This window comes from Hippoglossus stenolepis, chromosome 20 (genome assembly GCF_022539355.2).
Source record: "Hippoglossus stenolepis isolate QCI-W04-F060 chromosome 20, HSTE1.2, whole genome shotgun sequence".
Lineage (NCBI taxonomy): Eukaryota > Metazoa > Chordata > Actinopteri > Pleuronectiformes > Pleuronectidae > Hippoglossus > Hippoglossus stenolepis.
In genome coordinates this window covers 6,918,378-6,987,270 of record NC_061502.1, presented here as the reverse complement: position 1 = coordinate 6,987,270, position 68,893 = coordinate 6,918,378, and the positions used below count along the sequence as shown (strand labels likewise).

General features: G+C 40.6%; 1 protein-coding gene and 1 long non-coding RNA gene across 2 annotated transcripts; one reads left to right on the top strand and one right to left on the bottom strand.

Moving 5' to 3' along the window:
* Positions 1-9,119: 9,119 nt before the first annotated feature.
* On the bottom strand, positions 9,120-23,467 carry opn8a (opsin 8, group member a). Its single transcript, XM_035143445.2, has 4 exons — positions 23,263-23,467; positions 16,445-16,738; positions 14,947-15,272; positions 9,120-11,829 (listed from the first exon to the last, which is right to left on the bottom strand). The coding sequence occupies exons 1-4, from the start codon at positions 23,333-23,335 to the stop codon at positions 11,443-11,445; spliced, it is 1,080 nt and encodes a 359-aa protein (XP_034999336.1). The 5' UTR covers positions 23,336-23,467; the 3' UTR covers positions 9,120-11,442.
* LOC118099149 lies at positions 20,311-56,064 on the top strand. The gene is made up of 4 exons (XR_004694249.2): positions 20,311-20,401; positions 21,810-22,001; positions 29,631-29,677; positions 55,653-56,064. It is a non-coding gene; the product is annotated as an uncharacterized LOC118099149 (long non-coding RNA).
* The last annotated feature ends 12,829 nt before the right edge of the window (positions 56,065-68,893 follow it).

Here is a 68,893-nt window from a genome sequence, read left to right as displayed (position 1 = left end):
GGCAAGTCAGGTTTCAGCATCCTGCACAAGGACACTTCAGCATACAGATGGGATCGAACTGCCAACCTTCTGGTTGGAGGACCGCTCTACCCCTCAGCCACAGCCGCCATTAACAATTATACCTATACATACACATCCAAACAAAGAAAAGGAGAAAATCTGATATATACAACAAAATGCCCACGTATATAAAAACTGTGTTGCATCAAATGTTTAGAAGTTTACAGCTATGCAACCATAGACCTGACAAAATATGTTCCTCGAGTTGATGCATATCAGGTCATTAGTTGACATGTGATGGTTATTTTTCCTAGCTGGAAGCGCCTTAAGTACCCGATATATAAGCCCACAATTATGGTGACGGTTCCAGAGAGGATTTAGTAACTGAACTCTTTGTCAAACAATGTGTCTACGATGGTAAATAGCTCAATGTGATGGAAACATCCGGGCGGCTCAGGCCACTGTAAGAGACTGACCACAAGCATGTGCTATTTAAGGTATTGTTTTGTTGTTTACATTCAACATTTCCCAATCAAGCACTGTTTTTATCCTTCAGGCCTGTGATGAATGGATCCCTTATCCCTTTTCTGACTGTGCTGACACTTGCAGGCTTTACATACACTCTTCTTCTTCTCCTTTCTTACAGCTACAGTCCACAAGAGAAAGTGTCACTGCCTCTTACAGCCGGGCCTGAGGCCACAACTGCCCTCATCAGTGGACGAAATTACAAGGTATCAACCAGAGTTTGACTTTGAATAAAGATGGATGACGCGTATCCACTTTCTGTTGTTGTACAGAAGTGAAGCCAAAATATCCGACCAATTGTTAGCATATAAGGACTGTATGTAAAGACGATCAGAGACTGTATATAAAGACAATACTTTTTATAAAGATGATCAAAGGTTGTATATATAAAGAACGACGACATGTCTTCACTTCCTCTCATTGTGCAAAAATCAAACCAAATACGGGTGCCGCCATCATGCTGTTAAACTCTGAGTTTAAACCTGAACTCTGGGTTGACTAACTCAGCTGTTTTCAGTTGTGATAACCATTAGTTAAATCAACTCTGAGTTAAATTAACCCTGAGAAAATGGAATGCAGATTCATCGTGGCATCAGGAGAAAATGTATCCTCCTACTTCGGCCCAGTTGAGTTAGAAATATTAATGCATGCTTATGCAGATTAAGTATATATTTAGGAGAACAAAAGCAATACAGTAGCAGCAGCAAAAGAACGTGAGCTGGCTTGGCAGGAAATTTCAGTGTTATTTTGAAAAATAAAAGTTTCATCTTGAGTGTTCCGCTTATTCAGAACATTTATTTATTTATTAATCAACATTTATTAATGTGTGTGTGTGTGTGCGTGTGCGTGTGCGTGAGTAATCTTAGGTGCAACCAAACAGGCACAAAACCTACTTGGCAGCAGCTGAAGATGAAATTTAAAGAATTTAGGTTCTTTATATTTCATCTTCAGCTGCTGCCAAGTAGGTTTTGTGCTGCTGTGTTAGTGGCATTATTCAACATGTAAGAGTTAGAAAAAAAAGGAACATTTTCAGCTATCCCAACACTACCCATATTTAATATTGTCTATTTGAAAGTACCTAAACACCTAAGCGCCTTTTATACATACAACTCTCCAAATGTGTGCTTACTAAATATGTTCAAATTTGACCTCCATTGAAGCCAAAGGACAAAAGGCTGAGGGCTGTTGACAGAGATGGACCTCAGTCAACAGTGGGCGACCTATTGCTGCAGGCCTCCCTGGAGGAAGCTCATCTGACCAAACCACCCCCCAAGCCACAAGGGCCTACATAAGAGGTTTATGTAGGCTGATGATATGGGAGGGTTGGGCTTCATCACATATGATCTTCACAGTGCAGAACATTAATCAGCTGTATTGTGAAGACTCTTTGGAATTTGTAATGGTGAACGCTACTCTTCAGCCTCTACTCAAACATATCATTTACTGAAGGAGCTGTGATGGGAATATGAATGCCACTTATGCAGCCAATCACACCTTGGTGCTCCCTCACTGCGAGCTAGCCACGCAACAAAATCATGAGTGTTTGATGTCCTGGCTCCTAAATGGTGGAACGAGCTCCCCAATGACATCAGGACAGCAGAAAGTCGACACATCTTGTGCCGCAGGCTAAAGACACATCTCTTCCGACTACACCTTGGTTAAGAAGATCATGTCTAATAACCATCGTCAACTCAATAATTAAATAAAGTAAGTTTAGTTGCACTTACACTACCGTTCAAAAGTTTGGGGTCACCCAGACAATTTTGTGTTTTCCATGAAAACTCACACTTTTATTTATCAAATGAGTTGCAAAATGAATAGAAAATATAGTCAAGACATTGACAAGGTTAGAAATAATGATTTTTATTTGAAATATTAATTTTGTTCTTCAAACTTGCGCTGGCCACTCCATTACAGACAGCATACCAGCTGCCTGCTTCTTCCCTAAATAGTTCTTGCATAATTTGGAGGTGTGCTTTGGGTCATTGTCCTGTTGTAGGAGGAAATTGGCTCCAATCAAGCGCTGTCCACAGGGTATGGCATGGCGTTGCAAAATGGAGTGATAGCCTTCCTTATTTAAAATCCCTTTTACCTTGTACAAATCTCCCACTTTACCAGCACCAAAGCAGCCCCAGACCATCACATTACCTCCACCATGCTTGACAGATGGCGTCAGGCACTCTTCCAGCATCTTTTCACCTGTTCTGCGTCTCACAAATGTTCTTCTGTGTGATCCAAACACCTCAAACTTTGATTTGTCTGTCCATAACACTTTTTCCAATCTTCCTCTGTCCAATGTCTGTGTTCTTTGCCCATATCAATCTTTTCTTTTTATTGGCCAGTCTCAGATATGGCTTTTCTTTGCCACTCTGCCTAGAAGGCCAGCATCCCGAGTCGCCTCTTCACTGTAGACGTTGACACTGGCGTTTTGCGGGTACCATTTAAAGAAGCTGCCAGTTGAGGACCTGTGAGGCGTCTATTTCTCAAACTAGAGACTCTAATATAGTTGTCTTCTTGCTGAGTTGTGCACCGGGGCCTCCCACTTCTCTTTCTACTCTGGTTAGAGCCCGTTTGTGCTGTTCCCTGAAGCAGTAGTACACACCGTTGTAGGAAATTTTCAGTTTCTTCGCACTTTCTCGCATGGAATAGCCTTCATTTCTAAGAACAAGAACAGACTGGCGAGTTTCACATGAAAGTTTCCTTTTCTGGCCATTTTGAGAGTATAATCGAACCCACAAATGTGATGCTCCAGATACTCAACTAGCTCAAAGGAAGGCCAGTTTTATAGCTTCTCTCACCAGCAAAACAGTTTTCAGCTGTGCTAACATAATTGCACAAGGGTTTTCAAGGGTTTTCTAATCATCCATTAGTCTTCTAAGGCAATCACCTTACATTGTGTTTGCTAATCAGCAAACACAATGTACCATTAGAACACTGGAGTGATAGTTGCTGGAAATGGGCCTTTATACACCTATGTAGATATTTCATTAAAAACCAGACGTTTCCACCTAGAATAGTCATTTACCACATTAACAATGTATAGAGTGTATTTCTGATTAATTTAATGTTATCTTCATTGAAAAAAACAGTGCTTTTCTTTGAAAAATAAGGACATTTCTAAGTGACCCCAAACTTTTGAACGGTAGTGTATATATTGCACTTACATATAGCATTTATAGTTTGGCTTTTTTGAAGCTAATTGTACTTGTACAAGAGTGACATTTCTGACAGCATGACAGACGGTCGCCTTGGATATATGCTAAGCTTCACCGATGTTATATAGAAAAGTCCCATTTGCATAAAACTAAGTGCAACACAAAAAAAAATTGTTCCGAACCGAGAACATGCCCACGATGTGTCATATGAGTGATATGAGGGCTGAGAATGTAAAAAAAAAAGAAAAAAAAAAAGATAGATTGTGCAGCAAAACGCTAACGCACAAACAGATAATCATCAGGGAATGATAAACGAATGGGGTCTGATCTGAGTATATGTGCTTCAATATCAACTGGCTCTTCAAGAAAAGGGCACGCCATGTCTGACACCTCCTTCAGTCTGCAGGATTCAGCTGAAGAGAATGGGAAACTCAGGCTTAGTTGAAGTGCTGACACACACGCACACACTCAACCAATCACCAGTCAGTTGTCGATGCCTATCAGCCATTCCACGTTTTCTCTCCTGTCACACACTTTGATGACAGAGAAACAAGGCAGGTCTGACAGGTCAAGACAGCGATTGTCCTTTACCAAAGCTCCAATATACCCTTTATAGGTGCTTTTTGGAAATAAAGGACTGTTATATGTTCCTTACAGTAGTTCTGATGATGCTGATATTCTATTTTAAAAACAAGATATTTCTAAATGTCTGAAATTGTGTTTTCTGGTGTCAAATTGATCCCAAACATAATGTGTTACTTTACTTGAAAACAGATTTTTTTGAAACTCTCCAAATGTCCTGAGAAATAACACACAAAAAAACATCTCTATTTCCAATTTTAGGTCAATTGATTTTATGTTGATTCACTTGTTTTCTCATAGACCTCATGGATACACAATGTTAGTAAATGAGAGGATAACAGGAGGGTTTATTTTGGAAATATTATTAAATTTACATTATTTACAAAGATGAGCTGGAGCCAAGGAAATAAGAAATAAGAGCTCAGGACACTAAGAGAATATATTGTATTCTATTTTTGTGCCAACCTTCTACTGTATGTTATTGGAGTATTTTTTCACCAGAGGTTGTTTGTTTTCACCAAACCTCATTTCATTACCAAACAGTCTGCGGCAGTCTCTAGTCTTACACTAACTGACTGACCTCAACTCCGCCTCTGACAAAAAACATCACATTTTGACGTCAAACAATCCCTTAAAATATAATTTTTTGGACTTTATATATATAATGTGATAATTTAACATCTCTGTCTTTAAATTTGAGTCAAGACAGTTGTTGTTTACCTTTAAAAAAATACCTGTTGACAGCTTGTTTTTCTCTCTTCCCATGGTGTTAGCACTCAAGGGTCCTCTCCTCCGCAGCAACATGCTAATGTTGAAAATGAAAAGGGCTCCTTTGTGCACAGTTCAAGATGCAGGTGATCGCAACATACATGTTTTTTTCCATTTGACAACAGCACAATGTGATAGGCAGAAGAGCATCAATGGTTCATTATGTTTTTTTAAATTCTATTCCCTGCCACCTTTACACAGTTTTGCAATAGAAATCACTATTTTGAAATGATTGAAAGCACAGTGGATGTACATTTATAGTTTGATTCAGTGTTGGTCAGCAGAGCCAAAGCAACTACACAAAAGCCATTGTGTGTTCAGAGAACTGAATAGGAAGAAATGTTCCTCATCTTATTCATCTGTATCTCTTATTGTGAACGAGCTTCCCACTCGACCCTGAATGCAGCAAATCAACTGGACAAAATATGTGAGGAATAATGTGACTAATGGCAGCAGCAGCAGCAGCCGGGGTATGAGGAGGTCTGGCGGAACAAAAATGCCACACATTAGGTGAGGTGTTGACAACCTAATAATGGTGCTGATTTTTTCTGAAAAGAGGTGCTAACGATGGGCCTCTTCAACTTTGTGGAGGTCACAATAATTCTCATTCCAGTTAGTGTGAGGTCAAAATAACACAGTACTTCCACAAAAGAGGTTTATATAATTTTTTTGGTGGTTAAAGGTACCCTGTGTGTCATACATACAATTTAGATTTTGTTTGGAAACGGCATTTCTTAACTAAAACGATCTCTGTCCACTTGATCGTTTTAGCTCTGCGTCAGTTTTATCCCCCCGTCCATACTAACATGCCTGAAAACGCATTATCACGTGACCACTCACGTATACTGTATGTGTGCATCCCACTGGACTTGGGAATGGTTGCAGATTGCTCAAATAATAGCTCCTAAACAGTTGTGTCACCGTAAAGAGCATAACTTAACTGCTCAACAGCTGTTGGCAAAGACAACAGGGTCAATAACACTAATTGATTATCCTTGCTGTGTTCTACACTGGTAGCCGAGGCTAATGGTGGCTGTTTACTACCAAAAGTGGGTCTTGTGATCGGAGTCTGACGAATCAGCGAAGGCTACGCTGTGACTGAAAAGACCCAATCAGCAAGAGGTTGTGGGCGCCTACGTTGTCGTTTCCAGTACCTGTTGCTTAGATTACTGAGCTCTGAGCTTAGCTTTATAATCAGATTGACCTAATTTAACTTCAGTCCTGACATTTTGTTCATGTCGGATGACTTCCTGTTGTGGTTAGTTTTGTCCTGACTAATCAGTTTTGAGAATCATTACAACATTTAATCAGAACTAAAAAGAAAAGATCTCCCTGTGCCCTTTGAACATGTGATATTATAACCATATATATTGATACTGGACAGGATCGGCTTTGTCCCTTATCTGACTGGCAAAGAAAATGAAAAGAAAACCCCAAAAAGATAATTTTCCAGCAATGGAAAATGAAAAACACTTTGTTCTATATTGTCCTTTGTATTATAACTCAAGCTTTTTAAGCTTATAAATAATTGGCCATGTTGGATATGTGTATTGTTAGTTTGTACTCGTAGGCATATGTGGATTCTTTAAGGCCACACAGTGTGACTCTTTATTTTAAATCAGTGAAATAATAGCTTCATAACTACATGGGGTGTAAATGACCTGCAGGGTCTTCAATTCCACGTCTTGTTTTAATCCAAAATCACAGGCCTATCGTGCGGGGGGTTGATCACCCGGAGAAACAGGAAACTAACTTTTGTTGGCCACGTTCTGTTGATCACTCTGAAACTGAGGTGTGAAGTTACAAAGGTGGGTGGTTAGGCTGTGATGTTTGGGTGTTTTTCAGCCGTCACTTTCTGTACATGTAAAAGCTTTCAAGTGAGACATGATGAAACAGAATGGTAACAAGCTGTGACTCGTTATTTTTAGCTGTCAGAGGTGAGATATCTGCACATTCACAGTGGAGGACAACCTGCCAAAAAACAGGAATAGTTTGTGTAGGAATATATATTTATTTTAGAATACATAATTACATTATGTAGCCTGGAGAAATGCATTTAAATTACTTTTTTATAGTTTTTTTGTATGACAGAGATAATTATTAGAATTACCCACAATGTAATAGCACTTTTCTGATATTGTTTTTCATTACTAACTATTATTTTCATTTTGCAGTTTATTTTCACTGTTCCTCTTGCTGTATAATTATGTAAATGATATTTGAAAGCATTCTCCACACTAGTGTACATCCTTTTCAAAAGAAGTGTAATTTTACCCTGAAAAAAGACATAGTTCAAAAATAGTAAAAATATATGAATGAATATTTAAAAACCTCATTATTTGAAATACCCCAGGCTGTTAAAGCCCCCCTCTCAGACACAGTACCATGGCACTGGTGTCACGTGTATGTGGATTAATGAAAGTCAGTATTTGATTTGATATAATTTCTCTGTTCATTTGTGATATGAAAAAGCGAATTCTATCATTTGGCTCTAAATTATCATCATGTTGTGTTTTGTTTTTCAAGAGTTGCTACAATTTTCCTAATAAAAAACTGTGTAAGATTTGCAATGTGCCATTTCCTGAAGTGGTAAAATACTCTCTCTTAGACTTAAGGTCGAAATATAAATAAGTAAGTGAACATATATTACATTTGACATTTTTTATATTGTATAGGCCTTTTACATAACAGGTTGAACTATAGAGTGAACTTGAGTCAATTCAAAAAAAGTCCTTGCATCGTCTTTACTACTTTACTTTCTAATTGTTAAATGGAAAAACCAAGTTCGTATACTATCGGGATCTTGCAGATGTCTTTGTGTAAAAAAAAAGGTCCATAAAGCAGTTAAAGTAAGTAAAATATAACGCATTATATTATATTATATATTATTAAGAATACGAACAAATATAATAATAAAAAAAAAATGTATATCATAAATAATAAATTCCTGTTTACTTGCAATGTGCCTGTGAATGTGTTTTGGATTCATGAGTCATTATAACAATTGTCTGTGGTTGTTGTTGTTGTTCAGTGGCAGAGAATAGGTATGAAAACATCCATTCACACGTTTCTAAGGAGTCCTGCAACATAATCCACTTATATCTGATATGCACTCATTGTTTTGTATGTTTCTCACACAAACACATAATCAGCTAGCCCCTTCCCCCCCATCTCTCAACAGAAAACAAAATACTTGGAAGCTGACCTTTTAGCCCCAATTTCATGTATCTCTGATAATGGAACACGCTCTTATGTTCATTGGGTCAAACACCTTCCAGGAACAATGTGCTCCATGTAGATAACAGCTTAGAGTCTTATCATAAAGGTCTCTTAACCCTGCACCCCATTAATGGTAGTTCATACAACCTCACATACAAGCTGGGGTAAAGGAAAATACAATGCGAGCTGATGGCATCAAAAGTTTACCAGAGTGATGTAAGATGGTACAGTAAAGATGTTGTTACAAGATCTTCTATATCTTGCATAAAATAAAGAAATTGGTGATTGCCTGCAGTAATTTGTCTTGTGAATAGATATCTTGAGGTATTCACTGGGTAAATAATACAAATCATTACCAGGATAAAGATGCAAGAGATTTCATTACTTTTAGACTGAGCTGCTTCCTTTTTATTTTAAAGGACAATTTACATTTTAAATCAAAAGATGGAAAACCAAGCGAAACAGAAACTTTAACAGTTACACACATTATCTCCGGAATTCACATCTTTTTTCAGTCATATCTCCAGACAGTGACTCGTCCATTTAGGTATCTGATAAATCATAGCACGCAGCATTTTGAAGCAACGTCACTACAATCTAAGTAACTACAATCCTAAGATCAGCAGACAGACGGCATGACAGGAAATAAAAGAAGCAGTCATAAGCATTGTGCTAAGTGACACAAAGGTAACACATCACTTTGACAATGGTCATATACAAGAAGAAGAATCTGCAGTTAAAGTGAGAAATCGCAGCGTTCCAAGGCTTAAAAATATATGCACACTAGGCCTGATAATAATTTACAAATAAAGACATGGATAAATTAATAACAATTTATACATTGTGCAGATATTCCCAGAGTTTGTTCGTTTTGAAACATAAGATAGATGATATCTGTGTATTGAATCTATATACAGTAGGCAGATGATAAACTGAATGCTAATGGATTTCTATTTGACTGAATTACTTCATGTTGACCATAGATCAAGAAGGAACTTTGACTAGACTAGATTCCTAACGAGTATTGACTTTTTTTGAGTTTTGTATTTTTCTGGGTGAACAACTGCTCCACTCACAAACAATTATGACCACTACATGTCTCAAAAAGGGGACACAAGCTGAATAAAAACATAAATATAGTGCCTGTAAAAGAAAATGTAGGCTTATCAATACACACATGTCAACAAAATGCATTTTAACATTTACCATGACAGTTGACATGATTCTTTAATACAGCAAAGTGCATTTTCTCGTTTACTCTCAATTGTACAACAGAAGGGCAGCTTGTTTGGACTTCGCTCCACAAAGTATAAACTTATCAATCATCCTTAATTGAGCTCTGTAAATCTCTGATTCTTTGTGTAAAACTGACATCACGTAATCTTCCCTTCAGCCCAGACGTCTTCTTCTTCTTCTCATATGTTCACATAGACATACCATGTCCTATTTTTTTTCTTTTTCAGGCTCCAACCAGCTTAATCTGAAAGAAAAACTGAATCTTTTAATGTGTGATTTTGCAAAACTGTCGGGAACAAGCCCCTATGGCCAAATTCATGTGGAAGAATTGTCTAATGTGTGATCCGTGCTACACTGATCACATGCACCATATGTAAGCCTGAAATAAAGGGAGATAGTGTCATGTTAAGGGCAGTTTTGTGGTCTTTATATAAACAACAAATGCACAAAAAGAAAAAAATACCATTATTGTACCTTATTGAACATGTGAATAGTATGCTTCCATTAGTTGTGCTTTATTGTTGTTGTGGTTGAAAAGAATGCCTTTCCTTTTCAGATGCCTTCAGTCTCTGATGTGGAGTTCTGTTTGTGGACATGGAGGTGGCTGCCTACTCTAACAGGAAGGGGAGCAACGTCATGGTGGATAGCCATTGGATGCATACGAGTGAGGTCGACACTGATGTGGAGAACGTTGGTGCCTGGCCCCTGGTGACCACGAGAGGAGGCCTGAGATGTACTCAGAGGACTCGTTGGGAAAGGACTAGAGATGTCGCGGGTCAAAGTAAGTTAAGCTCTGCTGTGAAACTCAGACGTTGTCTAATTGCTGTTTAGTGGCCGATGGAAAGTCAGTATCAAGCACTTTGTGGTACAGTAGTCGAGTCTGGATGTTACAAATGCGTGAATGAGTGTTTCTGCAGCAGTAGGTGAAAGTGAGGGTCGAAGGCGGGCGATGTTACGGAGGTGGAAGAAGGCTGTTTTGGTGATATGGTTGACATGGGGCAGGAATGAGAGGGTGGAGTTGAGGATGACTCCAAGGTTGCGAATTTGGGTGGAGGGGGGTGACGATGGAGCCATCAATATTGAGTTTGGGTTCCAGAGTGGTGCGGGTAAGGGAGTCTGGGCCAATGATTAAGATTTCTGACTTATTGAGGTTGATTTTTAGAAAGTTTCTTTGCATCCATGTATTAATGTCCATTAGGCAAGTGGTGAGGGTCTTGGAGGAGAGGTAGAGCTGAATATCGTCAGCATAACAGTGGAACTGGAGGCCATGGTGGCGGAGGATCTGTCCAAGTGGTGGCATGTAGATGATGAAGAGGAGGGGACCAAGCACCGAACCCTGGGGGACACCATGTGTGACAAGAACTTCGATGGATTTGCAGTTTTGATTGAGATGAATTGATGTGCCAGTAATGCCGAGGGTGGTTTTGAGGCTTGTGATGAGTGTGGAATGGTTAATGGTGTCAAAAGCTGAACTGAGGTCGAGGAGGATGAGGATGCTGATGGAACCTGAGTCTGACGATAACAAAAGTGACCAGAACAATCCGGATTCATGATCTGACACCGTCTTTTAATAACTAAATACATTTAATGGTGAGTTTGTGTGAAGAGACAGACATTCATGTGGAGAGCAATCAAAATATTCAAATCAAAATCATCACTGGAGATGTTATTATTATTATTTTGATTTATTTCTTTACTTTGGGGGGGGGATACTTCAGCATAACACTAGAGCAATAGGTGGGGGGGACCCCCTGATTTTCACTGAGCAAGGTAAATGTTTCAAGTCTTTGCTAATGCTACATATACTGTACATACATATGAAAAAAAAATTCACATAACTCTGGTAAAAAAGACAAAAAACACACATTTCCCAAAACTCTTGAACTACATATTCCTTGAATGACGACTCAATAAGAAGTGTGAAAAGGGTGAAATAATAACTTCATCACAGGCTCTATTAGCCCAAAGTCAGTATCTCACTTTGTCTGTGAGGAGCTTCCATTAGACTGACACAGTTTGCAACCACCCTATCACCGAAAACGCTGCAGTCCGATTCTTTTACAACTTCGCTTTCCGTTTTCGCCTCCTTGCTGGTCAAACTGGCCTGATGGGTGCAACAAAACCACAGCCTCTGGAGACGCAGGGGCTCTTGCCAGACGGCACGCCTGAAGATGAAATATATGAAAGGGTTGTACATGGTGGAGCTCTTGGCAAAGAGGCAGGGCAACAGGGTGATGAAAGGAGTCATGTGGCTCTGCTCCTGGGAGTGAAACATGCTCCAGAAACTCACAGCCACGTAGGGGGTCCAGGCAATCAGGAAACCCAGGCTGATAGACACACCCATCTGAGATAAGAAGAGCACAAGAGAGAACAGTTGAAAGTGTAACTTCACCCCTAGGTTTTGACTGAATTGTCTCGCACTGGAATTTCAACAGACGCAGCACACACACTTTTGCGACATAAATTTGGAATTAATAAGAGGCTTCTTGCCTCTGGAGTTATCTGACGGCCAAGAGCACATTCGTCTCAAGCTGAGATGGCCGTGGTCTTGGCCGTCTTCGAGAGGATGGGCTGGCGTCTCTGAATGGTAGAAGATTTGGTGATTTAGAGGTTTATTTTCAGCAAGGATTTTAAAATGAGAGCAGCTTCCAGATTCGCACTAGCAGTCACTGGTGGCAGGTGGCTGCCCACCTTTGATTAGAGGGTGTTCAACTTTTCAAATATATTAAATATTGTGACGTAGCAACATCCCAAATGGTTGACTCTAGGTTAGGTGGAGAAATACTGTCTTGGACCAAGACGGTTAATACACTGGGTGGCATTATGAGCCATTTTTAACCCATAATGTAGTTTAATAAAATTTATTTTAAATGTAATATTAAATACTTTAAAGGTTCAGTGTGTAAGATTTAGGTGAAAGGGATGTATTGGCAGAAATTGAATATGAAATAATACTTGTGATGTTTTCACTAGGGTGTTTCATCTAAATTGTACGAATTGTTGTTTTCTTTACCCTCTATATTGAAATACTTTACTTCGGGGGCGGCTCCTCTCTACAGATGCCACCATGTTTTTACAGTAGTCCAAACTGGACAAACTAAACACCTTTTTAGTTTTTATGACAAGGGTGAGGTGAGGGGATAGTCAGCTGCAACAAGAAACCTCACCACTAGATGTCACTAAATTCTACACACTGAACCGTTAATGTATTTCATCAAAAAACATTAATATAATTTCAAGAGCTCAAAAAACACATTGAAGTGTTCAGTTTTCTCTTTTTAATCTGAACAAAAATCTAAGCATAAACTGGACAGAGTCAAAAAATCTCTTTCTTTATGCTACGATAACCTAACAGGCTGCTAGCCTGCACAGTGTCTTTCCCTGTTCATCATTACACTTTACAAAGATTTATGAGTTCCTCCTTTGAATATTCCACGTCATCAGTATCCTCATCTTCACATCTAGGAATATGAAAGAGATCAAATGATTAGTTTCCAACCTGACCAGATGGTTTCGTTACACAGAACCATCTGAGGAGGCTTTGTTGGAATTTGTTGGAAAAGGGCATATACTTTCAATAATATACTTGACAGGTGATTGGATGAACCATCTATGACCTTCTAGTGTGTGTTTACCATAGGCCGTCAGCAGGAGAGTGAAAACATCTTTTCCAGCGACAAAAAAACCTTCTTTCATCGCTCTTTGCTATTTTCTTCAGTAATTAATATACGAGCAATATCCATGCTAACCTCTTTGGGAGCCGCCTTTGTTGCTACTGCATATAAAGATGGATGACATGGCAGCTCCCCAAAAGTGAAGCCAAAGCATCTTTATATCTATGTATCTTTAGGTACATCTCATAACTCCAACTTCCTCCATGTCACTTGATTAGAACATTAACCAAACAAAAAAGTCAAATAAATTATAAAGACATTTTTCTCAAAGATTATTTCCGTCATTTTCTGTGGTTCTTATCACACTGATGTATGTTTGAGTGTTCTTCCAGAATTTAGGTTTTAATTATTTATTACATCTTATATAAATGGGGTGAAATGTCATGATTGACAGCTGAGACTTACTCATGATTTGTTGAGTGTGTGTATTAGCGGGACCTTGGTACTGTGGCTCCGACCCCCTCCAAATGTGCAAGATGGCAGCATTCATATCCAGAATATTTGTCAGTGATATTTCGACATGTTATACACTTGACTAACTATCAAAATCATAAAACTCTATAGACATTTTGAAGAAGATATTCAGTTTCTCCTATAGATTGTATATAAAAATGGACGACACGTCTCCACTCCCTTCCTATATACAGAAATGAAGCCAAGATATCTGGGAAAGGAATGATGACATCTTGCTATGAAGACGTCATTTGGAGCCAGCGAGGCGATCGGGGGATGGTGCTGCAGTAGCATGGAAGCGTCAGTTTATATAACTATGAGGTGGCACACAGTGGCTATAGAATAGTCTTGGTCAGATCAGAGCGGAACAGCTATAGATTCAAGTTTCCTTGCGTGGTCTGGGAGGAAAGAGCAATAGAGCGAAACAGACCTATAAAAAGCTTTCATTTTCTCACTCAAGTGGTTCCTTAAGTGAAAGCTGCCAAACAAAAAGCACTTAGTACTCCACATCTCTGATCTGTGGAGCATTTAATTCAGCTTTGGCTGAAAGATCCGTGATCAAATGGAACCTATATGGTAAAAGTGAAAATCAATGGCACAGTTACAGATATGCTTTTTTCATTTGTATCCTCAGGGCATTTGCCGTGCACAATGTGTTCACAGGAAACTATAATAATGATCCTCTGACCTTTAGTGCTGCGTCGAGCACGTCGAGTTCCCTGCAGGAACATTTACCTGCAGCCTGACCAAGCTACAACTATAGATTTATGATCAAAGGGAATTAGTTTTTCCAAACCGCTGTAAAAACATTACTTTAAAAATCAAGTTTGTATTAATCAATTGATTTTCATCTTGGCAGCTTCAATCATCCGCATCATATCCAGCATCGCATTTAGACAACCACAACCTACTACTTCAGTCTTAATAATGAATTCTAAATAGTCATAGCTTCAAATGAATTTGAGAAAAAGCGTCTGTTGTTTCTTTTGTATGTGCTGTCACACTCATGAATACACACACACACACACACACACACACACACACACACACACACACACACACACACACACACACACACACACAGAACTGCTTATATGAGGTGTACATTGGGGGCTTACATATTACATTAACTTAACATCACATTCCACACCTATCACCTCACACTCACAGGTGGAGTGGTGCTCACTCATGGAATTGTAATGGGTTGGAGTGTGTGGCCCATAATAATCCCAACAGCAGTGTATTCAGTAGCAGTGTCGGTGATTAGTGTGTAGGTGCTTCAGGACAATGAGGAGTTATGGGGGGTTAATGGAAACTGATCATCTGATACTTACCAGGGTGATTTTCTTCTCAACGTTACCATATTGAAAATCATTGCTCTGGATGGATTGGTAGGCTCTGTGCAACTTCCAGGCGATGGCGAAATAGGTGAAGATGATGACCAGACAGGGGAGGAATGTGCAGAGTACGGACAGAGTCAGGATGAAGGTAGAGTTGTTCAGGGAATTCCCGTAGCCGGTCCAGTCGATGGAGCAGGCGAGTCCAAACGGCTCTGGGCCGTAGCTTCCCCAGCCAAGCAAAGGTAACAAGGCCCACAGGCCAGCGTACAGCCAGATCCCACTGATAACCATGCACACTGTCCGCCTCTGGAACTTGATACCTGTACAGGGACCAGAGACATGTTTTTACTTCAATGCTGTACAACCAGCACTGCTCCCACTAGGACACATGCACCTTAACTATATCTCACTCAGTTTTACAACTGATTTAACTGTGCGATAATCATTTGCTATCTGTGCAATTTCAATATCATATACATGCAATACTGTTATATTTTCTTTTCATTGTACTTATTTATTTCATTTTATACTTCCTTGTGTTTAAGTTGTGTTTTTTACTGTTATTACTTCCTTGGTTAATTATTATTTTCTTAGATAGTTATCAGTTAATAAACACTATTTCATCTTTTCTTATCTTATCTTTAGCATATTATCTACACGGCTTTGTCATTTGTACAGATACTGTATTACAGATACTGTTTAACCCTCATAAAGCATTAACAGCAACTACAGCTGGTATCAATTGTGTTCATCACCTCTTCCATTGGCACTGCACATAATCAAGGAGTCCGCAAGTGTTAGTGGAATCTGAAGCAGTATAATTCAGTCAGACACTTATCAGATAACTGAATCCTCCAGCAGTGAGGATGGAGGAGGGGCTAATCCGCACACAAACACGGAGAGTTAAATCAACAATACCAAAGCTGAGAGGTGAGGTGGGAGGTTGTACAACCATGATGCTGCATAAATAACCCGGTACCGAGACTGAGGTTTGTAAAATTTGTAAGAGTAACAAACTTGATTTTTCTTTACTGATTCTCCTTAGTTACAAAATGATATCTATGCAGTTCTCTCTATGGTGAGATACAAGGATATATTCAATCTGACAATAAGATTCTTTTCTGCATGTACCCCAGGTCTGAGCATTGAATATGTTGCATGCTTGGTATGCAAAGACAAATAAGCATCACTTTAAATGTCAATTACTGCCTGAGAGAAACAAAGTCCTCAGGGTCTCCAGGACAATCACTCAAGATTCTGATGTAATTTTTTCAGTCTTTTTGATAACATAATCTCAGTGGTAATCCTTGACGATACTCGAGTAAAGATCATGAAGGATTAGCATCAGCAAAGATTTTTGGGTACACAAATGAAAAGGCTTTCTTCACCTGTTGATCTCCAGGTTTCCATCTGTGACCTTTGAAAGAATTGACTATTTCCTTGTACTTTTGATGTAAGAATGCCAAAGGGAGCCTGTCTGAGATTGCGCTACCTGTCTCGGGTGGACTCCCTGTTACCAGGTACCTGACCATCCCCATCACAGCCAGTGTCATGATGCTGGTTATACTGAAGATCATGCCCATCAGGCTGTAGTAGAGGCAGGAGGCGTCGCCACCGATCCAGGCGTGGTTAAAGGCAGATGCGATGGACAGAGGATACATGCTGAGGGCCATGCCAATGTCCGTGATGGCTAAGTTCACCGTCAGCAGCTCAGGAGCTTTGAGCAGAGTGAGGCGACGGGCCACGCTGACCAGGACGGCGGCGTTCCCCACGACGGATAGGACGGCTGCAAAGATATAAAATAAAAATCATTGTTATTCAATTATTCACAGTTGGATCCATCATCAACAGAAAGACCGCTCTGGGTCACGTTTGTAGAAAGCCAGCGATCGCTTCTCACACTCTCACCAATCAGCATCCAATTCCATGTGATTAGTGACAACAGCATTTATATCAGATCTGAATGCCAACAGCATCATTAGCAATAATGGCTCCACATCTGCTTCCTGTAACTATCTGATCCCGTTCTCGTCTTTCCTCTCAGCGGTGGTCACTGCTCTAGTCAGCCATCACATGGAACAAGAGATTCAATAATAATAATAACGTGAAGCGAATGTGCTTCCGTAATGTGATCGACTGAGACACCTTCAATAGGGATTTCGTGTACGGAGTGTTTTTGTTGTCAATAATAACCTCCATCATAGGTGCAGATTTATGTTACTGCCAGTGGGTGCTCTTCACAGTTGAACACACAACCCCCAAATCTTAACGTTACCGTTAACGTTATAGGCCCACTAGATATTCCAATTGGGTTCGTTTTCACTCGAGATTCGTTTGGATGATCTGTCATGACACTGATTGGTTGTTAGTGTTTGGAACAGGTGACTGACGGACAGAGATGGGAAGTTAAAAAACACTTTGTTACTGCACATAAGTAGATTTTTACTCTTGAGTAATTGTTTTTCTGATGTTTTACTTTTACTTCCAGCATTTCAACACAAATATCTGTATCTCCTTACATTTTCAAAACAGGCACATGTTTTTGGTTATATTTGTTTTGGGGAGAATTCTCTTTTTTTATTTTGCAGCAATACAATGATCATGTTATCTAAATTTTTCTTGTTTTAACCTGTTTTTAGTTAGTTTTAAAAAAAAATTTATTTGAGGTAGTGGTTTGAATTTAATAGTCTTTAAACTTTACTAATTTGAGTCTCTGAGTTTGCTTTGTATATACGTATAAATCTAGTACATTTCAGATTCTATGCTTTTATACTTGGGTAAAGAGGTTGAATCAGTACTACTCGTTTTTTTTTTTAACTCAAGTACCTGTACTTCTACTTGACTGAAGAATGTGTGTACATTTGCTGGCAGAGAAAAAAGTCTGGACTGTATGCTGGCACATGTGGGTGCTGGGCATCCTCTGTGGGTCCTTGAGCCACGAGGCACCCACAGAAGACACCACATACGACAGCAGTTCTATGCTGCAGAGACCAGTCAGGATTAAAACATGGTGATTCACAGTGAAAAACAATAAAACCTGACTCCATGTCTCACAAGGATTTTATTTATGGTTTAATCCTGTCCTTCTTAAATATTACACCTGTAGACAACAGACAACGAACCTTGGTTCTGCTTGAGGTTTATTGTATTGTATCCTACAGCACTGAACCGCTTTTACAATACTTGTGTACCATCTTTTGCTATTTTGCTATTTCTGGCGCTGTGGGCTTCCCCTCCTCCCTTCGTTGTCACACCACGCTCAGTCAACTCCAAACACTGTCAAGCTCTGAGTGGTTGCGTAGAGGCTGGCTGCTTGTGAGATATTGAGGCTGGCAGAACCAGCGATAATGAATGTTCTGCTGTTTACCGTTTCCCATGGTTGGCCCCATACCACAAGAGATACTTGTATAATAATATAATATGTATAATTTTGTGCTATGTATAATCCACACTTACATAGAAAACGGGTGGTTGTTATAATGTGAAGTCTGATTAGATTACTGGGTTCCACAAGTTTATACCGAATCTCTTCTTCGGTTTTAGGCAGATAACAAATAATATGTAATAGACATTTATTTCTGTGCAGCAGAGTGCATACAGTGCATGGGACTCTAAAAATAGGAACAGTATGGGACCATTAATTACAAATTTACTGCTGTTGTTCATTCCATTAAAGAGATTGGTCCGCGTGCTCTGGGTTCAACCCATAATTCCTCTCTCTGACATAAGCTGATGGGAATTTGATTGATACAACATGCAATATTGTCCTGGCAGGTGTTCCTTTTTAAATAGTCCCTTTAATCTGCGAAAAAGCATGTGAGACGTTTGTCCTCATGGAGGAACCGTAGAACCGTGTCATTCATAGCTTATTCATGACCTACACAACAATAACACAATAAGACCTCGGTGCACACATGTCAATCAGCAGGAATATGATGACATAAATAAATGCTTTGAGCCGCAGACCTTGACAGTGATTGCTGAACATGATGAATCTGTTTATTGTGCATTGTGATATTTCAACATTTAGCTCCTTGGATGATTTTGTTATCGCAGCTGATGTGAAAGAAATTGTCACGGTGACCGCTGTTGCACTGTGGGAAACAGCGGTGACACATTCGTTACAGTGCATTCACCCTCACACGTAAAGATAAGGAAAATAGTGACAGCCTATCTACTGTTGTCGTATTTGAGGTATTTGATGTGATGTCAGACAAGAGCTTACATTTCTATTCACATGTCGGCAGCTCTATATTTTCTTTAATCCGACTGCATCTCCTCAGCTGATGGAGTGCTCTTTCATCGGCCCTGCTTCTGTCACCTCACAGACAGCTGCCACCTGGACTGATGACACTCTCACGCTACCCTGCTGCACTCCAGCTGCATTGGGGATTTACACAACATTAAATAATGTATATAACATCAAATAAAGACAAATTAAAACCAGATTTTAAGGATTAGACATGATTCCGCATGATTTACAGGCAGATTAATTAATCAGATAGAAAATGCACTGAGAAGAAATTTGTTGGTTTTCTTGCACACTACAAGGACAAAATCAGACCACTACAAGCCCATAGATACACATCCAAAAGGCAAGCCTGTAGGCCATATCCAGCACATCATGAGGGATTTGTCTGACCAGCTGATGAAAACAACTCCAGTATTAAATCAGGTATTTCTTCTGCACCATATTGTATGAATCTTCAGCTGAACAAAACCTTGAAAAGAGATCGTGAGATCACTGGTCAGCTACTGGCAGCCAGGGTAAAATCTAAATATGGAGAAGCAGCACAGCACTGGAACCAACTTCCATTGAATTTGTTTAAATGCCTGTAACTAAACTATTTTACAAAATCTAAAGCCAGATTTTATTTCAAATGTCTCTCTATTTAACTTGTATTATTCAAATCCTTCAACTTATTTCTTTTTAAATTTGTATACAGATTTATCCTTTTTATTTATTTCACCTCTCTCCATCTCTCTTATTCTGCTCATCAACATGTCTTCTATTTTGCTTCAACTAGCTTCAAACTTTAATTTAGTCTCTGTGTTGTTTTAATGTCCCTGTACAGCACATTGAATTTAAATCAGTGTATGAAATGTGCTTTATAAATAAAACTGCCCAGTCTTGCCTCCGGTAAATGCGGATTTTTACATAATATATTGATTTGAGGCTGGTGTACAGATCCAACAAAAAATATACTGTATGTATATGTTTTTATTCATGTTGAGTGAGACCAAATTGAGTTGTGTAACATTCTTTGTCTGTATATTTACAGTATTTTTGTGTTGGCTATGCTTTATGCATTGAAATATTCACTTTACTACAGTGGCGCAGTAAGAGTCGTTACCAGATGCCTCCAGTAGGGGGAGTTCATTAGCTCCAGCTGCGTCAAGCAGAGAAATGTTTGGTGTCATTGAAGTAAATGAATCCCACTGTTTTCAGGTATGAGTCCGTTTTATTAATCAATTAAATGAATTAAAGTGTTGTTAAGTGACACATTTAGTCTGTGAGCGTGTTTGTGTTCTGTGAAGTAATTCAGGTTTTACAGCACACTTTTAAAATGCTAACTACTGACCACAAGGTAACTAGCTAGTGGTAAATTGAAGCTAAACTAGTAGCTAGCTAGTTATTGTTGTGTAGGTTGTGTGGTTTCTGGCAAGTTTTATTACTGAAGTGTGAGTCTATACATTTGTGGGTTACATTATTACACAGTATGTAGAATTAAGTTGGCTAATATTTTGTGATACTGTTTTGAATTGTTGCATTAGTTTGTATAGTAAAAGTTCATGTGTGTACCATTTAGCCTACTCTATTATTGGCATCTCATAATAGTCATACAAAACGTAAAAATGCCAGTGTTCACTGCTTATTAATAATAATCATGATTTATTTATTTATTTTCTAAAACATTGCAATCCAGCTTTACTAATATTTGGTGATACTATTTAAGTTATTGTATTTGTTAAATATATTGGGAGTTTAAATGTAAATTGTGTTCATTGATCAATATTAGCCTGTTTAACTGCTGCTTGTTTATTTTGGACAGCAGTCCCGCTTTGTCATATCATATTACAGTGCAGAGCTCCTTTAGCATAACTTTGTGAGATTTACATGATTTACCTTTACCTTGAATTGAAAAACAAGTACCAGTTCTCTAAACCCTCTATAACCTAATGTTCTCCTTTTATACGTGTGCGGTCTGAATTTTGCTCTACTGCTCTGCATGAAATACATCTACATTAAAATTCATGAGGACCACATGTGCAAGTAATATTTTTTTTCTAAAAGGAAAGAAAATCTGTAAATTTCCTTCACAGCTGGAAGTGCAGTGTATAATATATGGTTGAAGCATACAGGCTTTTTAATGTAGTCGTCGGCTGTGCTTAAGTGCACCTGTGCGAGTGAGCTTCAAGTATGTGAAAATATGAAATTGACTGGGTCAATCGCAATCAGACAAACTTCCTGTAAAGGCCAGGTTATAACGTTCGTGACTTTTTCCAATGCAGTGAAATATAATGTCAAAATAAAGTGAATGACCATGTGGGGGTTCTCTGGTAGTGCAGATGGTAGACCACCACCTGTTGGTTATTCATCATGATATTTTTTTCATATTCCAGTTATCAGAATATGAGTGTATTGCGTAAAGGCTGTAAAACCAAACCAAAGTGCTGAAAGAAGCTGGTGCTAAGTGCTGTATTACACAAACAATATAATTTGACTTACTTAATTCAATGTCAATATCAAAATATAGATTTATGCAGATTTTAGCATCTTTGGCTCATGTGTCTCAACTGCATGGGTATTTTTGGATGTATCCAGCTGTGGATTTTTCTTTTACCTTTCACTCCAGATCACTCAGCCGGCAGTGGGCCAATGCTGTCGCTATGGCGCCAGGTCATTTAATGTGGTTTCGCTCGTGACGAAACCGAGGGAAGTAGGACGACATTGACTGGAGTGTAAACGTGAAGAGTCATGAGCCGTTCAAGGAAAACAAAGCGACACCAGCAGCAGAGGAACTGAGGTGATGGATCATCAATTTGAGGTAAAAAAACACACACACACACACACACGCACACACACACACGATCATGACACCTTCCAGGTTTCTGATCCCCTTCCTGAGTGTGTCTGATTCAACACTTCACTTAATCCTTTTTTTTAATTGACTGAGCCACTCAAACAGTCCGAGCACATTTTGCTAGATTGTCCATCTGATGACTGCATAAGCAAGAGCAGTATTCCAATTTAATTGCAAATGTCTTTCTGAGGACAGACTTTCTCTCAGTTTCATCTTGTAATCATCCTTAACCATCAAATGATTTTGTGTTACTGACCAACCACTTCATAGAGAATGATCGGACGTTTAAACTGCACGGTATCCTGTCTTCTTTTTTTTTTTTTTGAAGAGTACTCAAGCCACCATATCCAGGTTTCTTGACACAGGCTCATGCAGGTTTCAGAAGCGAGGATATAATCACAGAAATGAGGATGTGTTCAAAAACAAAACAGGGAGACTTCAAAACCCAGATAATATCCAGGATACTTGTGTGTGTATATCCATCTACTGTATTTCCGCACATACCATCTTCATTCAGCTCAAAGTCACTATTTGATTTCAAACACTGTTACCTTGAGACAAACATAATGGTTTGGTAGAGTGGGTCGGTGATTCAATCTCAGTCTCCCCCATTACGGGTCCTGAAGTGTCCTTGGGCAAGATACTGAATGCAAAATTGTCCCTGTCGGCTGTAACCCTAGTGTGTGATTAGAGAGAGTGCTGCACATAGATGCTCTGTAGGAATGTGTGTGTGTGAATGGATGAATGGCAAAACTGTACTAAGAAAAGCATTGAGTGGACATTGAGACTAGATAAACCCTATAAATACAGAGCATTTAGAAAATCTTATAAAGTATGTCACTGTTTGAAGTGATGATACAATGATATAATGTGTTTGTTGTAGAGACTGTGTCATCTAAAAGAAACACACCATAGCCCCACCCTTAAACTGAGTTTCTTTTCAGTTTTGATGTTATAGAAACAAAATATTACGCAAATAAAAATATATTACATTCATAAAATTGACAGCTCATACGATCGCAACAGGCAGATTGAAGTGAACTGATATCATGCTTCCAGATTGTATATTATGACATCCAGTGACGAGCGCAAGCAAACCAATACTCTCTCTCAGAGGCTTATTTAAGTGCATATTTCTCATTAGTCACTATCAGGTTAATGCCTGTGTCACTTACCGCTACAGTCAACACAAATTGATATTGAAACAATTAAGCACTGTACTTACCAATTACGACCAGATACATCCCTGCCCAGAAATCAACAGTAGGTGACAGTTTGGACGTGTATCTATCATCCATGTTTGACCAGTCAGTGGTAAACAAAAAACACACGGACACAAATTAAAGCCTAGTCTCTGTTGTACCCGCATGGAAATTCTAAAAGCCAGAGTGTGTTGCTTCCTGTCTCTTCATATTCTGTCTGACACCTAAAACACATGCACCAAATCCAGAAGCCCCTCCATCCTGCTATACACCAACTGCAAACCCAGACACACACACACACACACACACACACACACACACACACACACACACACACACACGCTGCTAATGCAGATTATAATTACTAACAATCACTTCACAGTACGTTTCGCTCATCCATTTAAAAATACACCACTTACACACACACACAAACACACCCACATGCACACCCACTCAAAATGATATAATTACAAGATATGACCTTGGCTCTAGCAAAGTACAGAAAAAGTTAATAATTAAAAACATAAATTGCCTTTAACTCTTATGTTAATTTACATGTAAAACTGCAAGTTACTAAAAATGTTAATCGGCTCTGCTCATAGCACCATTTTGTAGCTTGAATGAAAAGAAAGAGGGGATGTAGGCTTCATGTTGTCTGGTGCTTTAGATTGAAGATTGAATTGAAGGTGAAATATAATGGGATTGATATCAGGAGGATTTATGGGGCTAACCAGGTCATTGTGTCTGTCAATGATTATAATGTTTACAATACATACCTACATACATTAAAAACGACCTGTGTTGTACAGGTCGTTTTTTATTGGCAAGAAGAAGAGTGAAACAAATATGGTCAATGATGGAGTGAGCTGTGTTCTGAAGTAATCACTGACTTTAAATTTTTACAGTTTTTCTGAATTTCTAAAATGCCTTTCTTGAAACTTCTGCTGCTTTTCTCAAAACAATAAACACAAACCCCAAATTTCAAGCTACACTCACAAAACCTTTGACTTGTCTTGCAAAAATCAAACAATTGATTCAAAACTATGTTATTTTTTACCCAAAACCAAACACTGCTGCCAGCTAACACACAGCCATCCAATGCATAAACACTACACAGCATCCATTGACGTGAAGGGGGCTTCAGTGATACACTTTCCACCGCCATGCTGATATAAATTCTTCTATACGATTTAGGAAGGGATAGTATGGTGGAAGTTGTATTCATGTATTCTTTGACCACAGTGAAAGCTCACCTTCACTCACATAAAAATAACGGAGCGCAATTTGTCAGTTGAGAATCAGAATTTTTTTTTCATTTTCGTAAACATTGCGAGATAGGGCGTTTTTCAGAGAATATTTTGTGGATCTTGATGAAAAAATTCAGGCATGTTTCGGAAATTATAATCTATGGTTGTGTGAAATTTGTTGCAGCTTAATTCAATTGAAGGGGACTGTTGGGCCTTAGCAGAGGTGTACACTTTCTAGTGTTTGACTGACCTTACTGCCTTGCTTACTCCAGGGATGACTGAACCATTGACCCTGCTTAATGTAGCCTGAAGACTAATGTAGTCTTTACCTTGCACCCTCTCCACATTTTTGCACCTCTTTATGTGTGAAAAGGCTAGTGAAAATGTCAGAGATCAGGGTGTAGCTGCTATTATCAAATACCATCAACATATTGTCCTATGTGTTCATCTGTCGCATTGCAACTTGAAGGTCTGTGCCATTAGTAGAAGAGTGACGAGCGAGAACATGCCTTTCTCCGTTTGTTTCAGTAAGCTGTACGAAACATACTGTTTTCAAGGCTCCTTTTCCAAGAACCTCTGAAGCTTCTGTTCAGTGTACATTTCAAGTAGAGCTCATAGTGCACATTCTGTCATTGTGTTAAAAGCAGACATAGCATGACATATAATACCAGGCTTTGCTGATGGAGGGAGAAAGAAGGGAATGTTGCATTTTTCAGTTTTCTTTCCTCTCCTGAATATGACATGCTATACAAATTGGTAAAACAGCATTATTTATTGCAGTTATATGGGGCTGATGTTTTTTGAAGATCCCTATTAAAACAGCTTAAGCTTGGCATACACTGTGTGACATTAGAAATGTTGTTCAAGGGATAGTTCCCCCAAAAAGCAAAATTCAAACATGATCTACCCACCACGATGCCGATGGATCCCAGGAAAACAGGATGTGTTGGCTGCTTCCTGTTCTATGTAGGGAGGTTGATGATAATGTAAGTATCACCTGGAGTGATATAATCAGCCCTTCAATATCAATGCATGACTCAACCACTCACAGTAACAGGCATACATGAGGGTTGGTGTTCATACTGTTACCAAGCCGAAAATAACTCTTCCTTACTTGTGGCGAGGCTTCCTAATGGCATTCACATCAGCCTCAGATGTACTATGTGTTTAGTGCTAATCAGCAAATGGCTGCATGCTAACATGCTAAACTCAAATGTGCAAATGAGGATCATTTTTCGTACTTAGCATCAGTATAAGTGTTACTATGCACCACTGTGCCTACAGAGTTGCTAATTTAAATGTTCTCAATGAATGATGGCGACAGTGAGGATGATGATGATGACAGTGGCATATTCTGCATGTTTTCATGTCAGGTGTAATGATAGTTATTATTGACCAGTATTCAAAAGCTCATAGTTGAGTCGGGAAAGAAAGAATCTCTCTCTCGCTCTTTTGTGAATCACAGATTCCTGCCAAAGAGCTCCCTTTAATTTGAGGTACCTGCTCTCAGCATGAGTAATGACCTTCAATTAATATCCATATGCACTGCAACAATTAATGTAATCATGCAGAGAGGCATCAGCATCATGTCAGTAGTGTATTAAATTATGTACATTTTTCATAGCGAAATGAGGGTTACTTTGATATACTTGGGATCCTGGTTTATAAGAAGACACACTCAGCCATAAGGAGATTTAATATCTCAGGAGATTAACAGAGGGTTCTTTGCTGATATTCATACTGCTATCAGGCCCATAGGGGTTTGAATGCAAAGCAATATTTGAATCCCTTTGACAGTGAAGACAGATGGAGGAAATCAAACAGCCTTCCATCTTTATTCAGTTGTTTAAACAGATGCTTTTCCTCCAACATATTTCTGCATGAAATTAATGTTTGCATGTTGTGCACTGTAGTCTTCATGGTTTTGTTTTTTCACTTTAGTTGAAAAAGTATTTTATAGAAACACAATTTGCTGTTGTAAATAAAAATGCACTAAACTGAGCGTGTCTCTGTCCAGGCTAGCATCATTTTGGATTTTGAAAAATAGGTTTCTGATTCTGCCACCATCAGAGATTGCAGCCTGAAATTTGTTCTCCTGCAACAGAATTTTTTGATATCCTGCTGTTAAATGTCAGCTAGAGCTCTTCAACCATCCACCTCATAGTCTCATTTGACAGTGGCACAGCTTTCCCACATTTCAACAGTTGCTGGAGTGCTTGTGCAATTAAGTGTGTCTCTTACTGTTTTGTGATCAGACGGCACTTAAACTTACAATAGGTAACTTCGGCCGCTAGGGGTCTCTCAATAACAACAATAACAAAGATTTAGTTTGATGACATTGTGAAGCAGTGTGGGATCATGGGAGTTGTTGCCACCATTGCAAATGAGAATCTACCTGATTCTGGCACAAATCATGTTCACAGATAAGGTCATTTATTAAATTTGTATTTATCTGATGCAGCACATGGCAACGAAAAATCTAATTATAATAACAATGATTTTATTTGTATATAGCACCTTCTCTAAACAACCGTTACAAAAAGGACACAAATAAAAAAAAACAAGAATACAAAACATCATAGACAAGAAACAAATTAGTACGATGTCATTTAAAGTGAATACATCAATTGATATAATGATTTCTCTGGGTTGGAACATTGTTGAAAACATTTTAGATAATTTTAGACATTTTAGAACACAAGTCAACAACATTTTGGTCCCCTGTCACCATCTATTGGTACAAAGCTGGTGTGGGTGGAAGTGGTTGTTTATTAGACACATCTGTCTATAGATATGCACTTTAAAAACAGCACATCTTGTGATTCTAGAAAATAATTGGAGAACCACTGATTCAGAAAAACTAATCAGTATTGATTAATCTCAGATTTTACAGATCAGTACCAAAGGTTAATGCTGTCATGGGGAATATCGATGATCAATATCGGTTCAGTTTTACCACCAAAACCACATAAAAAAAATGTAATATTTAAATCATAGCATCAACTCACATAAGAAATAATATGTACTGGTATCATGGTGCACATTGTCTGTTTATTGCTCCTATGTTGAAAGTAATGGAAGAGTACAATACTGAATCTTTTGATTTTAATTTGATGTCCATGTGCCGTTTTCATTTAATTTCATAGTTATAGGAGTTAATTATAATCCGAGTTGTCATGTGGCGTAAAGGAAAAAGAAAAATGATGGGATGTTTGACGAGGAGTATGAAACAGGCTATAGCGAAAGTCAGTCCTGTCAGTCTATGCCAGAGGTGTATGAAAAATGGTCAAACGGACTGAAAATCAATAACAGAAATTTGACAGGTGTGAAAAGGGCATTGATCAGAGCATGTATGTACAGCTGCATTCATCAGTCCATCAACCAATTCATCAATGATTCATTACATATGTATTAACCTGAATAAAGGTGACTCAGAGGTGATTTTAATTGAGATTGACAGTCAGAGCAACAGAGTCAGTCTAGGTATATCGGTATTAACACAGCTAATCTATAGTTAAAAGTATTTTCAAGAGTTCCTGCTGTGAGGTTTCCATCGAGTACTTCTAACTTTATGGAGCAGTGGCTTATTATTTTTTCATGGATCAGTCATCAGTATTGGGTCAATTAGCACTTACTCACCCGCCTCTGTCTCTTTCCTGCACGATGGATTTAGAACTATTGATCTCTGAACCGATCTGTTCTGAAATTAAACAGAAACTAAATCACTCATCTAACAAGCAGTTTCAGATGAGTTCACAGCTCGATCGCTCATGTTAATTCTTTACCTGAGGGTCAAAGCTATGCAATATACATCTTGGTTATGATGTAAAGCATGTGTGAAATAAACCATAATTGATTCTATTTAGTTCAAGTACTGCAGTCCCTATATTTGTTTCCCATCAGAATCCCTTGAAGTGGGAATGAGTGTGTTGAAGGACCATAGTGGTCCTGAGCTGCATCAGATCCAGCCATGGCTTTAGCCTCAGTTATGCCCAAATCTCTCAGGCAACGCAAAAGAGGATGGGTGCAGTCTCTGAGTGGTGACGGAATGTTAGCTCGATGTCAGCAAACATTTAAAAAAGTTGTAAAGCTATGTAATTGTAAATGTAACAAATCAAGAGCAATACACTGCCATCCCGACCAATCATATACTTCAGCCAGGTGTCTGTGTGGGCGCAGCTGTAACCTGACTCTCAAACTGAACCATTGTTTGGTTTGTTTGCTGTGTGACACCATTTTTTTTATAGTTTGAACTTTCTGACCAATTGCAAAAAGTTGGGACACAAAAAATATGAACAGAAAAAGAATGGGAAAATAACTTTATTTAAATATGCGGATTTTTCAAAACGTAAGAAAATACAATCGCCAAATTAACAACACCTTGATGTCTGATCATGCACGTCCTACAAAGCATTCAATGTCAAGTATAGGTAGATGTGTTTAGTGCACTCTGTAAATCACAATGTGACACTAGAACTAACCAGATCAAATTTAAACAATGTAACAAAGACATGAAGCTTGTTTTGGACCATGGTCCAGACTTTCAGGTGTGAAACCCTTCTTTGAGAATTTGTTTTGTACGGAGGTGCCAAAGGTAAAGCTACTGAATCTGATAAGAATTTCCTGACCGACCTCTCAAACTGTGTCAGCATTGGCCTTGCAGGTCTAAGATGGTTTGAAACACTAGGTGGCGTTATGAGCCATGTTCAAGCCATAAAATGGAGATTTTTTTAAAACAAGTTTGTTAAGAAATATGATATGAAAACCACCATCAATGATTTTTGTCACAGTCAAGTTATATCTGTTTGTTTACAGCTCAAAAAACACATTTAGGTGTTCAGTATCTCTTTAATGTTTACTCAGACTCTAATAAACCTCAGGCTCACAGGACCAGTGCTGATGAAGTTGGGGTCCAGGTAATCTGAAAAGACTTAAACTTCCCTTCAGCCTGGGAGTTAACATTTTTGGCAATCAATGAACCATATATTCATGGCACCAACATGGACAAGCTACAGGCAATATTGAGTAAGACATGTTTATAGGGAATTGCACTGACCTGACAGACAGGAATTCATCTGTAAATGTCGTTTTGTGGATCTGATGAAGTGACTTGAATGATGACACAGATTTTCCTCTTTTCACAGGCTCAACAGCGATGGCTACTCAAGTGGCTCTTAGACCAACACATGAGGTGAGAATTTAAGTACATGTGTTTATTTTAGATCAACTGCTAAATCTAGATTCCAACTTAGTTTCCTTGTTGGCGAGGTCCTCTTCTATGGACAAGAGGCCCTATTGTGTCCAAGTGCCCTTGATGGGATGTTATCTCATGTATTTATCTGCTTCTTCAAAAATATCTGCCTCAACTCAAAAGGAGAAAAAGTCTCATTTCAGTCTTAACAGGTAACCAATGGGAATATAAGCAATAAGGACAGGTATAGCAGCAATACCTCTCTTAACAAGCAATCCTTGTGAATTATACATTTAAGACATTTATCACAAAGCCTAGTTATGTACAATGACGCCCAATCGTCCCTGCTAAATATTTCTCGAGCAGCAGAGAACATGGATTTGAATGAAACCACATTTCAATAATGCAGCTTCTTCAGGAGGTTTTGGTATAGTGCATTCTCCGCTCTCTGCTGTGTGTGGAAAGTGGAAGTCATGTAAGAATACGAAATCAAAAGAGTTGTAATGGAGGGTCATTCATTATTCAGTGACCTGTCATCTCAAACAGAAACAGTGAGGCGGAGATAGCTGTAGTCTGGGTGTCTCAGTGATAAATAGCATGAGGCCGCTGCTTATATGGATGTCTACACATTGTAGTGTTAGGTGAGATGATTAGCTTTTTGAGATATTACAAAAAAACAAGCTCCTGTTTTGTAGGAGCTACGTTTTTTTTTTTCAACTTTCGAGTAATAAAAAGAGGCACAAGTCTAAACAAGGTGTGCTACATTCAGCAACTGCAAGAGTTTGACCTTCTGCTCACTTTTCATACATTGGAACTAAAAGATTTCTGAAAGATTTCATCTTCATCACATCTGCATACCTAAACTTACATATTTACATGAGAAATACAGATGAGAAGCCAGATCCACTGCACTTTTGTCTTCAAAAAGGCCTTGAATGATTTCTCGGTTGAAATAGTATCGGTCTCATATCCTGTCGATGGATTGTTTCTATCCAAAGCTTCACTACAGAGCATGGAGGGAAAAGATGGATTAATAAGCCTTTAAAACAAGTCAGGGTATCGCCACTAGAGAGCAGGATTGCTCATTTTATTTAGTGTGTTCACTCATAGTACATGATCATGTACAAGTTTCCACCATGATATTGCTGAATTATACAAGTTATACACTCTTATAGATTGAACATTGGCCTAACTATCATCTGCTCTTTTATTCAGATGGATCAGTCTGACATAAAGATAAATGTTGGGGAAATTACTTACAGAGCTGTTGAATCTTTAAACAGGGAAGATGATTCTAGCTGTGGACAGTTACCCTTATCAGAGCAGATACCCTTATCATTGTATGTAAATATATTATAATAGTATGATAAATAAAATGTTTTGTGTAATTTCTGATATTCTTATCACCATGGTTTGGTCAGTATCAAGTTAATACCGAAATCCATTAGGTGCGCCGCAACAATCCTATTTCCAATATTATGGAGGCACTGTAAATAATCTGTTGAAATTTATTGGTGTCAGCATTCTGTGACCACTAATGCAGATAAAGTTTCAATATATACTTTTCACATAAATAATCACACTCATTCTCTTTAAAGGCTCAGTAGAGGCCTGATAAATCCAGTTTCCATGTGAGAGAGTAAAAACAACCTTGACAGCAGCAATGTTTTAACAGGGCAAGTGAATTCTGGCACCACCGAAAGCACTTTTCTGTATTTCTTTCTCAGAGCGATACATGGAGCTCAGCTTAATCAAGGCTGCTGCGCACAAAGGGGGTATTTGTTTAATCATTTTGGCCCTGACAGCCGTATGCACGCACAACTTGAACCCACAGACGCTGCTTGTGTGGTGTCATTGTACTGTAGATGTGCGTATGTGAATGTGTCTCTTCTGTCGATACAGTGTGTGTGTGTGTGTGTGTGTGTGTGTGTGTGTGTGTGTGTGTGTGTGTGTGTGTGTGTGTGTGTGTGTGTGTGTGTGTGTGTGTGTGTGTGTGTGTGTGTGTGTGTGCAGCCAGTGCTTTTTTCTGTATCTTTTTCAATATTTCTTTTCTCAAATTTTTATCTGAGAAAAAGGAAAATATAGCACAGACATGGTTGATAAGATTCCAGATCCTTTCGTGGATCATGACTATAGACAGGCGCCGCCATCTTGCACTATTGATGTAAATTGTAGTCAGAGTGTGTGCAGTAGTGATAGAGGAGTGGATAGCAGTTATTAAGGTCCTGCCATGTTCTTTGACTTTTTAGTTTGTTCCATATCTCATCCACTAATACGGAGGAGGTGGTTATGCCAGCCAGTCATCAGGTGATGATCAAGATGGTTTGGCTTGACTTTTTGGGAACTGTCAGGTCATCCAAGTTCATGAATGGGACATGGTTAGGAGAACAGCTCAACAGGACTAAGAGTCTACAGTTAACGACTCTTTTAGCCTGTACTTTGGCACAGTGCAGTTTTCCGCTAATTGCTAACTTTGGCATGCTAACCTGGGCACAGTGAACATGTTACACTAGTATAATGTTCATCTTAGTTAAGTGTGTCAACACGCACACTAACAAAACAGCTGGGGATGATGGGAATGCCAATAATTTTACATTTATGTTGAAAATGTAACTTTAAACCTGATGACAACGTCAGAAGAGAAGAAAAAGAATCACTCCAGTGAACATGAATGTTTGTACCAAATTTCATGGCAATGCATCTAAGATTTGTTGAGACATTTCACTCAAAGCCACAAATGTCACAGTCGAACTAGAGGAAAAGTCTAGAACAGGCGTGTCAAACTCAATCACTAAAGGGCCCATGTTAAAAATATCACAACCGATCTGAGGGCCAAATGGAGCCTGTATTTATAAAACACTTTCAATCCAAGGCACTCATTCTTTGCCCAGTATAAAAAGTATTTCATACACAAATATCAACTTAACATAATACATTCATCTATTAAAAAAGTCTTAAAATAAAACAAGGATATCAAAATCAAAATGATTAGAGTTGACATTGACATGAAGAGTCATCGCTTTGCTTCTTTTTTTAGGGATAACTTAAACTGCTTTCAGACATGCACTGAACTCTGCAGTTCCTCTGTATTTTCTCCAGAGGGGGTGCATGTGTGAACACAAATGTCCGAGTGAGATGCTCCGCAGTTGTAGCCCCCTGGCCTCTTGGTCTAAAGTCTGTAGAAATCCAGCAGGGGATCCCCTGCTGTGTTCACTGCGAGCGAATGGGGGGTTGATGTTTTAACATAAGACAGACGCAAAAAAGCAAAAACAATTATCTCCCGTTGACAAAGCGGTAACACACATAAGAAGACACAGACGAAGATGTCAAGAGAGTTGGTGGTGATAAGAGCCGGCGCCGGTGTCTGTGCGTTTTAAAGAAAATCACGAGATCCCCTGAATAATACAGAAGATTCGATGCTGTTGTGAACACATCTGTGCAGAGAACCTCCCGCTGCGTTGTGCATGTGTGAAAGGCAAACTCTGGGTAAACTCCGTAGCCAATTCTCCGGATGTTACCTGCAGGTGCTTTATTGTACAGTCAGACATGTTTTTTACTTTCACATCACAACCAAACAAATCCAACTAACAAAACCAATACCATGGTCCAAAATATATATAAAGTGTGTTGAAACATAAAAATATAGATGTGACTGTATAAAAACCTCTCACCTCTTGAAAACACCTATTTTCCATTTTTGGTTTTGTCTGTAGACTGTATACAAAGATGGACGACATTACAGTTTCCCAAAAGGGAAGGTCATAAATCCTACCTCATCCATGTTAGCTAATGGGACATGGACCAAGTCAAGCACACATCAAATACATTTTTCCCAATGATGCTTTTTGTCATTTTAGGTAGTTCTTATTACACTGATGTATGTTCAAGTGTTTTTTTCCATTAAGTTTGGTTTTATTTAATAATTTGATGCTATAAAAAACAACTCTCGATTGGTTGAGCGTGTTTATTGGCAAGACCTTGCTAGCGTTGCTCCATCCCCGATCACTACTGATCACACTCGGCAATCGATTGTTTTGGCTTTATTTTTCGCTGGCTTGCTAACAAGCTAGCTAGCTAATAACAGTGTTGATGGAAGCTGGGATGCTGAAAGTTCATCAGGAGGAGGTGGTGGAGTCATGCAGGTGTTTTGCAGTATTAATAGTGCAGGATGTTGCAGTGCATGTTGGGGTTTGTAGTATTGTTTTGGCAGGCAATATAGAAACAGGCCAGTAGAAACCAAAAATCATTTTGTGGGTCAGATGTGTGCCATTAACCTGATCTGGCACTGTGAGTTTGATATACTGGACATTAATGTCCAAATGTATGTCACAGACTTTGGAGCATTTTATATCTATTAGTATTTTGAATTATATTGCAATAATTATTGATATTATTTTGCTGCCCAGCCTTAGTCTGGACCAAAGTAATGGACGAGACAACTGACCAATGGACAGATTGCTATCCCTGGAGCTATGATGCTGCAATCCTGCAATAGGAAAATGTGTTTCTTGTTAGAGACCCTTTAAATGGATCCAGTGTCCAGCATTTATGTGTGGGTAGTTTACAACAAAGTTGCAGCTGTACGGCAATTGTCTAAGAAATCCTTTAAGCCATTGATGCCCGATCTTATTTCACTCACTGTGGATGGCTGTTTGATCAAGTGATAGGACGGGCAACACTTCAGAGTTACAGTATCTACCCTGCAGCAAACATTTATTTTAAAGCTGTTACTTAGAGTACAGTCACTCCGCAAAAGTCTACCTCGAACCTTGTCAGAAGCAACTTGAGAAGCATGGTGCCATAATGACCGGCAGCATAGCACATCGACTTGAGGACCTGACAGCACATTGTCAGCGCAGTGTCCACTTTAACTGTGCGCTGCCAGCCTTTGCACAAAAACAGAAAGTGAGCAGGGAACCTAATACCTATTGACGCAGTGTTAAAACGACAGTATTCTACAAACACAGAGGCAGCGAGCCTCCTCTGGGGACGTGTATGAGCTCGCAGCTCCTGTGTACAATTTAAATAGCTTGTAGATGATTTAGACGGATCAAATGGCCGAGAGATAAAACCATAAAGGGTTGCGCTGCTCCGTGTGAAAACATTAAGGTGCTCATAATGATTACTTACGACCTGTTGACTCACTGAAATTGCTGTGAAATTGGCCAAAGAGTTGAGGAATGCTGCATCCAGACAGACAGTAATTGCATTTCCTGTAAGTCCCTGACTCGCTGTGTGTGTGTGTGTGTGTGTGTGTGTGTCTGTGTGTGTCTGTGTGTCTGTGTGTGTGTGAGAGACAGCTGCCCTTAAGCATACAGATTAGACTGACCTGAAATGAAACAGAGCAATATTGCGCACATTACCCTCAAATCACACATTAAGGGAACACCTTGAGAGTATGCTTTTCATTATGGATTTTTTCAGCATCATGAATCCCACTTTTCCCAGACCTCACAACTTGACCCAACCCTATTAGGTTTAACTCCACCTAACTTTTTGAAAAAATATTTGATGCCATCGATTGTCAGGAGAACCTTTACCTCAAAAACTCCATTTGAAAGCACCGTGTGTGAGCGTATGTACACACATGGGACTTATAAAAAGCTCCTGCTGATGAGAAATGCGACTCTTGAAAACGGTTGACTGCATCCAGGCCTCCTAATGGCGCTGAGCTGAGAGAACAAGCTCACTCCTCCGTGTCCTGTTCGATAAAACCAGGGTTTGGACATACGCCATCACTTGGGGCTTGGCAGGATGCAGTGACTCGCTGAGGTTTGAAACCCCATTAAAAATTGTCACTTTATTTTAAGCAGCTGCCACACTTTGGAGTCCCACATCCTTCTGGAAAACCAATCAGAGCCCCAGAGCTGGCAGGGGATTGGTCAAACAGCGCTCATACTGTGATTGTCTGAGTTGTTAAAGTTTGTTTCCCCTCGATGACTTAAGGGTAATGAAGGCTTTTAATTTTCTTGTCAGCTGAATTAAAGGCATCTGTCCGGCGTGTTGTGTCTTGAGACGCGGGAAGATTATTTATGAAACTTTCACTGCATACCTGACTAGACCATGATGGTTATGTGTGTGGGCCAACCCATAATCCCGACTAGATTTAGTGAATTTCTACAGCTGCATACTATATAGCACAAACTGCCAATTTTCAAGGTTACCTTACTACAACCCTCCTTTGTCAGCTCGTAACTGCGCTTTCATTGCCCACTAAAAGATACTCATCAGTGTTCCCATGTCGTGAGTCTGTCCACAGTTTACATTTTTACTCACTGGTTGTACAGAGAAGGATGAAACACAACGAGGGAGGGGAGCAACCAGCAGATGTCATGTGCCTGAGCCTGGTACAAGACACACTGTATGAAAGAAGTCAGGTCATACCGGTCGATTTAGAGTCAATACAAGCGGCCAACAGGAGACATATAACTGCAACACAGGGTTTGATTTTTAGCTCTGTGTAAGATAACTGTGTTTACATTTTTATATTTACTTTGTAATACTTTGTGAGAGATGGATAACTACCCAATACTTCTAGAGCTACTATTACTACACTGGATGCAAGAGCACCGTGTGTGCGTTGTGGAAGATCTTGCTTTTCATTGGGGCGCCGATATCAGGTTAGAGCAGCCGCACTGCTCTTCCAGAGAGTCAGGGTCTCGCCTTTCCTATCTGACCACGTGCAATTCACAGCAGAATAGACAGTGAAAATGATCTTTCACCACAGTTTCAATGTTTATCTGTTCAATATGTCACAAACCTAAATATTTGCATCACCTTCTGTATCTGTCTCAAAGTAAAAACACTTCTGTTGAGTGAATCATTCATTTGTTTTAAAAAGGTTTTTATTGTGAAAGATTTGCAGGAGTGGAAGATGGGCAGCTTAATAAATATAAGTCCTTACTTTTATACCGAAATGCAGCAGACACGTTACCTGTGTTAACAACAGACGTATGCGAGATGCAGCTTTAAGAATACTTCTATTAATTCTTTTAACTCTTGATATCTCACTAAAACCTGCATTCATTGATTTATTTAGCAAGTTGTATGCATCACAAAAAGCAGTAAACACAACACTGACATATTGTCACATTATAAAGTTGTTATGTGGTTGTATATCCACATCCAGCAAACATAGATAAACATTCATTTGGAGTTTCCAGTATTTCTTGCCTAATTATCAATTCAAGTATTCACTCTTCTTTTTTTTAAATCTTTGATGGTTGCCAACAACTCCTGAGGGGAATATGTGGCAGTTTAACTGCTTAATCCTCCATTATGCTTTAGTGCTTATAAGTGTCTCTGTCTTTTGGTGCTGAGCAGGTAGCGTTTACAGCGTCTATCAGAGCTTTTTTGGCTGTAAACTGCCGCATGTTGTGTCTGGAAGTGACACTGCGAAGAGTGGAAACATATGTTTTTCGGGATTGCTGTCTGTGAAACCAAAAACAACGAGCTGAAAGGCAGTAAAAGGCTCCATAGAGCTGAGTTGAAACTGGAGAGTAATTCAATTTGTTGTTAATATAAGAATAATTACTATTGGAGCTGCTTTAACTTAAACGATGGATGCCAATATGTAGTGTCTCTGACTTTGCATTTTTTCTGTCTGGTTCTCTTATACCACCATACACATATATACACAAAGCCACACAAACACACTCCCATGTATGTGGAACGGTTTTGTCTCGCTTGCTGGACATCAAGCTGGCAATTTAGTCCTTATAGCCTGCAGATGGTTGGTGTCACTCCAAGGTAAACCTCTGCTCTGCCAGACACAGTGCACACTACCTGCCAGCAGCCTCCGCTCTATCATGGTCTAGTAGCTTCCACCAACCCGATGCTTCGAAGTGGGCGTCTGCCGAGCAAATACATACACAGTCTAGTTCCTGTTGTGCTTCTGTCCTCAGACGGCTAGAGATGAGTATAAACAAGCCCAGAAACCCAGCTGTTTATTGTTCCAGGTATATGCAGTCAAGGCCTAGCGACAGGGGGCGAAAACTTGACTGTTTATTTTATATCCAGTTCTGAAGTGTGCCTGGAGACACACAGAACAGGATGAATAACACATTTGGGAGGAAAGAAAAGACAAAAAGCTAAATAATCAACAGTGGAGCAGAAAGATGGAGGGGGTGTGCGGAGGAATTTCTGGCAGAATTTTGCAACAGCAGCACAAAATTGCAAGACCAAAATGTTAGTAGAAACATGTCCGCTCAATGCTTTAGAAAAAAAAAATATTTTAGGACTGGAAGAAATGGGGAGCAAAAGAGGCGAAACGGTTTTGTTTTTGTCTGTGAAGGTTAAAATGTTTGGCTAGGCTGAGTGCCAGTGTGGAGGACGGCCCCGCTGTAGTTTCCCCGTTCTGGTGGGTTCGTGAAGCAGAGGTCAGCTAAGTCTGCTGAAATCAAATCCGGTGTCTCCCACCCGCAACAACAATGAGGCAGAAAGGCCCAAGGGCAGTGACATGATTATGTTGTTGTGTTCTGGGCTAAATCTGAGGAGAAGTTCGAGCCCCTGGCCTCGCTGTCTCTCCGGATTACGTAGACATGCGAGGCCTGTCTAAGCAAAAGCCAGGTGCTTTATCCTATCGCCCTGTGTGGCACACAAACAGCTGAATTAGCAGAACCTTGGCGAACGTTGGTCTGGTGAACTAATTGAGATCATATCCTCTTTCATGTTTGAAGCCTGTTCGACATCTCTGTCAAACAGTCCGACAGTATTCAGGACCCTGATGACAAAAGCAGATACACTAGATACACTGTTTTAGATGATATTTCTGTTGCGTGATGATAATGTGACAACCCCAGACTTTCCGCTTCAGAAGGTTCAGATGAAACAAAGTCCTTTTTATAAGTCATCTGCTCGATGCAGCATGAAACGTACCTCCAAGCAAGAGGGTGCTTGGTGTTAAACAGCAGATAGCACGTACAGTAAAGTAGCCGACACACGAGAGTGGATACAAAACTGAAACGTTACACGTCTACAAGTCCCTTCTTAATCAGAATGAGCTATGGCTTTCAGATGGTATTTAGATATGTAATGCTAACAAATGAGGCTTTGCTATTGTAGTAACTGGCTCTTAATGTTATTTCAGCAGCCAGTTCTGTCTCTTTCTAGTGGTTCGAGGAGCTTAGACAGTTTCCTGAGGCCTGGACTAAGCCCATTTGGGTTTGCACATTCTCTTCTTAGCGTGTAATTGCGATACTATTGCCATGAAATATTGGTATGCAATGTCCACAAATCCGGCTTTCGACATGGCAATGGACGGTGTGTATCTTCAGTATGTCGAAAGGCTTCTGTTGCAATTCAATTTGTAGTCTCATTTTGCTGCGCGTCTGGATCTTCTTAAATATGCCAGACATCGTATTGAGGATTAATTTGGAGAAACATTAAAAACCAATGACCGCTATCAGTTAGATTTGGACGAGCCCTTGATGTAAACACAGTGCAAATTCTGTGCAACTAAGCATGTTTCCTTTGCAGTTTTTTTCCTCAATCTCACACACCTCTCAGCTCTCCATCAAGGAATGCATTTTTTTAGTAACGCCCCTGCACTCCTGACAGGTATCGACTGCATGAGAGGACAGTTTGTCCTGCTAGAGCTATGCAGGCTGCAGGGGCCCATGTTTGGCTTGGATGCCAATGAATAACATTGTATGGAGAGAGGAAATTAAAAATGCAGGGTTGTAATTTACTGAAGAGTGGAACCGATTTAAAAGCTTTTTTTTTTTTCTTTGCCGCTTTGCTTGAAGTTTTCCAAATATGCCACAGCTGAGTGTGAACTGAGCTTCGTTGTTTTGGCAATAATAAGCAAGGCAAAGCTCCCAGTTCTCTCGACCTTACCCCCCCACGCTCCCATTACTTCTTGGCAAAGGCAGGTCCATGCTAAGGTAAGTCTTTATGAAATCTAAATGCTAGACATGCTCAACTCTTTTCACATCTCAAGTAAAATGTGGCATTATGCTATCATGAGAAACGCAAAAGCAATTTCCCTCCTGCAGTTGGACGCTGCTATTCTAGCTTATAAGGTCGATGACTGATATTGTGAGCAACGTTCTGTGATTGCTGGTCTCACAGTAAGCATGTGTTGCCTGCTTGTGGTCACTGCGGGTGGTTCCCTGTTGTGACACAGGTAAAAACAGATTAATAGTGTGATGAATTAGACTTTACAAGGCTCCATGGAATTTGGAGTCTCTCTTTTTAAATATGCCACTAAATTATAGCAATAAAAACGGTTTAAATTTCCTCAGTGCTATCTCTAACCATGTGTTGAGAGAAACCCTTACACTGACTAATGACAATGTAAAAATGACACATTAGGATGGGGTGCCTCACTCCGGCTAGCTGCTGAGTTAAAGGAAACTGCACTTGGTGGATTTTTTTTATGGTTTTCTCCCTTTTATAAACCTCAAATTTGCTGCTGGGTAACTCAACCACTTCCTCTCCTTCCTGTGAGATCAGGCAGTCGGGCAGGGTGAAGCCAAGCAGTGCAGGGGCTGCTGTGGCTTGCAAACAGCTGGCATGGCGCTCACAGTACCTTTGGCACCTGTGGGTGGGCGTCAACACTTTTCAGCTAAACAAACAAGGCCATCATCCAGCTTCTACCGCAGTCATGAATGGAGGATGGGCTCAGAGCGCCACCTGCAGCAGGGGAGGCCAGGTAGCAAGACCTTTATGTAAACCTGTCCTTACACTGTAGGTGTCAGGACAAAACTAGAGCCTGCTGGTGTCAAAAAATGTAATGTTCCTCATTTTGTAGTAAATGGGTTATTTTGGTAACACTGATGTAGGTAGGGCTTTTTTTATTCATTACTTTCAATCCTGCTGTTCTCCTGAAGATGGTGGTGTTGACCTGATTTGAGATCATACAGTGGAAAAGCCCAGCATGTGTAAGGCCTTTTTCCTAATTGGTGACCTTTAACAAGCCTATGCAAATATCACCCTGTCTCCATCCCCATTTCCTGTTGGCCTCGAGCTTGATAACAAAGATTTTGTATCATGATGTCGAAAATAAAGTGGGAGGGTGGCAGCGGGTTTCAGTGGGGGTGGGGGGTAGGGAGTTTTGCGCTGAGGTGTGGCCACATTTTTTAGCCTGTACGCCCACGCGAGTGTCTGGTAGAAGTTCAATTTCCAGAACCAGAGCGGTAAACTTAGGATGGATGAAGTGGCAACTGATCTGTTTGTCTAAAACAAACACAAACTGGAAATTTGCCTCCATGGAAGACGTTAAGGCTGCAAGGGGCCCACACCATCACCACCAACGGAATTTTCCCTAAAACAAGAAAAGAAAAGTTCAAGGCCAGATAGAAAGAAATAAAATAAGTGAGGAGAGAAGGGGACCCACCAGAAGGAGAGAAACTTTCCACGGGTTCACTGTTGTTTATGTGGGGCTGGCAGGGCGTTGCTATGAGCAGAGGATGCTGGGGGAAGTCGGACTTGTTGCTGAGCAAAGCTTCTCTTCCTCTGACCTCCTCACAGACTGCTTTTCTCACTATCTTTCCATCTCTTTACTCCCTCAATGTGTCCCTTTCTCCATCCCCTCTCTGCCTCCTCCTCTCCCTCGGTTCTCACACCCTAGATGTGCTGATGTGTGTCCAGGAAGAGAAGGCATTAGTGGGCCTAGAGGGCAGAAGCCTGGGAACCAGCCAGATTTCCCACTTTAAAACCCTCCCGTCCCTCCACCACTTCACCCCATGATGACACAGCCTTTTCTTTCCCTTGATGGTAGCCCAGAACAATAGTGGACAAAGCTGAATCACAGAATTTTTTTTTCCCTGAGTAATAGCTTTCATAGAAAAACACAAGCACATTTCGTGGGGGCTATAATAGGTCAGCAAGCACAGAAAAACATGTGGATTTTTTAAATCAGGAAAATACAGCTTAGATATTGTTTGATTTATATAATTTACATGGAGGGATCAACATAAATGTAGGAAAACTCCCCTGAAGCTTTCATACATTGACCATAATGTAGCCTATGTCACTATCGCCTCATCTCCATCAGCATACAGACGTTTACTCTTCAGCCCTCAGCCCTACCTCCGTCTCCAGGATGACAGGCACACTTTTGTATATGATAAAGTATGTGATATGCAACCCCCTCAGACCTCCCCTCCACCTTTTCCCCTTTCCCTTGCCTCTTCATATCCACCTTTTTTCTTTCCTCCTTAATAAATCCTCCTCTCAGATTTCTCCCCTTGCCCTCTGCGTGTCCCCCTGCTTCAGCCCCACCTGCTGGCTCTCTGCCCACAGCCAAGGATATGAGTGCCCAGCGACGCTGTGTGATCCCCCGGGGATGGGGAGGAAACCACAGCGTGTGTTTGTGTGCCATAGTGTGTGCATAAGTGTGAACCCCCCGTCCCATGGGTCAACATACGGTGCCCTGCAGATCCTATAACGGCAGAGCAGACCCAAATACAGTACACGACCACACGCATATATGCACTCGCATTGTGTGAGTCGTGTCTGTTCAACAGCTCATAAGCACAAGGCTGGGCAGTGCCGGTTCACTGCTGTTGAAAGCATTATGTGTCCAGCCGGTCTGAGGAGTGAGCCATTAGTTAAAAGCAGCCGTCATAAAGAGATTCCCTTGTCTAATAATGAGGTTTGTTAAACAAGGCCAAACAGGGCCACGGCTGCTCACTGCGGTGAAGCTTGACCACTAAGCTGAACACTAGAGGGGCAAGTGTGAAATCAAAGTACAAAACAGCCTTTGCTTTTGATGCATTGCGCAATAGAGACTCATCAATACGAGCCCACACAGATTTGAAATCAGTGGAATGTTTAGATGAATGAAAACAGGTTTGAATATACTGCCAAAGAAAAATAATAGACCAAAATCTTATGCTCAAAAAGTCCATTCTTTTCTGATGTGCAGTGGAAAGAAACAGTCCAAAATTAATTCTAAAATGATTCAGTGACATTTGCAACATTCTTTTTGTTAATATGTTGTTTGATATATCTTTTTAAATAAGCAGCTTTTAGTTGATATCATTATCTATTGCATGAGTGTGCATGGTTGGCGTTTGATGCAAGATGTGGGGGTTACTGCAAACAGTAACTAAAGAAACATTGATATAATGGAATATAGTTCTCTGAAAAAAGATGAACTGATTAGGTTTCAGTGGTCAAGGGTCAAAGGTCATGGTGACCTCATCATTGTGAATGCAATATGCCAGGAACAACTGGAGGGACTGAAACTGCACTGGCGTGTATATATATATATATATATTTATATATTACATATTACTACAATAAGAACAGACCTTGTGCTAAGTTAAAGAAAGTAATACAAACTTGCCAAAATGTTATTTTTGTTTTTTCTCTTTTTAAACAATCAAGCCAATGGACAGCAGGTAATAGTTGTTGGTCGCAGCCCTGGAGTAGGTTACTTTCTGTTACTATGAAAAGAGCTCAGGTTTCAATAGGTGATGAATGCCAGATAATGCCATCTGGATACAGAACAAATGGGAATCTTGGTGCCTCAGTCGAAGTTCCTTCTTTCTCTGTTTTGTCAGGAATGGTCTATGATGGTTTGACTGTAACCACGAAAGAGGCCAACACAGTTGCTCTTTTCTCCTGTGTCAACACCCCTGTTCTTGGTGTGGCAGCGGTGGTTTGACCTGTCGTTGTATTAGTCCTGACAGGTTTAAACAGGATTAAAACCCCTCAACATGCTCTGAAAGAACAACAGAGCAATTGGGAAAGCGAGAGGTTGTGCTTGTCAAAACGCGCATGCGTGAACAGGATCAAATAGAAACACGCATGGCCTACAGGTACACAATATGTAGAGTATATGGGTGTAGACATACGTTGCTTCACAATGTGGTGAACACCATATCCCACCCCTTTTTGCACACACTCATCACACACTGTTTGTTTTTACACGTGCATTGTGGGACACCATTGCTGCGCTGCCACTGCTCCCAGCTGTCAAACAAGATTATTGGGGTGGCCCCCTTCTCTCCACTGTAACATAGACGACTAAAGGATTAAGCTCGTAGGCTTGTCAGTGACGTGCAAATGTACAAAGAAACACAGATTTGCACGCACGTTCAAAGGCCAACCGAGACTTCATTTTACCCCACTCCACAGCAGAAATAGAGACATGAAGCCATAACAAATGAAAGCCTTTTTAAAACAAAGGGTCCACTATTTTGAGTACAAACATATCCAAGAAAGACTGTTTCCTTTCTTCAATGACCAAAACAAAGACTCTTTAAAAATTGCTCTTTATGGTTTTGAGTTGCACAGAGAAATTGGATTGGGGTTCAAAGTCGGCTCAATGAAGGTCATCCTAGTACAACAAGAACCGTGAAGCTTGAGAAATGGCATATGGTCAAAGACAAGAAAACATACCGAGTTTTAGACCCGTCACTAGAGTAGAAATCTGTGAAAGGAGGAAGAGGTTTATAGTGTTGGAAAGGTTTATAATCTCAGCAGGTACCTCAAATTTACAGATTAAGCCCTCTAAATGCCTCTCAAGTGTGGGATCTGATGTACAGCATGTTGATTTTTTTTCCAGTGATCTGGAAAGTGCATCATGTGCATGCAGCTACGTTGCCATCAAAATCCCTGGGTCATAATTCAGAGGGAAGATCGCCAGATTTATATTCAAGCCTTCTTCCCTCGCTTAGGTGCTGGGTCAAACCGATCAAAATGCCTGATATATGATGGAGGGAGATTCTCGTCTGTCATCAGCCTGCCAGAGATGAACCCCAAACACAGGGCCTGCTATCCGGCCTGCTTCCCTGCTTCAAGGCCCTGTTCACTATTTTGCTTGACTCCATTTAATAATGTACATTATGGCAGGTTTGACAAATTTCACTGAAAAACCTCCCGCTGTAGAGTCGACATGTCACACTTTTCCCCCCATTCAGCCATAAATGATGTCACATCCTATTAGCCCAACCTGAAAGAAGATCCTTTCCCCGTGTGTGTGTGTGATGGTTGGCTAGGTGTGGTGCTAATTCAGAGTCCAGACACCTGGAGGGGAGAGAGCGAGAAAGAGACCTGAGGGAATAGCAGCTTCAGCTCAGAGAGAGGGGGCAATAAAGGAGGATAAAGGATGAGAAGTCTGGCAGAAGTTGTAGTCGTAAATTAGCTTGTCCTCAGTCTGAGAGGCGCAGATAATGGATGCACATGATAAATGAAGTCTTAAAACCCAGGGGAGGTGGCAATGTGCATAGTTAAGAGCTACAAATAGAGAGGAGTTCACTTCGACCTTTGACATCCAGATTTGTATGGTTGCCCTTAGACCTGAGGGATAAAATAATAGCGATAACCATCAATGATCGGCACTTCAATCAATAGCAATAAGATTGTGAGCATGCTATGAGTGACACGCAAACAGAAGTGTGTGAAAATAAGAAAATAAGTGCAGCCGGTTTAGAAGTTGTTTACAAAAAGGACAGGTCAACTCACCATGTTGCTTTTTTCATTGTGTTAACATAAAAATGATGACGTGTGTGCCTCCATGAGTGGTTAAATTCAAAATAAAGTGTTTAAATTCTATTTTTCTCTCCATGGAAAAAATAAGTAATTTAAAATGTTCAATAGTTATCAATATCTACAGATAGAAACTTTTTTCAATTCATCATCATAGCATACGTTCCCCTCTTGCTCGGTGAAAAACGACCATCTGAACCTGAGCAATGAGCTTCAGTAGTTATAACCGTCCATAAAGTTTAGATATTCTGTCAAGTCGACGGTGGAAAAAGACCCACATGCACGTCTCTGTCATCGCTTGGTTGGAGAAAGTGAACCTTGTATTTCTTCTCTTTGAAAAGAGCTGTTGGACGAGGCCACTCAACTCCTCTAAGTCCGCTTCCTGAGCATATTTTACACTGCAGCGAGTAGGAATCCTCATGAAAATGAAAAATCTCTAGAGCAGAAACGGCCTGTGTGTTCTCAATGATGAAATGAGGCGACAGAGTAACACCAACAAAAGTGAAAGTGATAAATTCGACAGCTACGCTGTGAAAACACATCAAACCGAAAATCCCTTTTCCAAACATTCCAGGCTCGTTTGAGCACCTTTGCATTTATTTGTTTTTTAATTCGTTCTCATGCATTTTAATAGCTCCATTACCTATAAATATCCGAACATACACAGGGACGTATCCTTAACTGGGACCAAGAATAACAAGCCCAGGAAGGCTCAGATAGAGGGGCTGTGTGTTCATTATGATATGCAGTGTTCAATTGCCACATTAATTAAGCAGCTCCAGGCAGCAGTGGCAGGATGACGGACAGGCCTAGTCACAGGAGGCACGTTTGATACACTGCCAAGTCCGAGCCTCGCTGTCCGGCGGCTGATTTATGGACAGAGCTGGAAGTCGGAAAAGTATCCAGGAGTCATATTTTTAGTGGGCAGTAGTGCCGTGCACATGTGCAGGGGCTTAGGCCGGTCCCGAGGGACGCCATTCATCTCTCATCACTGCAATGCTGATAACATCCTCCTCTACATAACACACACATCCCAACCGAGCACATGCGCTCATATACACGCTGGAGCCCGGCGGTCGTCAGCTTCCTACAAGTGGAGTCACATAAATACACAGGCAGTGTTTAGATGACACTTGGTCCCTGGTATACTCTCTTTGTGATCCTTTTGTGAGTTTGTGATTTGCGGATGTTAAACAGGAAGTTATTGAGGAGTGTATAAAGCCCGGTTTCCTTCCTGCTCAGACAGTGCTGCATTTGGCTGTGTTTTAACAGCTCTGCAGTTCTCTCTGTTTGTCTCCCCCCCCAATATTTTTTCCTTATGCCTCACATCGAGCCATTATAATCTCCAGTTTTAAAAAGAAAGGAAAAACGAGAGGCCATTTTCATGCCAGCTGTCCCTTGATGTATTCAGGTCGTCGACTGCACATGTGCGAATGATGCTTTTCCGTGGCGATTTGAATATCAGAATGGCTGATTATGAGGGTGGCATGCGCGAGCACAACCCTTCAGAGCCAGAGAGCCAAAAAAGAAAGGACAGAAAGATGAAAGAAGGTTTGAGATAATCGTCATGGCTCTGGTATTGCATATCACACGGTCGAGACCAACAGGGGCCTGAAAGGACTCAGCATCAGTAAACAATGGGATTCAGACGGTTGCAATATTCAGCAGTTCTGTCATTTTCACGTCAAGGTAAAATGAGTTGAATAATTGACCCTCGGGTCAACTGCAACTGTTTCCTTTTCATGTGGAGTGGAGTTTTGAGATTCTGGTGTTACTGTAGTTTGAAACTGCAGATGTTTGTGTTTATAAAAATACACTGGCTGAGTTATTTTCCAAAACAGTTCAATATGAGATTTTAGCAAAGATGGTTGAACAGATCAGAGAAATGGAAAAACACATTTGTTGGTGGTTTTTGATTGTTAGATTGTTAGACTATATTGTCTGTACTGTTTATTCATCAGGGCCCCACATAGTCTCTCTCATCATGAATATTAGACAGATACTCATCCTCGTGTTTTCTTTATTGGGAAGTCGATAGTGAGGCTGGAAGGAAACATTGGGAGGTGGATATGATTTTCAACACAGGCCCCCAGTAGAACTATTGACTCTGTGGTTATGTGCTGCTATTTATCCATAATGTTTTGTAGCTATGCTGCGCAGTGGTATTTAGCCAGACATATCCTTTATTATTATAAAATTGATTACCATTTCTTTGTAACACAGTGCGCGCTGTAGACCTGTCTGTTTGGAATGGGCTGTTTTCTTGGCCCGTGGAGATGTTGGTTGCAGTTTTCTTTCTAAAAATGTAAAAGTGACCTGCAGTAACTGAACTGTGGCAGATAAACACAATGGGCTGCAGTCAACAGAACCCTGAAGCCGCCCGACCGCTGCTGCACACAGATCTGTTTAGTTAAAGTTCAGTGAAGCTTGACTCAGTTGTCAGTGACGTTGTCTTGTCCTGATCGACAACGTCACTTACCTTGATGAGTCACAGCCACCACTGCTACAGACCAGTGATCGCCTGTTTATTCAAGTTCATTAATATTGAATCGTGTGTCCAAATCGCACTAAATCCAACACTGCACTTCTTTGGGTTCTTAGCAATTTGCATGCCCAGTGTACAGTCGATCAGATAAATAGTTTTTGAGATATACGCAAGTCACTTACAGACAGACAGGGAGAAAGAGATTTTGGGAATTATTAGAAAGATAATAACTTATTCATTATTTGATGGAATATTTTGTGCTATTGCTGCTACTAATACTTACTGCCATTGTTGTGGTGATCAAAACTGCTGCTGACCTTACTTTCTGATTCTCCACCCATGGGCCTGTATTTTATCATGCAAATGCTCATTTTTGTGGATGTGCACAACCAAAGCTCCCAAGAAACAAAGGATGTGTAGTTGAAATATACTAGTGGCATAAAACAACATATAAACTGAATTGTTAAGAGCCTGAGGCTACATAGCATTATGTTGTAGTTATATAATAATAATATATATACGATATCTGTCCAGACAAGCTCTGTATCATTGTCTGAACTAACATACATGAAAACTCACTTCACATACACTGGACATGTGCATACTGGTGTTATCACAGAGCAGATTTTCTACTCTACAGCTGATTGCTTAGTTGCAGAAAATATTACATATGAAAAATGCTGCTAGCAAAAATGTTGACGAGGTGTTATCAAAGTTTTGCCATCATCGCTAGTAGTCAAGTCGTCACTGATAACAACCAATCAGGAGGCGAATTAGGGGGACTCTGTAATTGTTTCCAAACATCGGCTTTTGTCCTTCCAACATGCAGGCCAGGAGTTTTCAAAGTAAACGGGGCCAGCAGCATTTTGAAACTATACTGAGTTTAAGGCGCTTGAAAACTCCGGAGTAGTGTGGATGTCAAAACATGGCAGGCATAAACCTAACAATAGTGTTGTGTTTTACCTTATCTTTATACCTTGTCTCCTAGAATGTTGCTCTGTCAGAATGAATACACCTTAAACGCTCATTATATTTTTCAGATCCCTAAAACAGTTTGCTTGTAATCAAGTTATCATAACCATTCACCAACTAATTTAGGGAGCCCATGGCCATTTTTAGCTCTGGGGCCTCTGAGTGGGTTAATGTGGCCCAGTGTTAAGTGATTGACCTCAGTAACACATCTACTCTGAAGAGTTTAAAAGGCTTAATACAGACTAAACAAAAAAAGTTGTTTTACCCAGCACTACATTTATCATACTAAATCAACACATGGGAGTCATCTGATCTCAACATATAGAGAAAACAGAATGGTAATGTTGTGGTGATCGAAACATGCTGCAATTTTCATCAGTGTCAGATACCGGCAAGTGACAGGAACCTGGAAACTGGCAGGAGCGCTTGGCTCCATAAGTGCACAGTAACGTCCAGACGAAATGTATTCATGTATGCTGATGTGTTGCTGGTCCGGCTCACAATGTGCTGCTAAACCAGATGCTATTTGCTTGCCTTTAACTTCCATTTTTCAACGGCAGAAGACTGGTGTTTCAGTGCTGTTGAACAATACAAATGTGTAGCTGAGCAGAGCAGAAGTGCTTATTATGATTTATTTCATCTGAGTAAACTTAAGACAAGCGATAACAAACGCTGCAAAAAGTTCTTGCTACTGAAGATACACAGTAATTGCTTTCATCTGAATGTCACGCCAAGCATGCTTTATCAGGCTGGCACAATCTCATTACATTATGGAAATCAATTAATGCTCTAATTTCTGTGGCACACAAGCATGGAGCCAAATTATGACAAAATATTTTTTTCCCCCAACCCTAATTAAATGAATCATTTTGAAGTGATAGCGCAAATAAAGCCAGAGATGTAATTGGACCCAGGTTTCATATTGACAAATGGGGGAAAAAAGGAAACCGACTTTATTTCATTTGCCACTGGGATGGTGCCTCTTTAAGAATGAAAACCGCAAATTGCTCTCAACAATTCCTATACCTCTGGAGTTGACCACTTTAAAATTGGCCCGTTCAGAGATTATAAATATGGCTATTTGATGGCTCTGTTATTACGGCTGAGAGGGGGGAGGAGAGGGAGGGCTTGTGGCTGTAAGGCCGGATGGTTTCTCTTGATGTGGGCGAGAGCTTTGAGCTTCCACACCACACGCTTCTGTGCTCTGCAACAGGAAAAACACAGGAGATCACTTCCAAATGAAAATGCATGCGCACACACTCACTCACACACACACACACTCCCTCACTCACTCGCACACACGCACGCCACATGCAGGCGATAGAGTAGAGCGATAAACAAAATAAACAGCTCGTCCCTCCACCGCACAACACCCCAAGTGTTAGGTCGATGACAACACTGGGCCCTGTTGCTATAAACAGTAGCTCCATAAATTATGTGTTTGCATGTTGATGCTTTATGTACACTTTAATCTGCTGTAATCTGTCCAAATGTGCACACCTAATCTCATTAATCTCCAGAATGTTTAATGTAGGGTTTTAATTGATCCCTTTGCATGTTATCCATGGTTTACCTTAAAGCGAATCACTCCCTCTATGTAGTACGACATGTGTTTGTTGTTTACCATCACTCCTCTTTTTCCTGTACGTGTGTTTACCATTTGTGTGTATGGGAGTTACATTAGAACACAACAGGAACGGTCGGCAGCAGCCTTTTATGCATCATAAGTCTTTATTGTCCCTGGTGAGCAGCATTTCCAGTAAACAGGGCCATTACGGAGGCCAAGTTCCCCATTTGTGTTTGTGTGCTACGAGGTCAAGAGTGGAGTCGGGGAGTCAAATGGTGAACGGCTAAAGAGTAAATCCCACAGCAGGGATCCTGAACAATTTCATTTTAACAAGAACCTTGGGTTGTTTTCTTTCTTCCCCCTTTTTTTCCTCTCTCCGCTCCCTTTGCATCTGGCTTTCTCGCAAGTTTACACACATTTTCTGCCTCTCTTCCTCTTGCTGTGGGTTGCTGCAGCTAGGCTGACTCAGCCCTCCACACTATTCTTGGGCCCTGACGAACAGTGTTGATGTAGCCTGTCTGATGGCCACACGCCATAAACCAGTCTTTGTTCCCCCTGCCACTTCTGCTGAGCTGTTCGCCCGCGCCTCTCCCTCCAAAAACTGCCGCTTGACCGACCGACCAGTTGATGAAGCGTAAGCAAACCACTTTGCATCAACAAAAGGAGTTTATCTTTCAGTAAGTGAGTGGGCCACTGTAGTGAAATACGATACCGCAACTACTGCAGATGCCTTGCATAAAAATAAAAAAATTACCACAAGTATCTCAGTGTGTTCCCGTGGCCTTTGAGCTCAAGACAATGTGTGAAGATGTTCTTTAACAGAAGCCGGAGGATGTCGAAAATCATTAATCACTTTATTTTCCTGGAAAAAATGCTTTGATCCGAAATAGCCAGAGGCCTGAAGATACTTCAGTACCTGAGGGACAGGCATGTGCCGTCCAAAAGGAGATGGAAGAGAATGGTTTGACTGTCTGGGATCATTTCATAATGAAGTTCATTATCAGACATACAAGCATTAGACAGCTCTCATGACCGCAACAGTCAAATACACATCTTTTCATCGTGGAGCTTTTACCCCTCTCACTTTCTTGCTCTCTTTCTCACAGGGGCCAATTTGCCCCATTCCTTGGATCCAGTCAAATAAATAGGGTAATAAACATAGGGTGAGAGAAATGGTTCTGCAGTCTGCAAACTGCCTGTCTGCACTGTCGTCCATTAAGATGTGAGATAAATTCAAAGCATGTCTGATATTAGCGAGTGGCGGCAGGGCTCAAACTCAAACCATCTGTCTGCGTGTAATCACGCAATTCACGGAGCCAGGGAAGGGTGAAAGGTATAACCGTCCCCGCGGAAGGCACACGCTGCTTATTATGGGTGTTGATAGTCGCGAGAAGAGAGCGCGGCGTCCCTGAAAATAGCGTAACCGTCATCATATTATCGCATCTGAAAGGGAATTTGCGTTGCTACCGCTCTCAAAGGGACAAAGAGACCTTTAAACATTCACACGAGGAGAATTCCGGGGTTTTGCAGCTCAGAACGAGGATGATTGATGGGATGCCTGAGGACAGTGAATAGACAGGATGGATAGAGAGTGTGAGAGCGGCACACTGAGAAAGAGAGACAGAGAGATGCTGACAGAAAGTGTTGATCTGACAGCAGAGATCAGGAGGTGTGTATCCGGTCTCCCTCTCTCTCTCTGACCCACATGCCTGGATGCCGAGAAGGAGAGCACACGCACAGATCTGGCTACCATCGCTCATCAGTCATCTCAGGAAGCAGACGCTGCTTTTTGATAGTTGACATGGCTGCCATCAGCTGGATATGGAAAAACCCCAAAAAAGAAAGAAAAGACAGGAGTTTGAAATCTTATGCTCCGTCGAAAGTATCACCAACTTCAGCAGATTGTGTGGAATGTTTGAAAAGGAATGCAATCCTTAAAATAAGAGCCACAGACTACTTTTATCAGTTATATAAGGCTCAACAGATGCCAACCACTAATCTAATGATGAATATCAAGTGCAGACTTTGTCAAAAGCTTTTAAATAGAAGGTGTTGTGATTTTAGCAAATCTCTAGATCATTTTACCTCCAGAAATTGAAGGAGCTTGGGTAGCTGGTCATAATAAATTATGTCACATAAATCAATCCACTGCAAAGAAGGGGGGAAAAGGACCTGTGGAAGAAAATCTCCATTCATGATGGGAAGAATGAATGCATTGTCTGAGCAGCACTATACTTCACTGTACAGCGGTCCGCGTTAAAGAGACAAATCACCCCAGGCCTTCATGAGTGAAGCATAGTGGGAGGCCAAGATGAATACAGTACATTTCCCCTCTCTGTTTCCCTCTCAGCTAAGTCATAGCAATTAAAAAGTCCCCAAAGAAGCAGAGCTCGACGGAGCCAGCAGCTCAGTGAGAGACACAGACCACGGCCACTGCTCTAATTGAAACAGGGCCTAAAGTCTAACGGCAAATACCCACATTTATTTATTTTCAGCCATTTAACATGTCTGAGATCTTTGTCTCTGAGAGCTAATTGCTCCTTCCGACAGGAAGACAGTGAGTCAATGGGTAGTTTATGTACAAAGAGATTTCAATCTGATCCCCCTCCGTGTTTTCAGCCCGATGGAAGCACTCGGAAATATGGAAAGTATGAGAATCTTTTCCCGGTTTTATAACAATACAGGATAATCCCAGACTGTTTTACTAAGGCTGGTAAATATTTAAAGTGTTTGCCGGGGTGTAAACTTTTGGTTATTGCACTCGCAGCAGTGGAGAGATTGTTTTGCTGTTGCCTGCATCGCTCCAGTCCATTACATCATGAGATCATTTGTTTGAACGGTTTGATTAGAGATCTCAGAAAATCCACAGAAATGCACAAAATTGTCCGTCCTTTTTGGCCTGGCACAAGCTGAATAAAGGCAGGAAAAAAAGAGAAAGCGCTGGGTGAAAGGAATGTAATCATGGTGCGTTCATGGACGTCAGCACACGGAGAAGACTTTTTAAAATCCCATCCGATGAGTCTCCCAGACCACTCCAGTAAAGTAGAAAATGGGAAATGTTATACTTGCTCTCTCATCGACCACACACTCGTTCGACTAGCTAAGTAACAGAGGAGCAGAGGCCACTTCTGGAGTAACCAGAGCTTTTGATTTCTTTGTCCCCCCTCTGAATTTTTTCATTGCAAGACCCTTGTGTGTATTTTATGCACGTCTGCGCACTATTTTATATGTGTATGCTTACTCTTTGTTTCTTCTTGCTGAACTAGCCGAACATCAGGTGAATAGAGAGGAAGGAAACATAGACATGGTCACTGGCTCTTGTCTGAGCACATCTGTCTGCCAGCTGTGCATGTGTTTACACCTGACCCCAGCCAAGACACCGTCTGGGTTGCTCCCTCACTCTCTCCCTCGCTTTACTTACATCCACCCCACCCACCCCCACCCACCCAACCTCCCCCTAAAAGGTTATACTTCCTACTGTCGAGGAAACTCTTCAGGCCCTGCTTAAATGAGCTGCTCCTGCACTGCTCAGTGTCTCACCATCCAACCAACCATCCATCCATCCAATCATCCATCCAACCAGCCACCCATACAACCATCCAGCCATCCAACCAACCACCCAACCAACCATCTATCCAACAATCCAACCATCCATCCAACCAACCATCCAAATAACCAACCAACCATCCAACCAACCACCCAACCATCCATCCATCCACCCAACCATCCATCCATCCATCCATCAAACCATCTAACCATCTAACCTACCAACCAACCAACCAACCAACCATCCAACATTCCATCCATTATCTATACTGCTTATCCTCTTGAGGGTTGTGGGGGGAGCTGAAGCCAGTCCCAGCGCACACTGGTCAGGGTACACTCAGACAGGTGGCCAAGCTACAGAGACAAACAACCATTCACACTCACATTCACACCTACGGTAAATTTTAAGTCTTAAATTAACCTAACCCCATTCTGCATGTTGTTGGACTGTGGGAGGAAGCAAGAGTACCTGGGGAAAACCCACGCAGACACAGGGAGAACATGCAAACTCCCCACAGAAAGACCAAGGCCGTATTGGGATTCAAAAAAGGTGAGGCAACAGTGCTAACTAGCACACAATCGATTCAAAGGTAATCAAAGCAAACTGAGGTTTTTGAGGGGAAAAAATGGATCATATAAAATTGGTGGCAGAGAGCTAAAGCTAGAGAATGGTAGGTAAAATTATGATGGGATGGGACAGATTTCAGAGAGAGAAAAGGCTGATTCATGGTGGTCGTACTGTCATGGCTCACATGGGACTGATACTACAATTACTGCTTTTCCCCATGTAAACATTGGCATTGCATCATGCGCTTCTGCTTTAGCAAACAATACAACAACAAAAAAAACATACCATCACATTCACAGAGACATTTCTGTCCTTTCTTTATCCAAATGAATCTGTTCTGAGAAGACAAGTGTTTACACTCGGCACGGACAAGGGGAAGTCTCGGTTTGACTGATTACTAAACAATGCTAAGTCGCCATGATAAAAATGGAGCATTAAAATCAGTGTTCGATAAACACCAGCCAGGGAGTCACCAGCAGATAGCCTTTGATACAAAGGGGTTTTCCCCCTCGCCTTACTTTTTTTCACTGTTCTGTAGGTGGCCAACCACTGGGCCCAGTTTGGAGTGTAGTGAGACTTTGGTTTAGAGAAGGACTTGGGGTTTTAGCTGTCATTTTGTAGAAACAAACAAATCTTGGTAATCAAAGTCACTGTTTGGAGCTAGTCAGAGTCCCATTCCCTCTCGTCTACAAACCATGGGCTGTTTTGTTATAGGAATTTGTATTGTAGCCTACTCTAAGTGCTCTATAGGTTCCTTTGTTTACACTTATCTGTTATTCTACAGCTATTGTTGGCATTAGAATTTCTTGTTATTTTCTTTAAAGCCCCTTTAAAGCTCCCATGAATTGGCTGCTTATGCTATTACTCTGGTATTGTGTAAAAGTTACAAACAGTACTTTCATTTTGACCATTTAAAGACTCTTTCCTTTGAGTTTAAATCTTCAATCAATGAAATCAGACCCCTTTTTTAATACTATTCATGGTCAGGGCCCTTCAATGTATCTACAATGTGTAATTACACTCTGTCTAGTTGTTATTTTAAGTGGGTAAGTGAGTAAGTATTCCCACGCTGAATTTATATTTCCTTCACATGACTGAGGACTTGACAGGAAACTATGTCGGCATATAATCCAGCATCACTGTTTTTAATTGTATCCAATTAATATCAGCCTCCCTGTTCAGTGTAACAGCTGTATTATCAGAGCTGTTTAAAGTTACTGCCACTTCACATTTAATACGTTCAGATTGTGAAATAAAGGGTGACTTTTATTGTGTAGCGGTAACAGGAAATGCGATGCACATAGGTCAGCACTGACCGTAATCGATTATCAAAACAAGTTTTATTGGGGCATTTATTGTCATCTGCTCCATTTAACCTTTTTTTTTTTTTTACAAGGGAGTAATGGAATAAGAAAAAGCAGCCGGAGTGAGCTCAGAGCTGCAAGCAACAGACCGCACACTTCAGTGACCAACGTTTTTGTTCAAATGTGACTTTGTTTGTTTGCGCTCTAAGCAGATACACCAGTTGCTCTGCTGTTGTATTTCTGACAAAGTGGCTGCTCAGCAAGTGTTTTCTGTTGTATTAAACCTTGTCAGGGTAACGATAGATGTCACTTGAAGTCTTAAAGAAAACAATAGAAAAAATGTATTCTTATCTGAAAATAAGTTGTTTTATTAAAAACATTCTAATATAGTGTCACTATTTTTCAATCACAATATGATGAAAACGGTAAAGTTACATGAATTTGCTTCATACCAGATGTGGTATCTCTTAGTTCAATCTAATAAATGTTTTGTATGCCAACTTAGGTAAAGTCAGTGACTTCTAATTGAACATCATAAATGCACTACACAACTACCAGTGTTGCTTTATAATGGAGTCATGTTTTATTTTTTCTTAATATCCCTCCGATGCAATGGCCTAGCACCCATTGTCAGGGGCCAGGGGGTCTATGGAAGCCGATGTGGGGGCCACATGGATGAGCACGGACTCATGAGCCAGACAGTTACGGATCGCTTGCTTTTAATTAGCGGCTTCACATGCAGTCCGTGTGGAGCTGCAGGCCCACCGCAAACGCATGGAAGATGTGACAGTTCCCCCTTTGGGAGACACGGCCCGGGGAAAAGGCTCTGGCATTACTACAGTGTCTCGACTCAACACAATGCCCAATGTGCACGCCAGACCCACGGCAATTAGCTTCTAAGGTTCCCCCTCGGATCTTTGCCTTCTCTCTTTTCTTTTTAATGTCGGAGCTTGGAAAGGCTCAATATAATCAAGTCAAGAAAAGTTTATTCTGTTTAGAATTCCATCTGGTTCCAGGGGGGCTAATTTTAGCGGCGTGCAGGAGCGGTATGCAGTGAGGCTGCATGTACCATCCTACTTAGAGTGGTGGGGGGGAGAGCTCAGCGCAGACACCCAGGCTCCTAGGCAATAGACTGGCCGACTGGTGTTTCTAAACACTGCTGTTGCCGTTCTCCCATCACTCAGCACACCCTGTGTTCCAACGAAATGTGTCCCTCTGGCACTTACCACAGGATCCAAGACTCTTTCACCCCCTCACCACCTCCGCACACCCCTGATCTGTCTTGCCCCCTCCTCTTTCCTCACCCATTATTTTTGCTCTGTATCTGTAACTTTGACTGGGTTTCAGCAATGGGGTATCACCTCTGTCGAGGGCCCTGCGCAGAGAATGACGGCGCTCCGAGCTGTGATGCTTTGTGGTGATAGCGCTGATTGGACGTGGCACTTAAAATTACCTCGGTCTGACTGTACAGTCATTACGGACGCCTGCATCATTTACAAGCAAGCCGGAATGGCAAAATTCAATTCGCAGGGAAAGTATCGTCTTTGTTTCTCTATATGATGATTGCAGGATTCTGACAAAACATAACTCTCTAATTTCAGGGTTAAAAAGCGACGTCTCCGGCCTTTCAAACTCAACATGCACATATGGACTTTCAATTTGCGAGCATGGCAGACATTCAATGTATTTATTTCATATCGTACTGTACCTGCACCTGAGGGGAGTTTTTGATAAAATATTCAAGTATGTTTGATGTCATTTAGTGCAACATGCTGATTTATTGCCATCTGTCAGCGGGGAATCACACCTGACTGAACAGCTTCCACAATGTCAGGATCTTTTAGGATCGTGGAAAACTGTGGAGTGGCTGCTGCTTCATCCTCTCAGCTTGTGTTTGACAGCGCTGAGATGAGGGGAATAGAGGCGGACTTGTCCTCTGTCAGACTTGCATTACACCAGAAGGGAAGCCTTTTCACGCCTAGCTGAAGGAACTTGAGAGAGCTTATATACGAGCTCTGTGGGACCCGCAGAGTCCAGTAGTGATTCAAACCGGTAAAGAATAACACACCCTCACCTACTAAGTACTGTTTGGGCTAATATTTTCTCTTTAGAAAAAAACCCTCCCTGGTCAGAGCACTGATTTGTTCCTGTCTCTGGACATTCATTTGTCATCTCACGATGTATGTCAGCATTTCACCCTCCAAGAAATGTGAATCCCTGCTGACCATAAGTAGATGTTTATGGTTTCACTAATTTGATTTTAGGGTATTTGATGGATCGTGGACGAGGGCAGCCGCCACATAATCACTGCAATGAGGCATTTATGCCCTCCATAATTAACAGTCTCACAGTGAAAACATCATGGTTTTTTAAGCGCGGTATTATTTGTGTCCTGCTAATCAGAGAAATGTTTATTGCTCTCAACATAGAGCAGGAGGGATATAAATATCAGTAATGTGTTCATTTCACATTTTATAGTGGTAGTAAGAGATTATAGTTTCCTGTAATTAATAAAGATTAATTTGTCCAAACAATATAAAAGGCTATTTGGAGAAGGAGAATCACAGAGAGTGAAATAACACTAAATGACAGTAAAATACTTACTAATAATATTTGACTTACAATTCTGCTCCATTTAGATAAAAAATAGTAAGTTAGCCTTCATGTGCAGTTGCCCAGACTATTTCTTTCCTTTTAAGGTGAAATATGGATCTGTCATCAGAAAAAGCCGTTATTAATCTCTGTCTCTAGTTTTAACAAATGAAGGCTACAATCATATGGAAACAATCTGGCCCTTGCCCTCCAAGAGACAGAAAACAGAGCCAAATGAAGAACATCCTTTCTCTTAAGACCTGTAATTTGTTTTTATTACCTATTAGGTAAAACACCTCATTTATCAATGTCAGACTCCTGACAAAATGATAGCTGTCCGCATGTAAATCAGCTAATGCGATGTATGGCTCAGAATTAAGTGGGCTCTTTCTTATGAAATGCTCTACTCTGTGGGCTCAGTGACCCAGCGAAGCCACCCACGACCAGACGTTTTTCTTTCACAGGGGCTGTGCTGGAAAACCAAGCAGCGAACACTTAAAAACAGAGCTGATTAAGCACAGACCGAACTGTGTTTCTGTACCCCACACAGTAGAAGCCAGGGACGTGTGTGTGTGTGTGTGTGTGTGTGTGTGTGTGTGTGTGTGTGTGTGTGTGTGTGTGTGTGTGTGTGTGTGTGTGTGTGTGTGTGTGTGTGTGTGTGTGTGTGTGTGTGTGTGTGTGTGTGTGTGTGTGTGTGTGTGTATAACGCTGAAAATTATTCAACAAATGCTAGTTTCACTCGTCCTTCTTTGCATTTATTTGACGAAGGAAATGAATTTGTTTAATTCCATGAAAACATACAAAGATCTTATATTATTCCTTCGACTTTCTCTGACATATATTCATAACCTTACAAAGATATTCACGGCATACCCCATAGGGTGGACCGACATATTACACATAATCAGTAAGACCTTTAATTCAGAATACTTTTTGTCTCTCTTCTTGAAATAACTTGCAACTTCATTTCTCGCTGACATGTGCAAATATTGTTTCTGCTCATATACTGTTGCTTTTAGTGAAAACATGTCAGTCAGATCGGAGGATTTTGTCATTTCATGTGTGAGTTCTCAGAGACGGAGGTGAATTCTCCCAGTTTGCCACCCTCCGCAAGCGCCTTTATGACTACTTATTCAACATATTACACACTGTGCCATCATAAGCAACTCGGACCACTACTCTCAGCTCGGCAAAACGCATGATGAATGACAGGACTCGTCTGAGCGGTGCCAAGTAACACAACTCAAAATACATGATACGGAACCATCCAATACAACTGTAGAGCGTATCTGTCAGTCTGGCAGGGGCTCTCCACAACAGGGACCACACACTCTTTATTAGAGCCAGTAAAATGTCCCTAAGACTGCACTTTCTGCCCAGCTACCATGAACAATAGTCGAATTGTGCTGCTCCTCTCTTTTTCTTTTTGTAGGCCCATTATTTTTTCTAGCATTTGTTATTCTCACTTAAACTACAGGCTGGCTCCACGATCGGGCCACAGCGTCTCCGAACCCGGCCTGCTCAGGCCAGGAAAAACCCGGTGGAGCCAGACGAATAAAAAAGCCAAAGCGCCGACGCCGCGCGGCTCCCAATCTGGTTCCTGTCAGGGGGACATCAAGGGAACACCCGCAACGCAATCTCCAAAAGTCTCCCCTTCCTTTTTTCTCCCTCTCTGCTTCTCTCCCTCTCTCCATCCTTCCCCACCCTTCAAGCGATACGTCTTGCAGATGACTGAACCATCGCCAAATGCTCCCAAAATGTGTTTTTTTTCTCCTCCGTCTCTCTTTTTCCCCCTCTCGTGTCTCTGCGTTTGGAGCCAGCCCACATGGCTTGGGATCAATTTAGGATGAAATGATAATTACCCTGTCAGTTTCAATTCCGACGTGATGAAGTGAGAAACAGGAAATGTAATAAACATAAATGGAATCTCAAGCGCTTTTGATTGGGAGCGGAATCGAATCAGACTCCGCGAACTTGGTCGAATTGTCAATGCCGTGCCATCCCCGCTGAGAGGCAGTTATGCATTTATGCCCCGTCTCGCACTAAAATGCTGGATAAAGCGTATTGCTGCAGATAATTACCAAATTCCACATTCAATACCAAGACTATATGCCTGTAACTGTTTAGCTTGGAACTTGGTACATAAGAAATGATCCGTGTCACATCTTTCCAGAGGGAAACTCAGGAGCCTTACCCTCCTCTAAAGCCCCTCAGCAGAAGCCGCACATCTCAGTATATTTGATTGCCACATCCAGCACCTGAACCAAAGTGAGTTTGTCGTTTTCGAGCATATTTGGCGTTGGGAGATCAGTGATAGTACGCGGCTAACGGTAGCCAGCTCTAACCCTGTCATGTTGGCTGTTCCACAGCTGATGTATGGAGCTGATTCCTGGCGGGCCACGCTGCACCGCCTGGATTTGTTTAACCCGGCAGATCAACCTTCAGACAGGAGCATGTGTGCAGGTAATGGCTGCCAGATGAGGTGAGGCCGGCTCTTAAAAGCCAAGTGGATGCTACAGAGGAGGAATGAAAAAAAGCACACATGCATATACAAACAAGCACACGGCCTCTGGAACTGTTATGAAAGACAACAACAAATGTGCAAATAAAAAAAGTAAATATTTAAAAGGCATCACTGCCCACGTCTGATGGAGGTGGTTCATTGAGAGTTTAAGTTTTGGGGATTTTGAAAATGTTGATTTAAACCTCAACTTAGTTCTAGGTTCCATGCTGCTGTGATTCCAGCGCTGCTTTGCGCCAACCTTCGGTGTGCCAACAGTCGCCAGGTCCAATCTGGACACTGGCTGGTAGTGAGCGGGGGCTAAAAGGCGAGGTTGCCAGGCGGCGGTGTCTGGACCTGACCAACCACAGTCTGGCAGAATGAACGGCCCCCTGTGAAGAGGACACACTAGATGTAATAGGTGTTTTCCAGCTTGCATATTCATTCAAAAAGCAAACAAATAAATGTCAGCGATTAAACATGGCAGGGGCATCTTTGGCACACGGCGCGACCACCCAGGAGGCCACAGGAACTCTGAATGACGAACTTAGTCGACGACCGCTTAAAGAAAAATAAGCAAAAACAACCCTCTCTTCTCACTGTTTATGCAAATAACTGATTGTGCATGTTTGTCAGAGCTAATATTCCTAATGTGGATGTTGGCGATTTTTGGAAATTGCAATTTTAGTATCTAATTTCATCCCTTTCACGCTGTTTTACTGTGCGGCTTTCAGGGACAAGCTGAAAGTAATTCTTTCCCCCAAACGTCATCATGTTCTAAACTAGTCAGTGTGACTGTAAATTAATTTGTTCCCTTCGCTGCACAGACAGTGAACTCGAGCAGTAAATTTCCAGGAGTAAGCTCGGAAAGGATGAAGAGAATATATCTTGCAAGGGATCATTAGCGAGTGTGTCTCCTTTGAAGGTGTTAAATAAACTGAGGTAGCTGTTACACAGACCCTCTTTTTCCCTTCAACATTGTGATTAAGGATCCCTGAGAAAAGCAACTTGGGAAAGACGTACAGCAAGCGGCAAGGGAGTTTAGAGAAAATTGTACCACCCTGGCCCATGAGGCTGATTTTACGAGCTGGCGTCTTGTAATTTAAAAAAGCAACGGTGTAGCTGATATTTCATTTGACCTTCTGTGTGAAGGCAGGGATCCGCCAGGGAGCTCCCCACATCTCCTGCAGTCTAATTTATAACGGCAACCCACCAAGCAGCAGCAGCAACAGGAGAACAAACTAGACCCAGGGGTTTGATAAAGAAGCTTGGCGATGAAAAGACCTCCGCTACCAGTAGCCACCCTCCTGCCTGCACAAGGCAGAGAGCAGAAAGGGGGGAGTGGAGCCAGAGTCTGCACCTGGTCTCTGCAGAGTCCGCCAACTCTCTTTCCTGTTCCTGTTTCCTGTTATGACGTGTTTTTTTTTTTTTTTCCCTTTTTTAATTATTCTCTTTTCCTTTTTTCTCCTCTGGCCATGTAGTTTGAAGCAGGTAAAAGGGGCATTCAAGCATTGCAGCCACCTGGGAGCAGCAGGTTGAGCAAAGCACCAGGGGAGGGTTTTTTTTTCTTCTTTGCTCTGGAACATGTCTGCAGGCAAATTACTCTGCCTTTACTCATTAGTGCGGCCAGTCTCCCTGCTGGCAAACACAATATCACCATGTGACAGTGTAACACAGGTAACACTGTCAGTTAAAATAAGTCAAACACGCTCGTTTTTCCATCACATTATGATTAATATTATTATTAGTGCTAGTGTAGTGATGGATGTTCCATTAGCTGGATTACATAATTAATTAAAAGCCATCATTAACCAAGAATTATATTCCACCTAGAGACAATATAACAGAGCTATTCACACTATATACCTCAAAATGTCTGTGCATTTCTCAGCTTATTAGATCATTTTCTTTTAACTCCTGCTTTATTATTATGTACATAAATATGATAGTTTTTGATTTTGTTTTCTTGTTTTATTAACACACATTAATTTGGAGTGATTGAAGTTTTTAATTTTGGTAGGACAAGCCTATTAGGTATAATAAAATATACCTTTTTGCTCTTATTTTTGTTAGTATAATTTTACATTATATTTGTTAATGTTAATTCAAAGACCTCCACTTCATATTATTGCTTTTATTTTCTAGTCTCTTTTGTCTTTCTCTGCTTCAAGAAACAGGAGGAATGTGCTGTAAATTAATCACAACAAAAACATTTTTTTTTTATTATTACCAGTTGTTGAAAGCAAAGTACAAGTACAGTACACAGAGAAAGGACACTACTCTTATATATTTTTTAAAGCAGTAATAGTAAGTACTCTAAACGCATCTGTTTATAAAACATTCAATGCTCTAAATACAACTACACTGTAATTTACATGTTGTGCTTTAATAATATATAGAGTTATTTATTGTACATATTAATTTTTTTTTTTTTAATAATAATACTAGTAAATAATGCAGAATTTAAATTTGTATTGAAGTAGCATGGCTGCTTCTTACTAAGTATGTTGATAATACTTTTTACACCACTGACACTATTATGCACAATTACCTTTGTTTATCTAATGTGTGTCTCTGATCTCCTGTGCTGCGAGTAAAGCCCCATGGTTGAACACTGGGTGGCACTGTGTAGGCTGATGCTGACAGCTTGACAGCAAAGCAGGGAAACAAAACTTGAAGATGGGGAGAAAGTGTAGCAGTCAAAACTGGTGGTCCCCTCTTTCTCTCTCTCCATCCTCCTGCATCAGCACTACGCCGGCTGAGAGCTGGGCAATACTTAGCCATGAGAAAATATGAAACCCTGTTTCTATGACAGTATGAGCTGGAGTATACAAAGACCTGGAATTAAAACATTTTGAAAGAAATATCCCCCCTAGAAAAACCTCGCCACATTTCAGCAGAAATGTACATAAGAATTAGTCTGACCACTCTTTTCCTCCCTTCTCTTCCTCTTGTCCTGATTGTCCTGCTCTCTGGCCTCTGCTATAAGACAGAAATAGATGGTTAGATTCCAACTCAGGGTGGCTCTGGTTTTTATTCAGGATGTACTTTCACTGCATTTTCTCCTCCAAGTGCTGCATTTATTATTCTAATCAAAAATTTATAGAAAATTCCACATCATATGTAGAGCTGTGCTTCGTTTTTTGGCTTTGAACAAATGGGACATGTGTATGTGACTAAACATCAGACTGTGTGTGTGTGTGTGTGTGTGTGTGTGTGTGTGTGCGTGCGTGCGTGCGTGCGTGTGTGTGTGTGTCTAATGGTATTAGGTATTGGAAAGGCTGCTCATTATTGAATGGACTCTCTGTGAGGTTTCCGAGGCAAGAGGACATCTATTAGGAGGTTAGCAAAACACTATCAGCTAATACGACCTGTAATTACACGAGCAGTGAGGAAACGCAGCAAGCTAACACCAGTATGGAAACAATCTGACAATGCAAACACTGCAACTTATCCTCCACGTGTGTGTGTATGTACATTTGTAATTGTGTGCATGGGTGAATGAGTGCACGTTTGTGCGCGCGTGGACGGAGGCCTCCTTGCGCAGATTGTGGGTGTGCAAACTGTCAAAGTGGAGTGGGTGGGTGGGTGGGAGCGGAGGGAGCACATCTGGAGGGAATTTATTGTATAATTCAGTCTATTATTGCTGCGGTCGGTGCTTAAGGAGCACGCACACAATTACCGTCCACTCTGCAAGGCTACAAGTGGCCTCTGGCCTAAACTAATAAACTGTGGAGGAGGGTGGAGAGAGGAGAATTCATTTGAGGTTATCATCATCACAACTCCTCTCTGCTACCTCTCACACTGACACTCACCAGAGTTTACAATAAATCAGTGAGGAACACCTACCGTTCAGACACAGATTATGGCCAAATCAGATTTGAATCTGGCTTTATAGCTTTGGATTGGACACTAGAGCACCACATCGCTTGCAAGGTTTGTTGAACTCAAGTTCAAGTGAGTTGTTCAGAAGTACCGAACCTATACATTTAAATGTGAACCAAACACATTTCTGTTCATTTTATTAAGTAAAACATGCAAAACAGTGTGTAAAATATGCAGTGGTGGTAGAAATACTCAAATTCTTACCATAGAGTCAGAATCTATCATTACAAGTCAAGGTCCCGTGAAAGGCGCTGTATGAATATAAGCCATTATTATTATTATTATTAAGGTCCTGCACAAATATACTGTTTAAGTAGAAAAATAGTATTAATGATAAAAAATTCAAAATATTTTAAAGTATCACCTTATGCTTTACATTCTTGTGCAATCATCCTGTACCACTGTGCCGCACTTACTAAAATATTTTTTTCTATACAAACAATATTCTGAATTTTTTTTTATTCTTTTGACTTGTGTTATATTTTTTATTTTCTCTTGTTTACCTCATTCTGACTTGTTTGCTGTAACAAGGAAATTTCCCCGGTGTGAGATGAATACAGTTTTATCTTATCTTATCTTATACGACAGTATTTGAGTAAATAAACCTACATATAGTTACATTCCACTACTGAAAATGTGATTATTTTATTTTATTGTCCAGGTTATTTAATCATTTTATTAATTCTATTTCAGGACATAATGAAAAATCTAAAAAGTAGAAATGCTCATATTTATCAGAAAATTCAAAAGTATTAATCAACAGAACACTATCCAAATTATTTAAAGTGTCCAATTTATCATGGTGGAGCACATAATGTTAGGTTTTTTTAAATCTATATTATGCATTGTACTCATCATACATTTTATAGATGTAAAAGGGGCCATTGAATATCAGATAATAAATGTGGTGCTGTAGAAATACTCAACTACTAGTATCTGAAAATTAGTAACATGATAGCACAGTATTTGAGTAAATTAAATATAATTACTTTCCACCACTAAAAATATAATTATTTAAATGAATCTAATGTTGCTTTTTTTTATCAAATATCAGATTATCTACATTGTTATCAGTTTATCAGTCTAGATTAATGTATTATTTTGTCTGATTATATTTGATACCAGGAAATAGTGAATATAATAATTTCCTAGAAAAAGTAAGAATAACCCAAGATAATCACTTATTGTTGTAGAAGACAAAGACACAGTAAATTTGCAAAATAAAGAACCAAAGAATCTTCATTCCATTATCAAAATGTCATCAATAATCAATTATTCAACTAAGTGGTTTTGCTCTATTAATATAATCGCATAAACCAGCGCTTCGTATTCACCGTTCAACTCGTTACTTGAATGCATTCAGCAGCTCTCGTGTTTCACGTGAAATATTCTGCCTGATGCATTAAAGGAGGTGCACGAGCTGGGGAACTCTATTGGTTTATGAGGTGATGTCTTTTCATATACATTAGTTCATATCATAAAACGGGCTGAAATAAAACCCACTTCGTCTTTTCCATTTCGGCAGCCTCTAGGAATAGACTGGTGCGGCGTCTCGGATAAAGACTTTACCAGGGGAAAAATCTGCCTAGGCCAAGAAGGCAAGCAGTATCTGGCTCAGGCAGCCCTGAATGACCTGCAGTGTGTTCGTCTGTGGATGTGTGTGTGTGTGGCTGTGTGTGCGTGTGTGATTTAGGAGCTCCTAACAGCGCTGGCGAAGAGCTCGTAACCCAGAACAATAAAGCGCTTCCCCTCCAAGCCTCCCGTCGGTGACCTCTGCTAAAAGTTAAAGGTTCAACTAGCTACACGTGTCAGGGTTGTGACCTTGCACCCCTCAGTGCGTTGGACTCTCACTTTTCTTCCCCCCCCCACACACACACACACACACACACATACACACACACACACATACACACACACATACACACACACACACACACACACCACTCTTCTCCTCCCCATACCACTTAATGATGCTCTGTCTTTCTGCCTATTTCAGTTTGGACTCTCTGGTCACAGATTAGTTTTCTATTTAAATACTTTTTTTCCCCTCCAGTTTAATCAAAGATGTATTCAGCTCTTATTTTGGCTAGACAGACGCCCAGACCTGCATTCTACAGGCTGAGAAAATTACTGTTTTCTTTTCTTCAGGAGCTTTGCAAATACACAATGCACGAACACGTCATGGGTTGTGCATGGCGTAATGTTTAATTGCTCTCAGAATGGAGTTCCTAGGAACCACCTGACCCACCCACTTTTCTGTTTATTTAGATTTTTATCTCTGTGTTGTGTTTCTGCAGGTTATCAGTCCAATGGCATAGTAATGGATTAAAGCAGTTCTTGCTGAGAGTTAGATGGAATGTATGTCTATGTTAAAAATGAGGCAGTTGGTTAGCATATAGCTTAGCATAAAGACCAGGGAATAAAGCTTGATAATCAACACATTTTTATCTGTTTTGCTTTATCTCATGGTAAAAATGATACATTGTGGTTTTACAGTGGTTTAATTTCTTAACTATGACTTCCGATGCTAAGCTAAGCTATTTGGCACGCTAACTGTAGTCTTAAATTTACCGTACAGATATGAGAGTGGTCCTGATCTTCTTATCTAACCCCAAAATTTCTAATTATTCTTCTAAGCTGCCAAATGACCACCACAAACTGACGTCAAATTAATGTCTGTGGTTCAATTTCCTCTCGGCAAGACCTAAGTAGAAAGATAGACCGATTTTAGATAGATAGATGGATAGATAGCTGTGGTAGGATTTTCTAAATTGGGGGCCATAAAGAGGGGGCCACAATTTAAACAGAGGGACCAATTATATGTCCAACACCCATGCACAATTCATGATTCAGTAATGTGCACATTTAAGTCATTCCATGTTTACTGCTAGCTCTATATAGCTTTGATTCAAAGCCACACATTATTGAATATGTGAAAACACATGAAAAGTGTTCCTTGTACACATTGGGTACTTCAAAAAATTAAAATTCTTAAAAAATTGTGTTATTTATTGTTAGTTTTGTTTTTCAGTGAATAGTTTTTTGTTTTTGTTTTTTAAAGGGGCCAATTGGATTTCAGCTCAGGCCAATGCCCCCCTCGCCCTGCCTCTGATGGGAGGTAGATAGATAAATAGATGGATAGATAGATATGATTATTTAAATGTTTCTACAGTTACTCTGCTCCTGTTTTCCAGTACAACCACAGTGTCTCGCCCCGTGAGGTGTTAACGCAGTTCAGTCCCTTGCCTGCGGATATACTACAGTATTTACCAATATTGAAATAGGATGAAGTGAGTATTCAATCAGGAATGTGCTTGTGGCAGATCTCCACCCCTGATAATGTAGGGTGTTTCTCTCCCCAAGTGGTTTTGCCCGCTTGTTTTTCTCCGTGTTGTTTCTCCCGTTGCAGTGCTCTGTCACTCTTCCAGTAAGTGTGTGTGTGTTTGTGTGTGTGTGCGTGCGTGCGTGCGTGCGTGCGTGCGTGCGTGTGTGTGTGTGTGTGTGTGTATTTTAAGGAGGCTTGTTTTTATTCCAGTTGCTGTCTGTGTTTGTCGTTATACTATCTTTACAAGCCTCGGGTTGCGAGTTGGAATGTGTAGTCACACATGTAGTCACTCCAAAGAACACAATAAGGTCTATGCTTATTACACTTTGTCTGCGTAACCTCTGGACCATGAGTTATCCCTTTATCTGGATTATTCACAAAGCTACTATAAAAAATGGTTAGCTTCTGTGGTAGATATCTACAGTGTGTGCCTCTGCGTTCAGCCACCACTGTGTTTCAGGTTGGGTTTTTTTTACGACAAAACTGACTTTATACGTTTTATATAAATAAATAAATTTGAAAATGATGATGTAAATGAGATTTAGAGATGTACTTGAAGTAAAGTTGAGTGTGGGGTGAAGTGATTTTGTAAGTTATCCAGCATAATAGAGGTAATTCTCAAAGATTAAGAGCAGCGAAGCAGAGGTCATTTTGACAGGCTGTCATGACGTAAAAAGACACGCTCTCGAATATCAAAGCACTGGAGGCACTTCAGAGGGAGATTAAATATGCAAACTGAACAGGCAGCGTGTGTGTCCTTCATATGGTTAAGTACACTTCAGTCATTTTACCCTGCGCTGCAGCATACAGTAGTCGAAATGATACCCTACTCGTTTTTTTTTTTGTCTTTCCCAATGTGCAATTTACACAGCTTGGTGATTTGGTCAGATTCTGGAGACCACACGATGAAGGGCGATAGACCACAGACCAAGTGGCAAAAGGACAGGAAATATCTGATGAAATGTACTATGAAGTGGATGAGGTCACCCACACGCAGCAACCCAAATCAAGAGACTCGCCGCCCCGGAATT

Excerpts from the sequence above, each read along its gene's own strand:
- opn8a (XM_035143445.2), bottom strand. The coding sequence starts at position 23,335 with ATGGATGATAGATACACGTCCAAACTGTCACCTACTGTTGATTTCTGG. Across the intron at positions 15,273-16,444 it reads AGGGAGTCCACCCGAGACAG|GTATCAAGTTCCAGAGGCGG; the intron begins GTAGCGCAATCT and ends GTCCCTGTACAG. Across the intron at positions 11,830-14,946 it reads TTGAGAAGAAAATCACCCTG|ATGGGTGTGTCTATCAGCCT; the intron begins GTAAGTATCAGA and ends TTCTTATCTCAG.